At 37.6% G+C, this 72,089-nt stretch overlaps 1 long non-coding RNA gene across 5 annotated transcripts; it reads left to right on the forward strand.

Moving 5' to 3' along the window:
* The first annotated feature begins 1,814 nt into the window (after positions 1–1,814).
* On the forward strand, positions 1,815–28,795 carry LOC107306366 (uncharacterized). Of its 5 annotated transcripts, none has more exons than XR_014939723.1 (4): positions 1,815–1,900; positions 21,331–21,386; positions 24,053–24,194; positions 27,980–28,795. It is a non-coding gene; the product is annotated as an uncharacterized LOC107306366 (long non-coding RNA). The 5 variants fall into 5 exon arrangements; XR_014939724.1 differs by lacking the exon at positions 1,815–1,900 and adding an exon at positions 18,739–18,787; XR_001552094.3 differs by lacking the exon at positions 21,331–21,386.
* Positions 28,796–72,089: the final 43,294 nt, after the last annotated feature.

Genomic DNA, 72,089 nt, shown 5'->3' on the forward strand with positions numbered 1-72,089 from the left:
GGAAATGCTTCTGTGAAATCTTCTGCGCTCGGTGTTTCGACAATTCTTAGTGAAGAACTGTTCAGTTGGAAAATCCTTGACCGGATTTTTCTGGAGGCTATAATTTGAGTGAATTAGACATGTACTGTGAGAAATGACAGCAGATCATAGGGGTGAAATGAGGAAAGGAAAACTACTGTTGAGAGAATAGCTGTAGTGAAGAATTCAGACAATATTTTCCATGTTTTGTTTGTTGTTTTGTTTTTCATGTTGCAGTTTGCTCTCTATTTTCAGGCATGCGGCTCTAAATCAGAGACCAGTGATGTAGAGCAGACAAGCAACACGAGCTATATTATAGGTCACAGTTCACTGTTTTTTTGAGTCGGGCAAGGCTTTGCGTTGGATACTCTATATTTACAAAACACCATTTTCAGTTTAAAAAAAACAAAAACAAAAGTCTTATTTCTAAAACAACACCAAATCACAATCAGATGTTTATATATACATGTGAAAGCATTTGCAGAGCACCAAAAAAAGAAAAAAGAAAAAAAAAAAAGTAAAAAACATTTTTATGAGGTTGTTTTTAGACAACTGGCTGGCAAACTCCCATGGGGGTTTTGTGGAAGAATTTCCTTTGGAAACATGAGCCTTTGTGTTTGGGTATCAGCTGCCCCCATTGCGTTCTGTCACACTGTGGCAGAAGCCACAGCTTCTCAGCAATTCAGGAAAAAAAAAGAGGAAAATGTGCCAGAATGTGAGGGTACTAGCCTGGATAGACACCTCCTTTGAAATATTAGCCTTGTTCAGCTTGTCAGAAGCTGAAGCTCATAATGCATACATGCTGATTACAATGATTTTAGGGAGAAATCATTCTCAACTCTCTTGAGTGGTGAAAGATTTAGTGTAATTGATAAAGACTTTAAATCAAGAATTTATTGCAGGTTTGCATGTACCTGAGCATATTTAGCTTACTCTGCAGAGTTCATCTAGCTTTTAAGCACAATTGGCTCACAGCTTGCAGACTCCAGCTACAGCAGGGGTTAACAGCATGGGCTTTATTATGAGCTTCCTTGGCAGCAAGCAGGTAAGAGCAAAACTTCAAAACCATTTCCCTTTGTTGGGAGAACCCCCTAAAGGAATTCAGAGGAAATGGTGCTGTCTGTCTGACACAGTTAAGTCAGCCAGCAGTCTAGTGTTTCAGCAAGTAGCACTGCAGTCGCTCAGTAATTTGTGTGCTGCATGCCTCCAAGGCTGTAAAATAGTCTGCATGACATACAGCAATGGCTGAGATGTTACACAAAAGGATTGAAGCATGTTAATGTATGCGGAGATTCATCTGGATCACACCACCTATGCAGTATATATATGTCAGCTGTGCAATACAGACTGGGAATACAGACTGGCTGCTTCTATCAGGAGAGGTGTGGGGATTTTTTTTATTTTATTTTTTTAAATTTTTATTTATTTATATATTTATTTATTCGGTGTAAATTAGTTCCAAATTAGTTTCCATATACCATATGGAATACTTATATCCCATATAAAATATACTGCAATAAAATATCCATGCATAAATCAGGGCTACATTCTTGTCAGAAAAACAAACAAACAAACAAACAGAAAAGAATGTAATCTGAATTAGAATGAAAAATTATTTTGTCTACATCTCTAAGCATCATTTGTCATATGTATGTCACATTTTAAGTTTTCAGGTCTGCTTTCAGAGCAGACTGACTGTTAAAGGCACTGTGGTGGCAAGCTGCCCAGCCCCAGTTCCACTGCTAGCCCTAGAACGGTGTCACTATGACACAAGAAATAACCATTCTTGGTCAGCTGTGCAGACAGGCAGGCAAGGATACCAGCAGAGAAGCTTCAGGAGGTGGGGTTAGGAGCCTGCTCCTCTCTCTGAGCACTTTAAAAGGTAGTGTACACAGCAACTGGAACTCTCTGCAGGATTGAAGAGAATTAGGGACAGGGCTGTGGTGCAGGCCTGTCCCCAGCTTCTGCCATTAGACAGCTCTGGTGTAGTGGGGTTGGGAAGGCGGCAGCACTCGTTGTTAGGAGGCACCCTAAGCTCAGTTTTTAGACTCAGTACAGGCAATGAATTGAGACTGTAGACAGAAACAGGGACATAAATGTGGGTGCAAAGCCCAGTGAGCTAAAACCTGCATTGAGCGTGTTGGTGAAGTTCAATCAACTGGGCTAATCAGTGTCCCTCTCGGCAGCCTCTGCTGGAAAGGCACTTGCAAAGCAGCCCAGGTTGCTTTTTCCCCAGCAGAGCCTGCAGGAGAGGAAGACAGCAACAGTTCCTTGTCATCCACTGACAATTCTTCAGAGAGGTGACCTTAAAAAACAGAAACAAAACAAAAAAGATCTTTTTTCTTGGTCAGGATTTTCTCCAGCTACTGGAAGCATTTATTCTGCCGTGTTCCTCACTATTATAAAGGGCTTGTTTTTAGTTGTCAGTATCTTTTGTGCAGTGATGGGTTTCTCTGAAAATTCATAACTACACAGCTATTTCTGTAGACTGAGCTTTACACTGCAGAAAAGAATACAGAATCATTATTAGTTGCCTAATAATAAAACAGAAATATTTCATAAGGGTAGTTATTTTTGTTGCCACTATTTTGTAACAAATATAGCAGCAATGAATAATGGAAATGTATTACAAACTAATGCTTGTGTTGTGTTTCTCTTTCTTCACATTGTACTGTGCTATCTGCATGTGTGCAGAAGTTATATGATGTGGCTGTAATAATTTTGGTAGCAGTTAATGTGTGTTAGACATCTCCTGAGCGTTCTGTCTGGATCTAAATATTTAAATAGTGGAAAATGATTTGTCCTGGAGGTAAACAACACATTTTATTTCAAGTGAGCCTTATTTCAGGAATATTTGTTTGCTTACGAATTGCAGCCTCTGGCTTGTGCTCTGGCATTGAAAGCAGTACTGCTTCCTTCCGTGGATGTCTTACTGATGGGTGGTGTGTGGTGGTCAGCACAAACAATATGCAAGCCAAGCATGACCCAGACACTGTCTTCCACACAGCTATTGGTCTGGTGCTTTTTGCCAATGTAAAGATTGCCTTAAGTTTCCACAGAGGAAGAAAGGATGGTTGCTGTGGCAGCACGACAGAAAATGCATCAAAAACATCACCTGTCCTTGACAGTAGTGACTGGGAAAATTGTGCTGCCTCCCACCAGCTGTTTTTTTTTTAAAGTTTTGAAGTCATTAATATAAAAAGCAACACTGAGATACAAGCACACCCAGTGCTGCAGTTCATACACAATTTCTTTTGTTTTGAATTCTAACCACATTTTCGTCAAGAAGTGGAGGCCTTTTAACTCATCAGAGAGCTTCACAGATCTTGTTTGTGTGTGTGTACATAGGTATGTGCACGTTTCCTATCTCTCCTTGATATTTTTCTCCATGATATGATACTTTTCTCTCAGTTTCTATTGAATTTCAGAAAAGCCATTGTAGTTCACACAGTTTTCTGTCATCCAAGACTTAGCCAGAGATGCAAGAATTCATGTCTAATAGGTCATTTTCACTTGCTCATCCAATGTCTTAAGCTCTTTGCAGAAGTCAAAGACTGGAGGTCTTCCTTTGCTCTTTGTGATACCCAGCTTTGCTCCAAACAGAGTAATATCAGAAGGTGAGTAGCCCAATTAGTGGAGAGTTCTTGTGTCTAATTAACACAGCTGAAGCCATAGTGCAGTGCTGAATGACTGTGACCTTAATACCTCTGGTCTGCAGAGCATTGTGTTCTGAGCTATCCTGGTTATTGCTGCACTGTGCCATGTGCTCAGTCAGACTAGCCATAATCCAGCAGTGAGGGATGTACAACCTAGATAAATGTTTCCAGAATTTTTAATCTGGAGATCGGCCTGCAAAATAAGAAACATTTTTTGAATGTCCTTACCTTAGATCACTCTTCTTTTTCTGACTCTAATTGAACAGGCTTCTTATATTCTGAGCAGTACATAGCTGTGAAATTTAAAAAAAAAAAAAAAAAAAAAAAAGAACTTTACAATTATAAAGATAAAAAGACAAGACTTTAAAAGAGAGCTGTACAATTTCCAGTTTCTTACCATCTTCCTTTGAAGGTATGATATGTATGGATTTTGAAAATCAAGCCAATTAGTTACAGAAGCACAAACTAAACAGCCAGTTTTTTACTCTTTCTTTAAAAACAGGCTTATCACCTATATTTACTATGTGATATGGTGGATAGGGCAATGTCACAACATCTATTATACATTGGACATTCAAGGTTTGCATTTTAGCTGAGAAGTTGCATTGGTAATTTAATTTGCTGTCAGTAGAACTACAGAAGAGAAATACTTGCTTGGAGCAGGCAGTACACAAATTTTAAGAAAACTCTTAATATTTCTAGATTTCTGTTCTTTGAGATACCGTTCTCTCAAAAATCTGCTAAACTAAAAAATGAGACTAAAAAAGTCCATGGTATTTGAAAGAGTTTAATAGCTTTTCTGTCCTTTCAGTAGTGGTAGAAACAGACAGAGGGAACCTGAAAAAAGTGTTAAGTTACAGAATTCTGAGCGAAAACTTGTAAATCTTTCCAAAATAAAAATATTTTTAATCTTCCTATTCCAATTATGTTTTATATAACTTTTCTTCAAGTAAGGCTAATTTTTACCTTTTATCTAATCACCCATGGCAACCTGAACTATCTTCCATTAAATGCCTGTTACAGAACAGTTTCATAACTGCTACCTTTCAAAAGCACTTCTGGATTCCCAGATTCCCAGATTTTAAAGCAAAGCATGTAGAAATGTCCCTGGACATTATGTTTTTACAGGGGAAGCAAATATAGGATGAGCATGAGATGAAGTGCATTCTAACAAAAAAGAGCAGTAACGTGAAAGTAGAGCAGTGTAGGGTTAGGAGGGAGCATATAGAAGGAAACTATGCGATGTAGGAGCTGAGAGGCACTTTGAAATAGGGGAACATGAGAAGAGCGACTTCTGGCACAGCTTGTTCATTTATGAATTAACCTGTTTAACCTGGTAGACAGGTTAAAGCAGTTTTTCAGAGCTAAGTTGAAAATTTGCATTGAGCATATGCATTCTGTTTTAACAACCACACTTGAAGAATAACCCCAAGAAAGACTGTGTATCAAATTAATAACATATTACCCTTCTTATTATTGGGTTGAATTTTTTCTGTTTTGCTTTTAAGTGGATCTCATATTTGATCTCTTTTCGCTGGAAATTGGAAGATTGTGACAATAGCACAGTGTGGCAAAGGATGACAACCTAGAAACAAGTAGGTCTCATTTTCAGCTGTGCTAGTCATGATAGCATTGCCTCTTGCAACCTAAAATCTTTGAAAATGATACACTTTTTTTTCAGTTTGTTGACTTCAGGGGCTCTGAAAAAAATTTGGAACAGGTTCCCAATGATTGCTTCTCCCAGTTGACTGAGCTGTTAGAAAAAACTCTTCCTGCAGATTATGACAAATCTGTAACTAAATGGTGCAAGGTAAGACTGTAGAGGATTTTTCTGCTAAATGTAGCTCACTTTTTCACTTTTCCCTTGAAGACCAATATTATGTTATTTCTGCAGTATATTTCAGGAAAACGGTCTACTTGGGGGAAAACAAAAGAAAGTAAGTGTATTTCTTTGCTTGTACTAGTCAACAAACCAACCAACCAAAAAAAAAAAATCCAGCAACAATAACAAAAAAGCATTGGTTTTGCTATAGCTTGTCCAAATAAAGAAAAATGTGTTTTGAATTACTGCATCTAACAAGAACACATTTTTTTCTGAGCTACTTAGCACACAAATTCTCACTTAAGATATTTATTTGAGTTCTTCTGTAATCCACTGATACATACATATTCAGGTCCCTTGTTTTAGCTGTTTGAGGTACTGGTGAGAGAATAGCCATTCTTCATGAATTACATTACTAGTTGCTGAAATTCATTTGCAGTCTTCAAAGAATTTCTGGGAATGAGGAACTCTGAGGCAAGGAAGTACAAAAAACAAAACAAAACAAAACAAAAAAAAAAACAAACAACAGAATATGTCCTACGTTTAGGGAGATCCTCAGATCCTTTTTGGCAAAGTTTCTTTTCTGAGAGTATTCAAGACTTCAAATCTGATTCTCCTTCCAGTGTTAAATCAACTGTACTGTCAGATTTTCATCAGAAATAATTCTTTCAGTCTGCTGGCCTATGATGTCCTCATAATGGCTTAAGCCAGAAAGAATGTTTGACTCACTGTTTTCCATTATGCTGTCTTTACATCAGTGAAAGTCATATATCAGTTGGTCTCATCATTACCGTATTGTTTAAAACGATATACATATAAAATGTTTAAAATGCCAAAATATGCCATAAATGTGATAGTAATAATCATGATGTCTAGTTTGCTGGAAGCTGGCTGAAGAAGTCAGGATATGTGTGTCCTTCCAGGATTTCAAATTCTTTTCACTGCAAAAACTTTGCCTCTCTCCTAAATTAAGGAAGAGTTTAACTGTGTGGATAGTTTGTAGTGGATTCATCTACTCACGGTGGTTCAGTTTGGAAAGGACATCTGGATACCATAAGGTACAACATGGTGTATCAAAGTATCAGCTCTGTGATACCATCAAGTACCACATGAGAGTGATTTTTGACCAATCGCTATTTTATTTTATGGGGTTTTTTTAAATCCCTTGGGTCAGATACTCAGCTTGAATGAATATGGCATTCTGGAGGCATGAGGAAATTCAGCCTCCAGTCAGAGTTTAGGTAGGTATGACGTTGTAGAGCAGCCTTACTTCTGCCTTCTCCTAAACTTCGTCAGGATTCTCAGGCATGAGGTCAGTGGAATCAGAAACATTTCCTTGTTTGCTGAGCACGATTGAAGCATTCAGATCATCCTTCTGCCCTGAGAGAAAACATAAATAGATGGATTAGAAAAAAATGCTAAAACAAGTTTGGAGTGAGTAGCTTGCAGACTGAAAATGCTAAAGTAGAGGTCAAACAAGGAGAAGAGTAATGGACATGAGGTGCAGGACTTTTGACTGAGCAGCACTGCAGAGGAACCCAGGATCATCAATTTCTGGAAATGTAAGCCAGGATTTGTTTGTACATTGATTCTTTTTCCATGTGTATGGCACAAGTAGCAGATCTTGCCTCATCCTTTATGTTAGAGTAAGCATTCCTTACTTTTATTTATTATGAAATAAATTTTCCTGTAACTAAACTTTGCAAGTTTATAATTAATGCCAAAGTATATTGGTCTTATCCTCAAACATTCCCAAATACATTTTTTTTTTCTTGGGGAACAAAAAACCAAATCCTTATGCCCCCAGTACTTTCTACTTTCAGTCTTTGTGTTTGTAGTTAACACTGCACCATTCCCTCATACAGTGTCCAACAGTCTTTACTTCAAGCTGTCTTAATTGTGTGAGCACAAACATTTCTTTTTGACCTTGGAGATATTTTGATGTTATACTGAATGTAAATTACTGCATCCAATCTCAGAGGGAAATGTGCTTTTATGAGTACCTTTTGTAGGCTTTGATTCTCTGTTTGGCATATCATCTAGAAAATGTCATACAAAATGTTTTGAGCTAAATGAGGAGGAGCATCTGTAGTTCTAAAAGAAGGGATGGTTATGTGGGTTATAAAAAGCTAGTTACCAATGATATGCAAATCATAAACTGTTCAGTTTCCTGAGTTTAGTGAAACACTTAAACACTTGTCTGAAGTCTCGTCAAGCATATTCAAATGCCTTCAGCCTGTAAGGGTAAGAATGTTATATCGTTACACGGAGTGGATAGATCACCTGCAGAGACAGGTAATCTAACTGACATAACAAGAGATTTGAATGCGATTCTCAAGCTCAACAGAGGCTTCTGAGGAGATTTCCAGAATACTTATGTAAGAGACTATACTGTATTTTTATATATGTATATAATATATGTAAATTTTTATATATGTGTATTTATATATGTATCCCATGAAATATCTGTGGGAATCTGTGATAATATATGCCCATTCTATGCTCTGCCATCTAAGTATCAGTATGTTGCATGGTAAGAACATGAATACATGATTTTGAACATGATTATTTTTGATTGTGCAGCCTCCTATAATAGACCTGAGCTGTTACTGATTCTTAAGAGCTAAGTCCCTCACCACTTCCTCACCACAGTACCTTTCCCAAGTGCTCTGTGCTTACCTTATACTCTAGAATAATCAAATTTTACTACAGAAAGTAAGATACATTTCTCTCCTATGCTGTATCTCAACTGTTGCTGTGTTCTTAAATCCTTTACATTTTGTTTTAACTAGCAGAGATTTTCGTCTTTCTAGCAAAATTTTTTTGTATCATAAATTGTTTTAAGAATACTATGTCGTTGTACTTGTCTACTGGGTGTTTTACTTTGGAAGGTTTCAACACATGCTCTGCTACCAATATTGTACTGTCCTTCTAATTCTTATTACTTAAGTAATGGATAAAAAGATTAAAATGAACACATTAATAACAGAAATAGGAATAATTTGAAATAGAGAGAAATAAGTTTATAGGAGCCTCCCTTGTAGACAGAATGTGTGAATATCTTTACCTATGTGTCTGTTGTCTGTAGTGGTATCTCTTTCTTTCTTACCCCTTTAAAGTAGCTTTTTAGTATGGAATGCTACCCTGCCATTCTGTTTCCTCTTCTATACTGAAGGAAGATGTTCTTGGAATACTGAGCAAAATTTACGCCCACTCAAGCTGCATTACCCAGTGCTTGCATGTTTGGAGTTCATCTTTACTGAAGGAAAAACATTTTCTTTTCCTATTATGATTTTTGATCACAGTTAATTGTCTCATAAGGGGGGAAAAAAGAACAAAGAAAAAAAAAAGGGAAAAAAAAGGAATTCTTTCCCCGTGGAAGAAGTAGATTTAATTATATATCTGATGTTGTCACTCAGTAGAAGATAAAACCGGATCTGTCATATTGTATGACTGCCTTCTGAGCACTGCATGAAAGCAAGAGAGAGAAAAGAGCTGTCTGTTTGCACAGTGGTAGTCCATTTAAGAAGCGAAAAGGAGAACTCAGCATCAGAAAAGATATGCCAGGCAGCAATGCCAGGAGGCATTTTCAAGCATCCCAAATGAAAGAAATGGGAGATCCCAGACTGATGTAGGCAACACTGCCATAAGCACAATTAGTACTGCTGAGTCAGTAGTACAGAAATGTACCTTAAGGCTTCAGTTGCTAAAATGGTCTGAACTCTGAGAATGGCGGTCTGCTGGGAAAAAAAGCATGGTTCATCAAAATTGCAGTGTAACGTTGTTACATCCAGTGCCTTCCACTCCTCAAATTCAGAATTTTGCTACTCTCAGCTAAGATTTCTTTCTGAGTTTGTCCTAGGGGAGTAATCTAGTTGCAGATTAAAATATATATTGTAGTGTTTCTATTTCCTATGGTAATGTTTCAGAGATCATGGCAGTCTGATGAAGCTGCTGGAAAAGGGGAAACAGAACTCCCATTTACAGAAGGAAAAAAGCCAACATCCAGTCAGAAAAGAAAAATGCTAGTCAGTCTCACTTCTGCCTGATAAGATCATGGAGCAGATCCTCCTGATGGCACTTCATGAAAATGTATGAAGGCACATAGAAAGTAAAGATGAGGTGGTTGGTGCTAACCAGTGTGGTTTCACCAAGGGCAAGTCATGCCTGACAAACTTGGTGGCCTTGTATGATGGAGGTGCAGTGTAAGCGGATAAAGGAGGAGCAACTGTTGTCATCTATCTGGATTCATGCAAAGTGTTTGACACTGTACCGCGTGACATCCTGGTCACCAAATTGGAGCAAAACGCATTTGATGGGTGGACCACTTGTTAGATAAGGAATTGGCTGGATGGTTTCACTAAGAGAGCTGTGGTCAGTAGCTCAGTGTCCAAGTGAAGACCTGTGACAGGTGGCATATGGGACTGGTACTGTTTATTGTCTTTGTAGGTGACATGGACAGTGGGATCAAGTACACCCTCAGCAATCTGCAGACAACACCAAGCTGAGTTTTGCAGTTGATATGCTAGAGATGTCATGGTTTAATAATTTTGTAATTTTGCTATCAGTATTCCACATCATAACATCATATAAAGCATGAATAATTTTGCTGAATGTGCAACTTACAGAAGAAGACTACATATCCCAGAGAACATCATGGTCAGAGATAAGCCACAGGACCTGGACACTATATTATCTCACTCCCAGGCTGGACTTACATCTTTCGAGTTCTGGCGTTCAGGAGAGCCTGTGGGAGCCTTCAGCTATTTTGCCTAGAGGCACAGTAGGCCTCTCAGTTTTGGGACTCATTCTCCTATTTTACTTGATTCGTTAGCTTAATTTCAATTATATTGTATTATATTGTGTTATCTTGTATTTCGATAAAGTATTTAGTAAATAAGTGTGTCTCCTTAGACCGTTGCCGCTGTTTTCCTTTTTTTCCTTTGGCCTAGGGCCCCTGCAGGGCCCCACTTTGGGGCTGGATTTGCCCCCTCCTGTCATGGGCACAGGTAGATTTTCGGTTAACCCGTGACAAGAGGGAAGGGATGTTATCCAGAGGGACCCGGACAGGCTTAAAAGGTGGGCCCATGCCAACCTTGTGAAGTTCAACAAGGCCACCTGTAAGGTCCTGCACCTGGGTTGGGGCAATTCCAAGCACAGATACAGCTTGGGCAAAGAATGGCTTGAGAGCAGCCCTGAGGAGAAGGATGTAGGTGTGTCAGTTGATGAAAGATTCAGCCATATCCTGGGTTTTATCAAGAGAAGTGAGACCAGCAGGTTGAAGGAGGATAGTCTGTCCTTCTACTCTGCTCTCGTGAGACCCTAGCTGGAGTTCTGTGTCCAGTTCTGGGGACCACAACACAAGAAGGCAAGATGGACATGGAATTGTCGGAGCAGATCCAGAGGAGGGCCACAAAGGTGATCAGAGGGCTAGAGCACCTCCTCTACAAGGACAGGATGAGAGAGCTGGGGCTCTTCAGTCTGGAGAAGAGAAGGCTCCGAACGGAGCCTACTGGAAAACTAAGGAGGGTCATTTTATAAGGGCATGTAGCAATAGGACAAGGGGAAATGGCTTTAAACTAGCAGTGGGTATATTAAGACTAGACATTAGGAAGAAATTCTTAACTGTGAGGGTGGTGAGACACTGGGACAGGTTTCCCAGTGAGGGTGTGAATGCCACCTCCCTGAAAGCATTCAAGGCCAGGCTGGATGGGGCTTTGAGCAACCTGTTCTAGAGGGAGGTGTCCCTTGCAGAAGGGCTCAAGTTACATATACTTAAAAAGTCCCTTCCAACCCAACTAGCTGTTCTGTGATGCTATGACTAATTCTTTGCTCACAACTGCCAAAGAATCTACTGAATGAAAATGTCTTTATTTCATAGCTGATGTATAGTCTACTCACTGTAACAATGCTTGCAGTAAAAAAACAAATACGTTTTCTTTATATTAAGTATGCTGACTTATTCAGGCTTTTACTATAACCAAAGAAAGGTAAAGATTTGGGAAAATTATTTTATTTAATGAAATAACATTTTTTCTTAAGAAAAAATGAGATTAATAATACCTTGCAATAGACTACTCTGTGCTCATTCGTGATTTGCTAATGTTTTGCTTTTCTGATTTATGTTGATTGAAAATATACTATAGAGCAATATTCATTGCTTAGCACTTGAAAGAGAATGGAAACTTAATGATGGGATCTAGAAGAAGTTTCTCCTGAAAACCTTTTGAAAACTTGTCTCAGACTGAATTCTGAAGATGAAAGCAAATAACAATAACAACAAAACCAACAAACCAAAACAGAAAAAAAAAATTCACCCAGCTTAAAAAAGTTGTGTTTTTTAAATCCTGTAGAAGAGGGAGAAACAAGTAAATTCTCAAGTTTCCAGCTGAATATTTGTGGCGAATGCATTTAATATGTGTTTGTGTTGTAAAATACAATCTAGATGTGGAAAACAATTTCTTTTCTAGGATAGGAAAATAGTTTTTTATGCAAGATGATAGAAGTTAGAGATGAAACAGACTTTATTAGATCATTTTCCCTTTAATAGATAATTTTAGAAAACTGTACGCCGTTGGAGATTTCTAAATGGCTGTCAGCAATTTTGTACCCTGTAACAATTATTTTTCCATAAAAAATCAGTTTTGCATTTGCAGCAGCACTGTAAGCATTGACACCCTTCTGTGGAATGGTAAACTTTTTAAACCTTCTTGAAAGATTACAATCACTAACCTTTCAGCTTTTTGCCTCATATCATCACACAAGCTCTGATATTCTATTTCCCTCAAAAGACACTGCCAGAATTGCTTTGTTTTGTTATTTTATTACCGTACATTTCCAAAACAATCATCACTAATATCTTTATACACAATCGTATCCAATACTGTGTTTCTTTCAAGAATGGTAGCAGAGCTCTCTACAGTACATCAGGGTCTCTTAATAAAATGCAGGGTATTAAGTGTAGTCCAGAGACCTTAGTCCTTGCTAGGAAAATGTTTTACTCAGAGATACATACCATACCTTGGCTTAAAAATGAAAAAATATATACAACCATTATAGTAAATATTAAGCCTCCTGATACCTAAAGGGAGACAGAGCTACGGGACTCTATATAGACTTCCCCTTTGTGTTTCACAGAGCAGAAACATCCCATCTGAAAGCACTTCCCTTTCTGGATGCATCTGGGAAATACAAGTTATGACTTGCCTGCCTGAGAGCCAAACTGACTTTACAGCTACTCAGTACTTGAAAATGAGTAGATGTAAACTTTCACTGCAGTCAGGCAGCCGGTCTGGAGCAATGAAAACAGTGTCAAAGAACTTCTGTCCATCATCTCTTTGTATAGCAGCTCTTTTTATGCTCTTTTCAAGCAGCTGTCTTCCCTAGGAAAGAGGGAAAGGAAATTTGAGTAAAATGAAGGAAATTTGAGTATAATGAAGCCTTGACAATTATCACAGCCTTGCAAAATGGGCCCAGCGGAACCTCATGAGATTCAGTAAACCCCAGTATCAGTGCAAACTGGGAGATTTAGAATGGAAAGGACTATAGGGTACTGGTGTATGGCAAGTTAGACATGAGCTAGCAATGTGCCCTTGCAGCCCAGAAAGCCAAAGTTATCCTGGGCTGCATCAGAAAAAGGTGTGACCAGCAATTTGAGGGAGATGATCCTGCCCCTGTGTTCTTCACTGGTGAGGCCTCGCCTGGAATACTGCATCCAGATGTGTAACTGTCAGTGCAGGGGAGACACAGACCTGTTGGAGCATGTCCAGAGGAAGGCCATAAAAATAATGCAAGCAGTGGAATATTTCTCCTACAAGGACAGGCTGAGAGGGCTGGGGCTATCCAGCCTGGAGAAGAGAAGGCTCTGGGAAGACATCAGAGCAACCTTTCAGTTTCTAAAGGGAGGTGACAGACCCTTTAGCAGAGTCTATTGTGGTTGAATAGGGGGAGAGAGTTTTAAACTACATGAGGGAGATTCAGAGGGGATATAAAGAAATAGTTTTTTATGATGAAGGTAATAAAGGACTGGAACAGGTTGCCCAGAAATGAGGTAGAAGACCCAGGGCTCTGAGCAACCTGATCCAACCGAAGGTGTGCCAGTTCATTGCAGGGGAGTTGGACCAGATGACTTTTAAAGGTCCCTTCCAATTCAAACAGTTCTAAATTCTGTTATCACATGTGGAAATAGGATACTGAACCAGTGAGACTGCTGACATAGCATGAAGAATAACCTCAAGTTTGCTTCCAGATGAATCATATGTCAGCAAACTGACCAGAATTTATATTTGGAACAAACGTTTCATGAAACTTGTAGGGAGTTGCTTGCCTTCACTATAAAAAAAGACTGTGTTATTACTCTAAAGGACTTATCAGCCTGTCCCATGATTGCATTGATTTTACATGTTTTTCTGCTCTTGTCTAGTATATGCTTTAGATTTATTTTACTACTGAGGAGAAAAATGCAGAGAAAGTATTGGAGCATGCTGCAGATATACATGTAACACATGGGAAGCCAGTCTGGAGAAGTCTAGCAGTCCATGATGGTCTCCCCCTGATGGCTATCAGAACTCTACCGCAACACATTCTCACTCTCCATGCACACCTCTGCCCACACACCTCAAATAAGGAGCGGGAGAGAACACAATGAAAAAGAGCTTGAGGTCTGAGATAAGTATGGGGAGACTGATCACCAGTTACAACCATGGGCAAAACAGACTATTGGGTGGTTTTAAGGGAATATAATATAATATAATTTGTTGTGTATTACTAACAGACTAGAGCAGTGAGATAAAAAAAACTAAAACCACCATTTTTTCCCATCCAGTTTCTTCTCTCCCAAGTGGTACAAGGGAACAAGGAATGGGGTTTGTGGTCAGACTGTAACACCTTGACTCTGCAGCTCCTTCATGATCCCAGTGCTCTCACAGGATGCTGTCCTTCCCAAACAGATCCTGTGTGAGATTCTCACAGATGCTGCTCCAACATGACTCTTTACAACAGGGCCCATTCTTCAGGAGATGTTCCAGCACAGGGCCTGTGAGCAGCAGCTTCCGCAGCCAACCTGCCCCATTATTGTCTTCTCTTTTTCTGCTACTCCACCTGTTCATCTAGAATCAGATTTGCTATCTTCAGCAGTAAATGTCAGACCTATGCAATTCTGTCTATGCCAGTATTTTCAGGAAACTGCTTTCCCTGTGCAGTGTTGTCTCTTCTTCTTTGGAAACTTGAGTAAAAAGGAGTTAAGCAACACCCACCAAAAGCAGAATAGGTTCCATAACTTGGTTCATCTTTGTTGTCCACTTCCTTATGTGAGTGTTCAACATGGTACACAGATTTTTAGGACATACAATCTATCTGTGTCTCCATTTTATATTTCTTTTACTAAGGGATTTAAAGATTTATTCTAAGAGGAATTATTTGCCTTCTTCTTAGTGCCAGGTTATTTCTACCCCAGAACCATAGTTCAGTGTGTCATCTGTGAAGATTGTAGCTATTCTGCCTTTACATTGGGTATGTATGCATGCTGTGGGCACCAACAAGCAGCAAAGGAAAAGACCTTTCCTATGGTATTAGAAACATCTTTGTGAGATTAATGTTTGCAACAATCTCAATTTTGCTGTTGCTGATAAGAAACTGAAAAAAAAAAGGCTGAATTTCATTCCCTCTATCCCACACACGATTGGAGTTCAGAGTTTTGCAGTGTTCTAAGAAAAGCAAATATAGTTCAAATATAAGAACTTATGTTATCACCCCATAGTTAGATTATGAGGAGACTCTTGTGCCGTTTGTGAATGAGCTAGTTTGTCTAGAAACAAGATTTGCTTCTATACAACAGTTCAAATGCCAAAAACACGAATGTCCAATTATTGCTGTGCTATGGCTAAGCTGATGTGTCCTAATTAAATACTTAATGACAAAGTGTGCCTTCTGTTTCAGTTATCATTTCAAAAATTAATCAAGACACCTTCAACAAATTAATGACATCATTTATGAATACCAGTAGTATATTTTGATTCATAGATTTTAGGTTCCCTGTACAATAAGCAAAGTCAAAATTCTTGATGTTCTTAGATTTTGTGCTGTCACTCACATCTGCAGAAAGGGCATATTGACATTATAGTATAATGAGGTCTACCTGGATGGAGGAGGTTGACAGCTGTGTTCTTCTGCACATCAGTTTGTGAGGTCTGTTCATTAGCATTATTCCAACTTTACACTAAAAAAAGGGAAGAAGGAAAAACAAACAAACAAAATCAAACAAAATGAAACAAAAAAACACAACATGGATTGTCCCTCTGTCATTTAGGAAAATTAAAATTTCTTATCAAAATGGATTTCAAAGGAATAATTACTATAAATTAAGGCCTGAGTAATTTCATGGTTTAACATTTATGTTTTGTTTGTTCTATATGATGTAGCAGGTTGACACAATTCACACTTGCCTTGATACAGCAGATTTTGTTATTGGAATTACATTGGAGCCACATATTATCCTTGTAGCCTTAAACAGCAGAATTAGAAAAAAGATTGACTTCTTTACCTCAGTATCAAATGAAACTGGTTCATTTCATACAGTAAAAACAATCCAACTTGAAACTTATTTATTTGGTCCAAGTTGGAACTTAGTAAGTTGGCTTCATAGTCTGATATTAAATTAATGCTATTATAGTTAGCTAGTAGTCACTCAGCAGTAAAGATGTTTCTCTAGGCCATCAAATTTGGCTTTAGCTTTTGTGAACTTCATAGGCTATCTAACAGAGAGAGAAACTTGAGAGACATTCCATTGTTCCAGATAAAACAATAAATGTTAGATGCAGAGAGCTATGGTTTCATAATATAAATCTTCTTTTGTTTTGGTTGGGGTGGAAAGTGCTCAGTAATTCACAGGAACAACCTTTAATGTACTGTACATGTATGCCCTGGATACTACTGAGGACTAGAAAGGGGGGAAAAAATAACAAAGAGGATCTTTCTCTATTGAAGAAAAAAAGATAGGAGGCAGAGAATGTCAGGGATTGGTTATCGCTTCTCAATAGCTTATCATCTCGAAAACTAATCTTAAATCTCTTTGCAAATAATTGTTTAATTTCTTTAATTTTGTGATAGACAGAAAATAAAATCAGAAACACTGGATAAATTATTTTAAAGAGCAAGTGCATTTTTTCTGATGTCAGCAAGCACTGAGGATGTGCTTATTCCCTGCCATGATGTCTCATCCAGATCCAGTTATGAAGTTTCTCTAAAAGCTATAAATAGTATTTTTCAGAATAAGAGACCATTTCCAAGGCTGTACACATGTCTAAGGGATCTTACCTGCTACCTTAGCCTATGTATCAGAATGGTTCCCTATATTCTTAAGTGGAGGGAAGAAAAGGAAAGAGCAAAAATGTCAAATATGAAGACAATATTTAAGAAATTGAAACTACAGAGTCTTTTTAATTTCAAATTAGAATATTATTTGCTTTGTATTTACTTGCTTTCCTCCTATGGTAATTTTCTTTCTTTTAATGATTTCAGGTGCATTTTCATTACTAGGTAGAATAAGGTGCAGTTGACAGTACTAAAGCTATTTGCTTTAGTGCCACTGAGGAATCAATGACTGCTGCATTTATGGCTATTTCAGTTACTGAGGCTCTGTAGGACCAATTGAAAGAGATGCACAAACATGACAGAGAAAATCACATAGTATGAAGGAAGGCAGCAGCACTTAATACATGCTGCTTCAGACCACGACTTCTGATTTTTCAAGAGACTCACTCACAGCAATATGTACTTCCTATAATAGAGAGTCATGCTCCAGTTCTTGAGAGGAAAGGCTTCTCCTAAACAAATCCATAGAATGGTATTTCAGGTGCATTTCATGATTTCCCGGAGTATCACAGATAACAGATCCTTGAAGAAAAACACCAGATAGCACTTTCGCAATCCCTAAGACATCTGAAAATGACCAAAGAGTTGGACTGTAGTGTATAGAATCTAGAGGTAGAATACTAAGTGACATGTTAGATAGACTTGTTTTAGGTCTTTGTGGAGTTTAATCTCAAAGTTATTTTCTTGATAACAAAGGAGTTATTTAAAAAAATAAAAAAATAATCTTAGAGACATTGAACACTTTAATAGAGAAATTATTTGAAAAGTTCCTTAAATCTGAAAATACAAAGTATGATTTTTTGAAGTTTTTCTCCTTTATATTAGAAGATGTATTAGGACTTCACAAGTATTGTTTGAACATTGTTCATGGTTAGTGGAGCTAACAAACCTTTCATCTCACACACTGTTGATAGTATATTTATCCCAATATTTAGCAATTCAACTTTATTTTTTAATGTAAGTAATATTTCTTATTTGAACAGAATTTAATTTCACTCAATTTGAGTAACATTTGATTTAATTCTACTACTTAGTCTTTCAATTACTGCTTATATTTGAAGGGGTTGCTCAATGCCAGCCTTCTCAGTTCCCTGGCCTTTATGAAAACTATGTTAATGTAGGCTTATTAGAACACTTAGTGTGTATGGAGTAGATTTTATACTGCTAGAATACTTGTCATTATTCTAACCTTAGTAGTAATATTCTTCATACTACGATATCTCTCTCTCCACTCTTCCATCAGGGGGACATGTTTTTTTAGCTTTCATCAGGAGGATATTTCAGGTTCTTTCCTCATTAGTTATGCTGATAGTAATTTAATGCCATCCTGCACTGTTTATGTGAAACTGAGTAGGTCTGTAAATGGCTGTTTACTAGGTAATACTAGGTTGACATCTGGATAACTATAACTAGCTATTTAGATGGGATATTGAAGTCCAACTTCAGCACTTGGGGACATGGTTAGTAGGCAAGGTGATGATGGGTTAATGGTTGGACTAGATGATCTTAGTAATCATTTCCAACCTTAATGATTCTGTGATTCTGCAATTCTATGTGTTTGTTTTTGAGACAATAAAGTTGTATACAGTAACTTGATTTGACGGTAATCAGCTGGAAATGGAAAACTCCAGATGGTGTGAGCAATAGCTTAAGCTTCTAGCTCAGTTTTTATTTTCCAAGTAAACATTGTGGTAGCCTTTCCTCAATTAAAGTAATAATACTTCCTTTCATAAACATAAAATAAAATGTATTTAGTTTCCAAACCTTATCTTGTAGTATCCAACATTTTCTTTGAAGAAGCCTTTTACAAAATGAGTGAAATTTCCTGTGGGCTAACTTGTGCCACCTCTACTTATCTGATTGCTTATCTTTACTCTGATAGGAGTTCCAGTGAAACTGAATAACATGTTTCAGAGTCCTTGTAAGTATCGCCTGACTTTCTCCATACTTCTTCTTGTCTTATTAAAACTGTCTCAGATGCTGAAATTCAGAATCCCATGTTCCCCTTTAAAGGGCTGGGAAGCAGTAACAGATTGTCCTAGGACATGGTAGGAGAATCTGCTGCATATTGTTATCAGCATATTATAAATGAAGGACAAATGCTGCTTTTTTTCTGCTGCTGTTACTGATATTTCAGGCCTAAGACACTGCTTGTCCGGTAGCACTGTCCTGTGGAAATGTGATCAGGATCTCTAAATTTCATGGTGCTAACTCTCTGAGCTGCCTATGTAATTTATTCCTAACAGATCTGGGGAATGATAAAAAGTCCCTCTTGCACTCAAAGCATTTTTTCTATAACATTTTCTCACATGCTTCTCTGCTGATTAGCAATATTTTTCAAGCAGGTATCGGAACATCATATTTCATTTTCTTTGATCACATAGGTTGCTAGAAATGCATCAAGGTGAAGGAGGTGAAGACAGGAGAGAGAGTTTTGGAGCAATGTGGTGAAAAATAATAGCACCTACCTAGCAAATGTCAGCTCTAAGCAGATATGAGTCAACATGACTGTTCTGGCCTCCGCTAACTCAAAGCCACGAGTCCACTCTGTCTTGCATCACGTGATATCTTATTATGTTAGTATATTTATGTAAGTGGACAAAATTAGAGCTGCCATTTGAAGCAAACTGGGATTGCTTAGATTTGCATTTTTAGAAGCTTTTTGTGTGTCACTTGCTTTGTTTTTCCTATTTATTTATGACAGTAAAGGTAAATAATGAAATTTTATCTGATACTGCATTGCTTTGCCATTATTAGTGTGCTTTTGTAATGATAACTATGAATGGCTATTTTAAAAAGCAAGGTTATAGTTCAACATTTTAAAATTATAACAAGGTAGTAATGTCACTCTTTGGTGTGGAAGTGTCATATAAAATAATTTCAGATTTAATGTATTTATTCTCATTTACTTGTATTATAATAGAGTTTGTTACTTATAATATAGGCGAATGTCATGTTTCTGTGGATTGTCGATAGTTCTGGGTATTTCGTTCTCAGAATAGAAAGAATGAACTACAGATCCCAGGAAACTTCACTGTTCTGTTTCAACTTCCTGTTTAGAGGGGAAGATAAAACTGATTGGGACTCACTGGTCTGCCCTTCTTTCTTTCTGCTCATCTTCGTGGTTGTGCTCTCTAGCTGTCTTGTCTTCAGCATTAGAGTAAGGCCTTTGGTTTTGGACAGTCTCTCTCCTTTTTTATTTGATTTATCAGCTTCAATTCCAATCACATTGTATTATATTGTGTTACCTTGCATTCCACTGTCATATTTAGTAAATTAGCTTTCTCCCTTAGCTCATTGCTACTATTTTTGTTTTTAGGACCATCTCACTGCCTTTTCCCTTTCCCCATTTCCAGGGCATGGTTCTGTGGGTCACTTCTTCCCATTAGTCACAGAACTAGGACAAACCAGGCCAGAACCACGAAATTTTATTGGTGGTATTTTCCATGAAAAACGTACTTTAAAATGAAACTCTCGGTATTCTTGGAGAGTTTTGTTAGAAAGCTTAGCTGTTAGTTGTGCTGCAGGCCTGCAAAGACGACCCTGAAGTCTTGGGTTACTGCCAACCTTTGGGGACCTCTGCACCAACTTGTATTTTTTTTAAAGGAGAAGAAACAATGGATTTTCTTTCTCTTTTATAATACCTTTGCAAGAGATTACATTCCATCATGTTTCCACTTTTAAGACTTCAAATGTATTGGGCCCTTATGAAGTCTGCCACTCTACTCTGTAGAGCTGTATATATATATGATAAATAAAAAACACTGGTGCAAACACTCAATTTGGTGTCTGTATATGGTTTGGTATGGTTTGAACATTGAAAGCTACATCCCAGAGGGAGTTACTAATTTTACAGAGCATGTGATTTTTAAACAGGCTTCCCATTTCTCCCTTGAATCCCTTGTATGCCAGTTATCATGTTGTCAGTCTCCCTGAATGCGCTACTCATCATTTCACTCAGTATCTGTTTTTATAATATTTTGAGGAAGCTTTCCCCAAAGCCTGAGAATACTGAGTGGCAGGGAGTGTGGGAGGACTTGGGAGAGACTTCAGAGAGATGGGCATCCCACTGGGATGGCCTGCGGTCCCTGGTGATGCTCAAGAGGTGTCTGGATGAGGTGCTATGAGACATGGCTTAGAAGCTTAGTGATAATAATGGTAATAAGAGTATGGTTGGACAAGATGATCTTGTAGGTCCTTTCCAACCTTGTAATTCTATGATTCTATGATTCTATGATATATTAAGCATGAAGTAGTGATGTGAATAAGGGATGGAACCAGAACTGTGAGGCACTGTAAGGATTCCACAGTTTATCATCTTCCACAGAAGTCTGCGACTATGCATAGGGAATTCTGACAAATGAGAGTTGCAGAGAAGCTTCCTAAGCACTATCTTTTGAGCTGACAAGGCTGCCAAGCAAGTAAAAGAAAATCTTTAATCTTCCACTTTACTCCACAACCTAGATTCTGCAATGAGAAGGAAATCCTGATGCATTTAGTGGTATGGAAGACACACATGGGTGAGTTATTTCATAGAAAGTGAAGCCTTGTGCACACCAGGTAGGTGATGGTGAATGCAGGTCCATCAGATCTCTCTGAGCACTAGCCCCATTGGTATGAACCCAATGGTCACAGCTCCCTTCCCTCCTGCCTCATACCCCTGTAGCTGGCTGGTGGTTCTGATTCACTCTCTCTACTTTGTTGTGTCCTTTAAACTTAGAATATGACTTTCTGTGGGAAGAATACAGGGAATGTGCATATTGCTCTAAGAAAAGACAAGAGGGGAACAACCAAGATGAATTCTGAGTTTTGACATATCTGAATCTAAAGCAAATAAAGGAATTGAAGTGATTTTATTGTAATTCCCATCCAATTCCTTACAAAGCAAAATCATTTTGTGGTTGCTGTTTTTCACTGCTTGTGGATTAACGAAGGATTTTTAGAATGTGTATACAAATATTTTGGAGTGTGCTGATACATGAATGTACAGCAAATGGCTATGCAGATTGTGACCGGAATTTGTCATGGAGCATCTAAACAAATGAATACCAATAAATTCATTGTATGTTTTGTTTGTTAATGGAAGATGTCTGATGATAACTTGTGCTACTGCTTTATGCTACTGTTGGTTTTAGAGGCTTCAACAGAAATTAAAATGAAGAAAAACAAAACAATGTCCCCATAGACAGCTCACTTCAACATAATAGCTCTTAGTGTCATGTGGTCCTCAAGGTGAAAGATTTAGTCAGATATTACTGCTGATTTTGTCTTAGAATTTAATTCGATTACATAGACAGATTTCATTATAATAGAATTAACTTTTGACAAAGCTTCAAGACTTATACAGTTACTGTGCAATATCTGCAGGTGGAAGAATAGAACACCCTCAATCTGTGATACAGTTTGAATTTTTTGCTGTAACACACTATTGAGTCTCACATACAAACTTTTCCAGGCTTCCTGTTTGCTCCTGATTCTGTTCAAACACACTGATGACTAACTACATGTTGTTTATGACCATTTCAGAAGTCAGTGAGCCTTTTCCCAGTTCCACACGGGATAAACAAGTACAACATGCTACAATACCTATTTCAACTGTGAGAAACGCCTTTGAGAAGTTTTAAGTTTAGATTTTATGAGAAGATTACTCTAAATCACTACAACTGTCTCATGCATATGGCTGTATAAAGTAAGCTGGTGGTCCCATGTTGCAATATCACTTGCTGAAAGGATGCCTAGTGAAGCCTCAGCAGGCCTGAAAAGCTTTTCTCTGTCTTGCTCAATGCATTTCTTCCATATGCTTCCATATGCTAGTACTTTTACTCCTCCAATTATCTCAAGAAAAAGTGTGCAGAAAGTGAGTGCATGAGGCAAGCTCATTTACTGAAGTCTAAAGTAAAATAAGACTTCTTGCATTCCTTACAGCCTTGTTAAAAGCATGCAAAATATTAAATTAGACAGAAGATTGCATTAGAATATCAGAAGATGCACCTGTGTTTATTTAACTTAATTTTGATTACATTAAATTAAGTTATATATAACAGCCTGCATTTTCTTCTTTTCCATTTGGGTTAGTTTAGCAATTATTCCATTTTTAAAGACCAGTCTTTCACAAGGTTTTCATATCTATGAAGGGAGAATGAAACCTTACCTGAGAAATGAGCCTGAGTTTAAATAAAAAGTTATTGATGTTTTAAGAACAGTTAAATGCAACATAACTTTGGTTCCCTTATGTTACAGGAATGTTACAGAGTATGCAACCAAATATGTTTGAATATTAGGTACATGGGGATTGTCACTGAGATTTTGGATGACAACATTTCAAATAAAACTTTTTAAAGAAAAAAGGTAGTGCTTTATCTAACCAAGATTACATTTAAATTACAAGTCACACTATTAATGCAATTGAGAGGGTTAAAATAAAAGTTCATTCAAGCTTGACATTACATACAGAAGTCACTGCATCGTATGGAATGTTAATGTAGTCCTCTTCAGATTTTGTGTATGTATGAATGTTAATGACAAGATAGCACAAAGTGTCTCATAAATATGTCAGTGTATTTAACTGTTGGTTTAAACCATTTGTCTGTACTGTATTCAAGTCTATACCAAACTTTCAAATTTATTCCTTTAATCAAAAATATGAAAATGAAAAGCATGCACACAATAAAATCCACTTGCATGTACTTTATCATTATTGTTACCTCCAGTGTAAATATCTTCTGTGTGGAAAGAAAAGTAATAAGAGAGCTTAAGCATTCTGAATTGATCATAAATTATGGGTTTTTTTGCCAGATTCCTTGGCTGTTCAAAGTTAGTAGGAACATAGATAAAGAGTAGAATGGTTTTTATTGTTACAAAATTCACAAAGCATCTGAATCATCAACTCAAGTGCAAGCATAAATTTTAAAACTATTTTGGTGGACCTCATTTTTTATTTTTATTTTTTAAACCACAAAGATATATGCTGTGTTTGCAACCATTCCGTTAGAACTGTAGAAATTGTTACCATCTCCCAAATACCCTCTTCTAGATTAATACTTTGAAAGTATTTTGAGATTTGGTGATGCTGATTGTAACTGAAACATCCAGGTTGATTTGCTATGATTAGGTTGTGATTGAACTCAATGATCTCTGAGGTCTTTTCCAACCTGAGCAATTCTGTGATTCTATGATTCTGTGACAGGTTGTAAGCAAAGATGTACATGAGAGGAAGAACTAAAGATGATGATGGTTTGAAGGGTGTGAAACTTCACAGAACTTTGATGACAATAATGAAGAACACACTAAAAGTTCTATGGAGGCCTCTTCTTTTGCACTGTCAGCAGGTACCAGAGCACAGATGATGTTCATTTATTTATTTATTTATTTTTGTAACGTAGGTTAAACTAAGTGAAAGACACTGTCCATGGCCTACTCTTTTCTTTTTTCCTTTTTTAAAATCTTATGTTACACAGTTTGTTAAGCATCATCTCTATTTACATAGGCTGCAAGGTGTGCCTGGAGTGTTTCATTGAGATGATGTTTGCCATTTCCTTGCTGCAATACATCTAAAATCTTTAGCAGTATAACTCCAAATTGCTAAATTGAACGAGAGCACTGCTCATGTACTAAGTACCATCACTCTGAGCTGAGTTTTTGGGGAAAATATATCCCCTGTGTGTGTGTGTGTTCAGAACCTTCTCCTTAAAATATTAATCCTTAATTCAAAACAAAACCAAACAAAAAAACTCCAACAGCAAGAAGAAAAAACATTCAATTGATTCAGTGGCGGAAAATGGCAGAATTGCTCTTCACTTATGTAGGAAAAAAGTTGTATGGACGTAAATTGATTTTCTAGATTTCATATTGTATTAGAATTCCTGACTCTCTGTATTCTCCTTTTTTCTTCAAGGCTTGCTAGACCTTGGCGCTGCTCCTCTGGAATATGTTAAGACTGTGTTTAGTTTTGGATTAGTTTGGTTTAGTTTTGGATTATTTGCAAACCTGTATGCAAAGCTAAAAGAGAAAATAAGGAAAACAGGCAGAAAAACATACACATCTTTCTCTCCTTCTCTCCCTTCCTTCCTTCCTTCCTTCCTTCCTTCCTTCCTTCCTTCCTTCCTTCCTTCCTTCCTTCCTTCCTTCCTTCCTTCCTTCCTTCCTTCCTTCCTTCCTTCCTTCCTTCCTTCCTTCCTTCCTTCCTTCCTTCCTTCCTTCCTTCCTTCCTTCCTTCCTTCCTTCCTTCCTTCCTTCCTTCCTTCCTTCCTTCCTTCCTTCCTTCCTTCCTTCCTTCCTTCCTTCCTTCCTTCCTTCCTTCCTTCCTTCCTTCCTTCCTTCCTTCCTTCCTTCCTTCCTTCCTCCCTTCCTTCTTTCCTCCCTCCCTTCCTCCCCCTTTCCTTTCCTTTCCTTCCTTTCCTTTCCTTTCCTTTCCTTTCCTTTCCTTTCCTTTCCTTTCCTTTCCTTTCCTTTCCTTTCCTTTCCTTTCCTTTCCTTTCCTTTCCTTTCCTTTCCTTTCCTTTCCTTTCCTTTCCTTTCCTTTCCTTTCCTTTCCTTTCCTTTCCTTTCCTTTCCTTTCCTTTCCTTTCCTTTCCTTTCCTTTCCTTTCCTTTCCTTTCCTCCTTTCTTTCCTTCTTTAAAAAAACACAAAGGCCTAAAAACAAATGGAACATCTACAAAGAAAAAAAAAAAACTAACAATCCAGAGATCTAACTGTTGGACACAGAAGGTAGCCAGCTAATAAGAAAGTGAGGAGTGTAATGTAAGTTGGGGAGAGATGAAGTTTCTAAGAGATGATAAACTGAGAACAACCAAGTCTTCTGAGTCTATGTGAGCTTCAGAATCTTGGTTATTATTCCTATGAGTCAATACTATTTTTGTAGTATTTGTAGGGACCAAGAGACAGGGAAAGGAAGAAAAAAAAGGGTGACATGAAAAGTCCTTGATTCCATTGAGACTTCACTCACTTCAAAAGAGACAATTTTTACATTGAAGATTCTAGAGTGAGGCTGAGAGTATTCAGATTTGGGTGTGAAAATGGGAAAAAAAATTGGGTTACAATAAATTTTTATTGCTTACAATAGAGTTTCTGATCATGGTAACAAATGATTACTCTGTATGCTGTGTTTTTATTTTATTGTCTTCAGCACTACAATCTGAGCCATGATATCATTGGCCTGATTTGTCTTTTCTTTTTTTAAGTAGGAACTTGCTCAACTTAATATGCTGAAACTCTGACATGGTGATGGGCATCTGTATAATCTTACTGCAGCAAAAACAATATTTATTTTAGTGAGTTGAAAAACTTAAAAATCAATAACTGTATTTTAAAAGAGATGTGTAGATATAAATTAAATCATGATGACTAACTTCTGATTCCTGGTCCATGCCCAGCTAGAAATCCCTCCAAAAATTTCACATGTCTACAAGATAGGTAGTTATCAGTGATGAAGTTGCTGACAGCTGTTTTCTCCAGATGTATTCACCTGGAACCTAGGTTACTGGAGATACATTTGGAACTTGTGTCTCAGTTCTTCAGTTTCTCCTACAACACATAAATTCAGCACCTACCTGAGATACACATCTTTAACACTTTGAGCAGAAAACTGTTGACTATATTTTTCATATCATGCAAAGGTGCTTAAGGAAAGCTGGTGTCCCCTGGGATTTCTACTGTATTTGATGAAGGAACATCCACTGAAACTAGCAGGAGGTGATTTTAGAACAAATAGAAGAGGAATGACTACTTACACAATCTGATAGTAATAAGACAAGGCGGAATGGCCTGAAGCTAAAAAAGGGGAGATTTAGGTTAGATGCTAGGAAGAAATTTTTTACTCATAGTGTGGTGAGGCTCTGGAACAGGCTGCTCAAACAAGCTGAGGGTGCCCCATATATGGAAGCATTCAAGGCCTGGTTGGATGGTGCCCTGAGCAGCCTGATCTAGTGGCCGGTAACTCCACCCATGGAGTGGTGTTGGAACAGGATGATCTTTAAAGTCTACTCTAACTTAAGCCATTCTATGATTCCATGATAAACCACATTTTTTCCTTACTTCTTTCACTTTTACCATGATACATTTACTTCTATTTTAAAACCCTATAGATTATTGAACATTGTGATTAATCGTTTTCTGTTTCCCTTATTTTATTATTTGGGTGAATGATTGTGATAATACAAAAGAAATGCAATGCACTCACTTTTAAAGTTTTTTTCAAGATTTATCACTTTTGAAGCCCTCTCTTATCTTCCCCCTCTTCTAGGATTATTGACTGTCCTCATACTGTGCACATGTCTGTTGATTTCTTCGTAAGATGCAGTCAATAAATTGAAGGACCAACATAATAAAAATGGCATTGAATTTTCATGAGTAGAAGCTACATTGTTTGGTGCAGTATATAACAAAATTTGTTGGTTACATGATGCTAAAATCTATCTTGATCTTTAGTTATTGCCTTCAGGAATAGAATGTTTCTGCTTCAAAATATACTATTAAAATCCTATCTCAATCATAATAGTGTTGCCATATACATTTTGGCTAGGTAATGAGGCCTTAGGTATTAAAATAGGTTCTTCATTGTTCATTCATGCATTTCTTACACCTTACATTTCTAAATTATTGCAATCCTTGGCTATGAAAATGCAGCATCATTATAGTTAGTCTTCCTAACAATGTGAGAGATGGTACAGCAACATTATATTATGCACACTTTGAAAGAAATCTTTTCTGCTCCTGTCTAGGGAAACAGTGAGATTTCAACTAAATGCTAGTGAATATCATAACTTTACGTTCTTAGGCATGAAGTAAAAAAGCTCAAAATATGGTGTGTTTATTTTGTATGGCCGTTATGCAGATAGAAATAGCTATTGTTGAGCTGAAGTTTCTGTCTATGCATAGAAAGTATTGATCTCTCTCTTGGTGAGAGATACTTTTAATACAGATGTACATAAAATAATTCAGTTTTATAAGTGAATCCGTTTCCAGCTACCTTATAGTATTAATCCTGTTTAACTATAGAAATTTCATTAAATGATTGTATTTCTGCAACTTCTGATGACACTGTTCTGTGTAGCCGGGCCTGTGTCTGTATGGGTTCATGCCAATTGATACAGTATGCCTGAATTGCTTTTACAGCTGGATCCAGTGAATCTGGAATTTAGCCAGATATTTGCCATGCACATCCAGTTTACAAACACAGAAGGAATTCCAGCTCCCAGCTCTTGATATCTTCCTACATTTCAAATGACTTTGAAGCTGATTGATAGAAACTCTTTGATTCCATGGAGCAATATATTATCATATTTTATTAACCTTTGCAGAAGGCAATTTCAATTCTTCTCTAGGGATGTAATATTTACAACGAAGTACTTCATGCAAGTGGTGGACAAAGGTTGTGTAGTTGGCCTTGTGCCTGAAAGATACTCTTCGATGTTTACCATGCACCCTATGTTTTAAGCACAGTTTATGTCCTGATCTTTCACGCTGGAAGTATTGTGTTTGGCTTGGACAAAGTCCAAGCAAAATGAGTTTCTATCAAGTTTTACATCTGTATGCCCCAAATGTATGCTCAGTGTCTCTTTCCTTCCAGTTTGTAAGCTATGAGTAAGTAGGTTGTGTTACTGCATGCTGAATAGTTACATATGTTGAAAAATTGTGCTTTAGGGCTAAGAATTTACTCTATTAAGTAGTCTTACTGTGCTCTTCGTATCTGTTGTAGTTTGCATGGAAATAATTATGAAGCATTACTTTCAGAACAGCCTACTTATTAATAATCTGTCTGATCTATGTCTTACACTTTCCATGCTGAATGGATGCTGCTGTCTTTCTTTGCATAATATTCACAACAATATTCAGAAACCTCACATTCCTGTTTTGATGCTCTCGCTTACTGAAGTTTTATCAAATGTTTTTACAATCAAAAAATAAATGCTCAGTGCAAAGCTGGAAATATTTTTATTGTGTTGTTATCTGTTTTCATGGTTCTTCTTTATGCTCACTGCAAATCACATCAGACTCCTCATGACACTGAAGTCATTTCATTGAATGTAATATATTTGATGGCATATTTGTCACAGAGAGGTAGTTTTGGATTTATATTGATCGGAGTCCTGTTTACCAAAGTCTGGCTGACTGTTAGAGGGAGAGTAGATTCAGTGATGTCAAAGAATAAACCTTACACCATACTGTCACGTAGGTACATGACATGTAGGTTACATGTAGGTTATTTCCTATGCAGTGGGACAGATGATGCTGATCTTCACTTGAGCTTGGTTTTGTCCTGACTGCAAAGTGGGTTAATACTTATTACTTAGCTGTCCCACTGGAAGGTTGAAGGTGATCAAAGCAGCAACTCAGGCTGGATTACTTTCCTCATGAGAGGAAAATACTACTTCTAACATATATATATACATACAAAATTATTATTTTTTGCATTTCCTTAGGAAATATGTCTACAAGAAAATTTGGAACTACTTGTCTCAAGAAATTTGGAACTACAGGATCTTGTCCAATAGGTGTTTGGAATATTTATTTCCTTGTGATTCTTAAGAGGATAACTTTGATACAATATTAAAAAGCATCATTTTACTCATTTGCAGTCATTAGATTTTTACATCATTGACCTGATTCAGTATTATTTGATTCGTCTTGCTCTTCATGTGTGTATAACCATTAAGACCGGCAGGGGAGCCCGTCAGAATTCAAGATCCTAATGATTCATTTTATAAACATCACCATTCAACGTGAATCTGGAGATGTGTTTATCAAGCAATTCAGTTTCATGAGGATTGCCTGTTGAACATATTTGCACAGAAATAGGATTCTTGTGAGAATGTTTATTTTTATTGTTTCCATTCCAGCTACAAGGATAAAAAGGCAGAAAATCTTGTCCATTTAAATCATCTCATACTTTTTTGAAATAATTTGCTGTAATTTTCTCTAAATGAGCTTTTTAAAGCAGGTGTTTTGCATGCTCTTGTGTATTAGCTTGTTTCAGCTCTGAGTGAATTTATTCAGAAATGTGTCTGCTTCCTCCTAGTGAGAGAAACAGAAATGAAGCTGCAGACATATGATGAGTCCCAGGTGAAAGTAAAAGGATGAGAGGTATTCAGTGTCCCCTGTTTTTTTGTGATCACCCATATGGCTGCAAAAAGGAGCAAACAGAAGAACTGTCAGTTTTGTGCTGGTGTCATTGCACTGCTTATACTTGGCAGGCAGGTGGAATTTGATCTTGCTCCTCCTCCACTCCTTGTATCTAATTCAAAGTGTTCAGATTGTTTTATATGTTCAGATTTTCACAAACTGCCCTCAGTGATTATATTAAAATGGCAACTAGTATGGGGGAGGGAAAAAAAAAAAAAGCAAGCCTATCATCCTATGCTTCATCTCAGCACCTCAAATTGTATCCCGTGATCCTAAAATAAACTTTCTAGTTATTACATCTGGGCTGCAACCAAAGTGGGTATTTTTCCTGTGCCCTAAATAAATGAAGATTAATTTATTCGATCAAAGTCATTTGGTGCCCTAATTTGGAAGGATACCTAATGGATTTACTTAATTTTTGTTTTCTTTTTCCTTAACAGTAACTTCTACAAGACAGAGTTTTGAGGATTGGAAACTATGCAGTATTACAGCTATCACTAAATGGGTATCCAGTATGTCCACCTTGGCCAAAGCCTGGTAAAACTGATATGGCTGCCACACGCAGCTGAATTTATTGCCCTGTGGTCATTTCTTTTCACAAACTGCCTGAAGCCAGTGTTGTTTCCTTAGTTCTGCTATTGTTACTTCTGCTATTTTGATGAAACTAGCATGGATATGTTTTTGTATGAAGGAGCACATTATCTTTTTTCTGCTGGTGACCTCTGATTAAGCCATTCTGGTGTGTAGCCTTTGCAGTACCATCTGACAGTAAATGGAGACTCTCGATCTACAGGACACTCATTATTATGAAAATTGTAATTTAGTTTTCTTCCTTCCTTTTTTTTTAACCATCTAATTATTCATGCAAATTTGATTAGAGAAGAAAAAGATATTTTTCTAACTATAAGCATTACCAGAGTTAAAAAAATAAAAATAAAAAAATTATTTGTGTATTTTTGGCATTATTGAGAAGGGCGTGACATCCTGCTCCTTCTCCATTTCAGTCTTCATTGTTTTCCTACAAAAATGGTGGTGCACAGTTGTAGATACTTTTAAATCCCTCCTTCAGGAAGAAAGGGGCAGTGTATGTGAATAACTGTTCCGATTGCCCAAGGCAGTCACCTATCATTGCTGTGTTAAGGACAGCAGCGTAAACTTCAAAGAGACTGGCAAAGGTGATTTTTGCCTGCAATGAATAGAGATAGCTGTTAATATCTTTGGTTTTATCTTGACATGGATGACTGGACAGCATTCAAAATCTCTGTCTTGGAAATATGACTTGTCTGTTTGGATGGACTTCTATGTATTCTTTGAGTAGCATCTCATGCACACTTTCTAAACAGAACAGAAAGTGGTCTGTGTGTTTTCCTTAGTTCTTTTGTGTTTCCTGTCATCATCAATGAAAGCATTCATTATGATTCTGATCCCTTTTATTGCAAATATAAATAAAATCTGACAAAATTGTAAGTAAATCCTTTAGTTCTGGAAGCTGATAGAATAGGGCAAAAATTAATTTTATGCATGAAAAATCTCATTAAGCAGCTTCATGGAAATAAAAGAAACTGGCATCGGAGCCCATGATGTATGCAGTTCATTACTTTGCCACTGCTGCCATTCAGCCCAGTCTATTAATGCTACTCATGTGAGTCTCCTTCACAGGATCCGTGTTGGTCTACCTATATGACACATAGGTCAATGCAATCTGGGGCAAAAATACCTTGCTATTCTCATACGTGTTCAGAAACTTAATAAACACTAGATGAAACAGCATAATTTTCTGAACTGTTTCTTCCCTGATGCTTAGTGTTGTCCCCGAGAGGCTACAAGGACAAGCCAGAGAGGACTTACAGAGGTCATTTAGGACTTGTGAAAACCATTAGCAAAAGTGCATGAAGCATTGCTTAGAACTAAATTATGTTTCACGGAATAAGCAAACACACAATCCCTTCAAGATGCAGTTGCAAGGTATTGGCTCCTCTTCTCAGAACACTTCAGTATCTAATTTTAACAGCAGAGAATGTCCTCAAGGTACAAGGGGAGATAATCAAATGAAGTAAGGGATTTAAAAAGGCCAGAAGCAGCACTTGCTAATTCCACTACATTAAACATGTATAAGCCTTTAGAAATGTGTGATTCCTTCGGCTTTTGTATAAGTACAAATATTCCAGCTTCTCCTTTTGGGACAGAAACAGGTAATTTTGATTAATAACTGACTGGCACTAATACGTTCTAATCGGTGCAATTTCTGTGCTTGATTTTTAAATTTTAAACATCACTGAACCTTTCAGAATATTGGATAATTTTTTAAATATATTAGCTTAGACAGACGTAATCTGCTGTCTAAACTATACTATGACTTCCTATCAATTTTGCATTTCTATGATATACCAGATAAGACTAGTATTACATGAAAGGATTATTGTGACCCTTGTAATCATTGTATAGATATTTACCAATCTCAATAAAAAAAATACACATTTTAATGAAATAAAAAATAACAACTCAGGTTAATTGATGCAATTTATTTACTTAGTAATTTAATATAGAGTAATGTGCATTCCGTTCACATGTACTACGTCACTGTGGTATAAAATCAGGAGGGGAGGAAATGAATTCATGGCTCTGACTCTCAAGCAAGAGTGGCTTATCATGGTTATACTGAGAAGCTGTTGTCCCTACCTGTGCTTTCTACATGCAGGACGCAGATTTCTGAGGTGTTTATGCAGGTGTTCCCAAGCCACTGTAGTAATTTATGTTTCATCCTAAAATTTTCATGGTGCAACTCTCATCAGATCCTCAGCTGAATCACCTGGGGCTTAGCAGTCTGTGCATCTTCTAAAGCCACGTGTCTCTGAGGGATGCTGTCCCAAGTTACAGTTAAGACACATGGTCACATATAAGACAGACCTAAGTTCTGCTTTCTTCTTTTCTGCAGACAGCTAGGAAACTCTCAGCTCCAAATATGAGAAAATAATTAGTAAAGTGATAAACAGACTTTCTTTTGCAATATATCTGACTATCACTTTCAATATCTCTTTATCCAGGTTCTTTCTTCTTGATGGGTTGTGAAACTCTTTGGATTTCCCTCCTTCATAATTACAATCCTTTTTAAAACTATGCATCTACCCTATTACACACGTGCATCTCCTGCTATGCATACTGCTTTTACCCGTTGCTATGTGAATGGCTGGAAGAGATAATTCCTTGGCTATTAGCACCTCGTTAAGATCTGCTGGGAAATCATATAACTAGCTATTATCCATAGAACTCATTAGGGAATTAGATACTTATGTATGTGTGAAGATGGTTTTACTGTGTAGTAAAACCTAGAAATCTGCTAATGAGGGATGTAGTTGGTTCTTGAATATAAAATTCTGACAATACAGCCAAAATAAATGTGAAATTTCTACTTACATATTTTTTAAGAATTCACATATTATGTTGCTTGCTCTTTTGATATTTCAGTAAGCTAATTCCTCCGTCATGTTCAAATGACTAAACCAGACAAGGAAAGCGTGGCAGTAATTTAACATCTTTAATTAAGAAGCGCTAGACTGAGTTTGTGGTATCTTGTCACACAACGTGAGCTAGATGCTGCATGGTTATCAGCCAGTTAAAAGAAATCGATCACTTGTAAGAGTGATTTAAAATTTGCTTGCTGAAGGGTTTTAGAATTTTCAGCTCATTTTGTGTACATGGATATACTTGCTTGAGAGTATCTATAATATATACTGCAATTAAGGAAAAGAAACTGAAGTGAAATATACATTCCACAAGATAAGATAAATAAATAATAAAATTCTGAGGGACCGATGGCTTTTCTAGAGACATTTCATAGATTTGATTTTCATATTTTTAAGCTGTGAAGGAGAGGAAATATCCTGTAGGTGGGCTTTATGACTTTATTAGGCCTACCTATTTTTTTCACATTTTGCCTAGATGCAGTTTTTATGTTTTGCCAGAAAGGTAAAGAACATATGAGCCTATATTTTCTGACAAAATACATTATATTTTTTTTTTTTTCAGACTAGAAGATGTAATAATCATCCAACTAAAGCCAGCTCAAGATAGAAGGCTTGTTAAAAGCTTCAAGTATGATAACTCTTCTGTGTGAGATTAAGTTCTCGCTGAGAAAAAAAATAGTGTAGCTCCTAATACTCCTGCCACGCTGTCAGAAATGTCTCTTCTACTCAATCAGCCTCATAGCCTCTTGCAGTCTGTGGGACCCCAGTTCGTGTCTCATCTCTGAAGGCGTGATTGTTACATGCACAGCAAGTTCACACACAGAGTGGGGGACTGTGGCGATTGCTTAAGATTAGTGCGTCTATTCCCTTGTCAGCAGACACCACTGGCCTTAGGTTTAAATTGCACAGAGACATATATTTATCTTTTCTTTGCTCGGTCATAAGGATTCCATCAATTAATACATGGAATAGGCCTTACCAGCTTTGACAAGGTATTACCATCATGATATTTTCCTCCACTACAAATATACTAGCTGCAAAATCTACTACTATTTTATTTCATATGGTTGCAAATATAGTCTGTAAATATTTGAGTTATAGTTAGGCCTCACATCCCAATACCTTTGTGTTCTGGGAGGTAGAGCATGTAAGCATTTTATAGTAGTATGTCAGTGTAATAGTTGTAATAGTGAAAGGAGGGATGGGCAACTCAGTGAGAGTACAAACAAGTTGTTAAGATATGTAGGGAGAAATTTAGAAAGGCAAACATGACCTGAATTCAACCTGACCAGTGTATTATAAAAGAGCAGAAAATGTTTTAAAGAATGTATTAGAAGTAAGATGAGAGCTAAGGAGAATCTCCAGCCTTTACTGGATGCAGTGGGGAACTGCTCAGTGAGGACATGGAAAAGGCTTTGGTTCTCAATGCCTTCTTTACAACTGTCTTCACAAGTCAGACCAGTTATCCTTGAAATACTCTACCTCCTGACCTGGATGCCTGGGATGGGGAAGAGAATAACCCCCACACAATTCAGGTGAAGATAGAATCCTGCTTCTCCGCCTGGACAAATGGACCTGTTACAAGTCCAGATGGCCAGATGGGATCCACCAATGATGCTGAGGGAGCTGACAGAGGTGGTTGCCAAGCTGCTTTCTACCATCTGTCAGCTTCCCTGGTCAACTGGAGACATCTCTGAAGATTGGAGGCTTGTCAGCGTGACTCCCATCTACAGGTAGGATCATAAGAAGAATCTGAAGAACTACAGGCCTGTCAGCCTGACCTCAGTGCCAGGGAAGGTTATGGAACAGATGATATTGAGTGAGATCACATGGCATGTGTAGGACAACTGGGGGATCACACCCAGATAGTGTGGGTTCATAAAACACAAGTCCTACTTCACCAATCTGATATCCTTCTTTGATCGAGTGACCAGCCTAGTAGATGAGAGAAAGTCTGTTGACCTAGTCTACCTACACTACGGGAAATCTGTTTACCACAGTATTCTCTTGGGGAAGCTGGCAGCCCATGGCTTGGACAGGTACACTCTTTGCTAGGTAAAGAACTGACTGGAAGGTTGGACACAGAGAGTGGTGGTGAATGGAGGTAAATTCAGTTGGCACCCAATCACAAGTGGAGTTTCCCAGGAGTTGGTACTGGGCTGTCTTGATCCTTACAAATGACCTGGGTAAGGGGATTGAGTGCATCCTCAGTAAGTCTGCAGATGGCACAAGTAGGAAGGAAATGGTGATCTGCCTGGGGATAGGAAGGCTCTTCTGAAAGATCTGGACAGGCTGAATAGCTGTGATGAGACCATTGAAATGAAATTCAACAAGACCAAGTGTTGGGTCCTATACTTTGGACAAAACAATTCCAGGCAGCACTGCAGACCTGCGGCAGATTGGCTTAAAGACTGTGTGTAAGAAATATACCCGGGGGTAGTAGTCAGTGCTTGACCAAACATGAACCTTGTGGAAATTCCAACCCTCCTGCCTGGTGGGTTGGAGCTTCATGAGCCTTGAGGTCCCTTCCAACCCGGGCCATTCTGTGATTCTGTGAACCAACAATGTGGCCAGGTGGACAAAAATGCTAAGAGAAGGTGGAATCACCATCTCTGAAAGTGTTCAAGAAAATAGTGGAAACTAAAATTAATATCCTCTCCACATTTTTGCTCTTATACTCTGAATTTACCCCCTGTTCCCTGTGGGCAATTACCACCCTTATATAATCAAACTCTCAGTTACTTGTCACACTGCTTTTTGGCCCTGGGAATTTACCACCTGCAAAGACAAATGAGATGTATATCAAAGCTGAGAAAAAGAAAAAGGGCATAAAGATTAATTCTGTTGTTGGAATCTTCAGCTGACCATGAGAAGTAGGAGAAAACTTTGTGAAAATGGGATGATGTTGAAGTAGGATTCAAATGTTATTATTTTAACTGAAATACTGAAAATTATTCCAATACAAACATTTTTATGACTTGTCTGTCTGACCACAATATACTTGTATTGAGACACTTTCAAAGTTTAAAGCCCACATGTTAGAGAACATTCAAGTAGCATAAAGCTGGCTTTACATAGATTACTATGGGAGCTGGGCTTGTGCGTGGGTCCCAAGGCTGACTTTATCATTTCTGTCATTTCAATGCTATGAGAATGATTCATGGAATATTGTCTTGTAGTTGTAAATCTCCAAATGGTTTTAAAAGTCAGTAATAAACTGTAGACCATTTCTAGTCCTTTATAAGCTAACCGGCTAGTACGGATATTTTCACAGCAAGAGGTGAGATCAAACAGCTTGCATCTGAGGACTGTTGTGGTTTAAACCAGCAGCAACTGAGCACCACAAAGCTGTTTGCTCACGGCCTCACAGGGGGATGAAGATAGATTAAGGAAAAGGTAGAACTCCTGGATTGGGATGAAGATGGTATAATAGAACAGAAAAGGAAATCTGTATTATTATTATTATTATTATTATTATTATTATTATTATTATTATTATTATTATTATTATTATTATTATTATTATTATTGTTATTATTGTTATTATTATTACTACTACTACTATTATTATTACCATTATTATTATTATTTCTAATGCAGTTTTTCCCCACCCACTTACCAGTGCCCAGGTGCCCAGTCAGTGGTAGCTCCTTCCCCTCTCCTAGCCAGGTCTCAGTTTTTGAGTTTTTGCATGACACCACATGATGTGCGACATCCCTTTGGCCTGTCAAGATTAGCTGTCCTGCTTCTATCCCCTCCCAGCTTCTTGTTCTCTCCTGCTCCTTGCTGGCACAAAGAAACTAAGAATTTCTTGGATCTTTAAGCACTGTTCAGCAACAGCTGAAACACTGGTGTGTTATCAACATTAATCTCATTCTAATTTCAAAAGACAGGTTCTATTAATAGAATTATAGAATGGTTTGGGTTGGAAGTGACCCTTACAATTATCTAGTTCCAACTCTGCTTTTATATGAATGGACACTTCCCTCTACACCAGGCTGCTTAAAGCCCCATTCAGCCTGGCCTTGAATACTTCATAGAATTGGGGAATCGCTCAGGTTTGAAAAGACCTTAAAGACCATCGAGTCTAACCATTACCCAACAGTACTATCCTAACTAACAACCCTCCACTAAATTATAGTCCTGAGCACCACAGCCAAACAGTTTTTGAACACATCTAGGGATGGTGACCCAACCACTTCCCTGGGGAACCTATTCCAGTGATTAACAACCCTTTCTGTAATGACTTTTCCTGATATCCAACCTAAACCTCCCCTCACACAACTTGAGATCATTTCCACTCATCCTGTCACTTGTCACCAGTGAGAAGAAACCTACCATCTCCCCTTGTCCTGTTGCTACCTGCCTTTGTAAAAAGTTCCTCCTTAGCTTTGCTTTAGGTCCCCTTCAGGTTCTGGATAGCCACTATAAGTGCCCCCAGAGACTTCTCTAGTCTGAAAAGCCCCAGTTCTCACAGGCTGTCCTCTTAGGGGAAAAATTAAAAAATAGAAATAAAAAATAATTTAAAAATTAACCCTATTTAAGCTCAAATGAGGACAAATAATGATCTGTGTGAGTGCTCTTCCTCTCATTACCTCTACAGGAGTGTTGGAAAAGCTATTTTAGCCACTGACATAAGATCATCCGTGCCTTCATACACTAGCCTGGGCTGGTATGCAACAACCTCAGCTTCTTTCCTGCTACCCCCAGACTCAGAAGACTACCTCTGTGTGTACCCTCCCAGAGCAGAGAGATGCAGAAGTTGGCATCCACCTCTCCTATCCATCACTGTACTTGTAGCACAGAATGCTGATCATTTTAGGGTAATGAATCTGAACTTGGTCTGAAACTGAGAGGAACATAAGAAGCAGCAATCACAGTTGGAATCAGCAGAGAGGCTCTCAGGAAACTGCTAGCTCAGACACAGCTAGTTACTGCCTGCCTTCTGATGCTGGTGCCTGGCTGCAACAGTGTGAATTGGTTTTAACAGATGCTCACACCTCAAGTGTGAGAGCACATTTGGTGTGCTCGCAGGCATACTGTGAGTAACATGAGGACTGTGACCTCATCTGCCTGCCTGTGCATGCATAGCTCCAGATTGCTGGTATCATCACCTTCTGGAGCACACAGCACTTCTCACAGCCCAGCAGTCTTGTAACTCAAGCAGTGCTTACTGGGTGTTGCTGTTTCAAATCCCAGCCACATTTGTCAGGAAAAAGAGAGAGGAAGGTAGAAAGTATGAAGTGGCAAAACTGAAAGGCATTGGAGATAGAATGTGTCAGTAGACGATCTTGTCTTCTGTGACACTACCTGTTTCACAAACAACTGCGCTAGGCAAGAAAGGAGAATAGCTTATTAATGGTCAGAAATTCTTGTGTATAGCAGAGTCATCAAAGAGGAACACAGTGGACTTTTTAACTCACTTTTTGGACAGGGATTCAGATATAGCTGGCTTCCAACAACTCATGAAGTTTAAACAGCAACAAAAATTTCTGTAAAAACAAATAATAACCTACAAGCTACCTGCTTCTGAGCAGATGTATATGAAATAAATATAAATCTGAAAATAGTTGTTGGGGTTTTTTTTGTTATTTTTTCCCCATACCAAACCAAATAAATAGCATTAAAGAAAAAAGAAAAAAAAAAAAAAAAAAAAAGGAAAATTTAAATGGGGAGTCAGCATTTCATTAATGAACATCCATAATCGTTACTACAGTTTCCAGCAATGTTTTGGTATGTATATTTGTTGTAGATTTTTTAAATGTACTTTGAATGCTTCAGAAAGATGGTGTAATTAAGAGTCTGGAGAAATAATCCACTGGTTTACATTGCCAGACTACACAGAGTGACATACGTAAACTTTTCAGACTTAGCAGCAATACAATACGAAAGAAGGTAGCTGGCCAGAAAACTGAGTGCAGGAGCCTGACTATGAACACTAAGGCTATAGTAGATTTTCCAAAATCTAAAAAAACTTTTAAAACTAATGATTACTGCTGAGCTGACAGAGATAACTCTCTGGAAACAACACAAAAAACATGGAAGCAGAAGAAAAATAAAACAAAAAAAACCAACCCAAATAAACAACACTTAACTCTCAGGAAAAGAAAATATACAAACATAGGACAGAAAATAAAACTATATTGTAGATAAAGACTTGTATTCACAGTGGTGAAAAAATCTTACAGATGGCATTGTCTTCAATACTTCTCCCAAGAAAAGTTTTGCTCCAAAGCCTGCAGCCAAGAAAAAAGAAGTTCCTAAATCATTAAAGAAGGGAGATCGATAACTCAGAAAATGAAAGTTTTGATGTTTATGGAATAACTGTTATTCAAAAGAGTAAGTGATTCATAAAATTCAGGTGTGGGTTAGATACAAACATGGTATTTAAGAAATTTGTAATCATCTACTAATGATCCAAGGTTACACTGATATTTTATTTGGCCTTTGCAACTTCACATTCTTTTCATACAAATAGAGTATATGACAGCATGGTCTTATGGCCACTGTGCAGCCTTTAAACAGAACATCTGTGAAGAAGCATGTGGAAAAGTATGTAAAGAATATCACTAGAAATACAAGCACTTTCAGCTGGAGAGAATAGATTCAAGAGCTTGTTAACTCCAGACTTAAGAGAAATGATCCATATGTTATCACACACAGTATTAGAGAATGGCTGAGGTTAGCATGGACCTCTGTGTTCATCTGGCCCTTCCCCTCCTCCAGCAGGGACACCCACAGCACGGTGCCCACGACCATGTCCAGGCAGCTATTGGAGATTCCCAAAAAGGAGATCTCACAGCCTCCCTGTGCAGCCTTTGCCTACTCTCTATCATCCACCCAACACGGAATTACTTTCTGGTGCTCAAAGTGAAATTCTGTGTTTCAGTTTGTGTACACAGCCTCTTAGGCTGGCACTGTAAATCACTGAAATGATCTTAGCTCCACCCTCTCTGTAGTTTTCGTCCCAGATTTCTATACACTGGTAAGATTTCCCACAAACCTCCTCCTCTCCAGGCTGAGCAGTTCCATCCCTCTCAGTTTTTTGCAATAGCAGAGTTGCAGACCCTTCGTCAAGTTTGCCGACTTGCTTGTGTGTAAGCCTGACCAGAACAGAGAGGGAGAGAAAGAGTAAGCAGTGAGGAAGATGGAGAAAGAATCACAGAGATATAAGTTTGTTGAGTATCTTGGTGACTTGAAACACTGAAGGCAACTTACTTCCAAATGCCTGAAATAGAACTGCCCATTGTGCATACTGATTTCAAGGAAAAAGATACTAGCAATTTCTACTTGGTAAGGAAAACATCATTTGTATGCAGGTTCCTATAGACTATGCTAAGTACTCTAAAGACTGCACACTGACTATTGTTAGAGATTCTAGGTATTACAGTTGTGAATTGCCATGAAGTATCCATTAGCTATCTTGAAAATGTATTAGTTTTTAGGATAAGTACTGAAAAAACTTGAGCATAAGCATGGTTAGATGATGACAGCTTTCAAGTATCAGCTCTGCTAACAACATTTCCTCTTTGTTGTTACTGTTGTTGCATTGTATGAATGAAGATGAATATATATAACTTCCCCACTGGCAATGTGACAAATGGTAACAGTTACCTTATGCAGTCACCAGTGGGGGAAAAATATATTCAAGGTGAAAAGGGAAGTTCTAATTTAACTTCTGCACTGCTGAGTTTACTTAAAAGTAAGCACATCTACCCTTCAAATGGAAAGTGACCATAACCTTGCAGAAAGCTCTCTTTCAAGGCTACTGCTGATAGCCTGAAATGCTGTCAGTTTATATTAACTTAAAAAATAAAAAATAAAAATAAAAAATACAAAGTACAAAGAGGATTTCTTTGTTTGAAATTGTGCCTCATATAAAATATGTAATCTGCAGAGGAAGGTGTACTTCTAATCAAGTAAAAAACTTCCAGAAAATCAGAAACACACTAAATGTCAGCCAAATCAGGTTGTGTGCTAATTTCTAATCTCCAGAGCTAGGAAGAATGTGTTTGCAATCTGTTCAGGCTGTCAACCTGGCAGTGACAAACAAGCTGATGAAAAGGCTGTAGACTAGTTGGACACCCCCAACAATTTCTGGGAAAACTTATACTTTTTCCACCACCTGAGAATAGGTGATACTTCTTGTCTAAAGAAAAAGGAAATCTGGAAATGAGAATGTATTGTCTGTTGACTAAATATGATTTGGTAGGCTTCCCTAATGCTTGTGAAAATGTAATGCAAAGAGCAAACAAGACTATATACAACTTTATTTACTTATTTGGTTGGTTGGTTTTTGTTTTGTGGTGCAAAACAGAGAAGAAAGATCTTCTCTACCTGCTTCTACTTTCCTCCCTTTCATAGGAGATAAATGCAGACCTAAATACCTTCATAAAGAGCAGTGATGTGCTTGAACAAGTTTGATATTGCACACTGTGTCTCTTCAGGCAGGAGTACACAGTAGAACTGTAACAAATTTATGCAATTTATTTTGTCAATATGTGGATTATATTTTTTCTCATGGGAAGGTGAACACTGAATTTGCTACTGCAGTATTGTGCTGAATGGTAGAAATTGCAGATCATATTATTCTGGGGCAAAGAGAAAAGCAGAGATTGACTTGAATGTATTGAGCTTGTTTCGTATGTTTGCCATATGCTGTTGCGAATCTACAGATACTTTTTTTCACTTGTGTAATAAACATATTAGAAATACACTTACTCTTTCCACTCAGTTACACAAGGAAAACAGTAATAGCTATGTCACTGCATCACAATGACAGCACTACTCTAACAGTGAAGCTAAGCTAGCTGTCAAAATCACTAATGATAATAAGAAAGCTGTTAATGGAAAGAAAATGTGTGGCCAGTCATGCCTGAGTTAATTTACACTCTGAGAGGAGGTCTCATTTTGTCCTGTTGTAATACTTGATGTTAAAATGTGGTCTGTGGGGCCCAAATTATAATATTTAGCAAAGATGAGAGAGATAATAGAAAAACATTAATCAGTCAAGAGTCAAAGCCTACAACAACTATTTCACCCCCTGAGGGCAAAAAGCTTGAGTTTTTAGATCAAATTATGTATGTTGTGTAATAACAAATGATATCCAACAAATCACCACTTCCACATTCAGTGGTCCTGAGTGGGCGAGTATTGTGAAAAGAGTGCTTATGTTTGTGTATTCCAGAAAAAAATATGCACAAACAAACAAGCAAGCACCAACCTGGAAACAGAGTATGGTGTAATGTGCATCTGCTGAAAATCTGTTAGTCAGACAAAAGAAGGACATGGACTGGACCTTCAAATTACCACATAAAGGGATCAATCAGCATTGCAAGAACTGCCTTATATTAGAATAAACAAATTCACATTTTTACAAATACAAGTTAATGACCAGATATAAATAAAACACCCAGGAACCTAGGGCATTGAGGAACAATCTTTTTAAAGCACAAAGAAAAATGGATGTTTCCTAGTGAGTTAAATTTTACCCAATAAAATTGAAAGAAAATCTAAGTGTATTGATAAAATATGAAGTATACGTGCAATTTATGGTAATCATATTTAAGTTTGCTATCTTTTGTAGATATGAAGGAGGGCAAGTGAAGAGAACAGTTTTTCAGTGGAGGTAAATACAAAGTCTGGAATGTAAATGAGGTTCACAAACCACTAGATAGAGTAACCACAGCAGTGCTTCCATGTTACCTTTCCTGTGCTTGCACCTGCTTTTAATATTAATCATTGAGTAAAATATCTTTTTGCAGCAGGTCATGTCTCAATGTTCATTTGAAATTTTCAGTTTCTATTCAAAAACTAAATTAAGAATCTGATTTACTTCATTCAAGAGAAAATTAGATCTTCATGCCATTAATTGCACTAAAACAGACAAGAGAGGAGAACACAATGTAAGAGTGGGATTTTGCAAACTATAATTTAGCACTGAACATTTTCCAAATGTCATGTTTATGTTTATCTTGGATATCCTAATGCTTATGATCTTTTGTTTTATTTAGACAAAATGATGTATGTCTTTATATTGGCAAGTTGTCCCAGTTAGCTACATTTCTTCCCAGAACAAAGCACAAATTCTGCATATTCACTACATGAAGTTTTACACAGTTCTTGTTCTGGTTCTTCAGATACAGGACATTATTTTTTCCCTCTATAATGAGTCCAATTTTCTAAGCACTAACAGCTGCTAAAACTCATCTCCAACAGAAACTGACTTGTGATTTCTCACAGGGAAGACTTTGATATTGGCCTAGTTAACATTCACAATTATCTAAATTCACTAAACTTGCATCTCTGATCTCTTCAGACTTTAACTGGGGACTATAATCAGGTAATAGGGTGTTTGCGTGTTTTACAGTGCTTCATATTTAGCTGTATGTGTAGGGAGCAATTCTTCCAATTGTTTTTCTGCAGTATGGGGGTTGGCAGATGATAGTCTTAGTGATGAACATGAACTTCTTTATTTGTGATAGGAAAAGTATCATCCAGCTAAACTAAATCTACAAAGAGTCGGTTGAAGAGTTGAGATTTCACAAAGGCTGCCCTAATAGCAGAGTCATCACATAGATTCACTAAGAAAACCTCTGCTTGAGCTCCTTGTCATTTTTCTGTCTTACATCTTTCTGAAGGTGACCTGGCATTCACTGATATCTCATTATGGTCAACATCAACAACACAAGAGAGAGTACTTTGAATAAAGATGGCAAATCTTTGTTTCCATTTAAAAACATGAATTATGCAGTGTGCTGGAAATAATTCAGGCTTTTACTGCCATGTGTATTAAAACCATCTTCAGACACCTGCATAACTCTATCAACTTAACTCGCTGGATATTCCAGACTGAAATACAAACATATAAATGGCCAAGAATCAGAATTTTCTGAGAGAAGCTTTTAGTAGAACACTGCTATTAAATTTCAAAATGACACTCAGCTTGGTATATTGGATACATTCTTCAACATTTATCATTGAACAAGGTCCAGCTACACACCTTTATGTGCCAGTTATTTTTATTCAGCACTATCTTCATTTCTCATTGGGCTGAGGGCAACAAAAAATTGTTATGTTTGCTGGTGTATCTGAACTTTGTTGAGTATTCTGACATATTTGTAGTGTTTTGTGGTGGTGGATAGGAGAAAGGAATGTTAAACTCTTCACATCTAAAAGCCAAGACATTTCCAGTGAATATTTAGAAATGAAACAGAAAAGTATGATTACTGGCCAGAAAAACAAGGTGTTTTTTGTTTGTTTGTTTGTTTTTGTTTGTTTGTTTGCTTTCTTGTTAGATAGCAAACATACAAAAACCTTATAGGAGCAAGAAATGTTTACCATTTGTATCAAATTTTAAGTCATCACATGGGAATAATTCCTAAATTTTTTTAATATATGCTGTAGGCTTTTTTTTTTTTTCCTGTTTTATTATGATACACTTTCATTTTGATGTTCCTATTTTGTAATTACTGTTCGTTGGGTCTACACAGAAATGAAGCTATAATGGACAAATAAATGAAAATTTGCATGGGATAATCATGGCTCTTCAATACTGCAAAATTTAACTCACAGCTAAATTGCTCCCATTCTTTATGGGGTCTGAATAGTCATCTCATGACATTTAAATTAAATTATATTGCTATTATAAACTGTGTGTCATGTGGGATAATTACAGCATGTTTCATCAAAGAACTCAGCTTGCTAAAGCATAAATTGAGCATTTTAATACCATGCCTAAGAAAACAACAGGTAACTTTAACAACATATTTATGCTTGGTTTCCTGAGTAAACATTTTGTGCTCTGTAACATTTATTTATTTTTTTAACACATCACATCCAGCTATCTGTTGATGAGTAGCAGCTTCCAAAACATTAGCAACTCCTCATCAACTCTAACCACTCATTTGTTCCCTATCTCTTGAAAAAGAAATAAAATAAAAAATAATAATAAAAAAATTGATGCCCAGTTGCTCAATCTGAAAAATGTTCTTCTTGTTGGGTAGATACATAACTGTTGCCTGAATAACTGAACAGAAAGTAAGAGGTGGCAGCAAAATCTCCATAAAGTTACTTTATCTTATGGATGTATTCAGGACAGCCTGTCACACACCAGGTTTTGAGCACTGAGTATAGCAGTTAATCACTACTTTCACAGCTGAAGAAGGAGTCTGAATTCTCCTGATTTTCTATAACAATCTAGCTGGACCCCTCAGGTTGGAAACCTGGCTCCCTGTGATCTTCATGTAGGATAAAGATGAAATGGGCCTCTGAATCTCTGAATCATTTCGGTGTTTTGCAGCAGCCTCTGCTCTGGTTATGTCTGAAAAGCAGTTTCTGCCTCTCACATTAAATCAAAAGCACTCAATAGAAAAGCATACCAGAATCATAGGAACTAATGAAATACAAACAAGAGTTCTGATTCTCCGGCCTTTAGATGGACACACCACAAGCACTGGATTTCTGGGATCTGGCCTGTAGTGCCACTGCTGTTCAGTAACAACTGTGAGACTGCAAGACTTTCACTAGAACTGGAACCAGCTTCTTTGTTATTCTTTCAATCGGTTCACAGTGCCAGGCACTTTCTGACTTTCCTGGTGCTTATTGCCATTCTACAGCAAGCCTCAGCAGACTGCAGTGTGTGAATTTAGCTAGCTTCACCTTGCTCTGCTTCCTCCCAGTGCTGAAGTTTTATTAGCCTTCATTGTGTATGGCCAGACATTAGCTCAGTTTAAATGTTACATTTGAGATAATTGTGCTTAGATAAACAGAATGAACAATTTATTGGTTACAAGAGAACAGGAAAGGAAAAGACATAAATGAAAAATCATATAAATTCCTAACATCCCTAAATAGGTAGTGTGAAAAGAAAGCATTTCCAAGTTGACATTAACCGTTAATTAACAGAATCTCACTATGGAGATTTTAGGAAAATGCTGTGTTCTCTCCTGTGTGCAATGGCAAGAGGCTCTCCAAGCTGAATTTTATCATGTGAACATCGACCCCAAAATTATCTGCGTACAGAAGGAAACTGAGCCTAGCTTCTCAAGGAAATACACATTACTTTCTGGAAACTTACTGGCAATTTGGAATCATGAGTCACTTTAGTGCAGTTAGATGCTGCCGTTAACAAAGTTCACATTTTTATCATACATAAAATGTAGTAATGTTTTAAAATACAACTATCTTTTCCTGCTGCAAATGCATGATGTGAAGCAATAATGTTTTGCTACCCAGATGCCCAAGTTTACAGTCAGTTTGCATGATCTACAATAGTAAAGCGTAACATGATGCCTCACTGCACCAAGCTATTTCAGGGAAATACTGTATCCTGTCAGGCATTCTATGGACCTGAACTGTCTGTAATGTGCTGAGCAGCTCAGTGCAGGAAGCTTCCCTTCAACTCCTAGGCAGCTCTATGAGCTACTGGGTAAAAGAAATGGCCTCCTTGATAATCCTGCCCTCTTTCTGTGTTTTATCACCCAGGGAGTTCTAGAAGGAATTTTGATAGGAGTTTTAATAGTCCTTTTTAAATGACACTTATGAATCTTTTCCTCCTCACTGCAATCTCATTGACTGGTGATAAAAACATGTATAATCCAACCATCAGTTCTCACATCCTCTGACACTCTGGGCAAAGCTAAGCATTTCAGTTGGTATATGCCTTTGATGTTATGATTTCACTTTTCATCTTCCTTAGTAGCTTTGACTAATTTTGTTAGGCATCATTGTCCCAGGAAAAAGAAATAATGTCAAGCATCTTATGTTTTCTCCCTTAATAAAGCTAGTACATTTGCACTGATGCTTACTAGAAGCCTCAGTCTTTAAACAGACTAATTCCAAGTTCATGACACAGACCTACTTTTAGAAGAAGAGTTTGGGTTTGAAATGTATGTAGAACTGTGGTGAAACTGAAGAAGCTGAAGTCAGATAGTAACATTCACTTCTGTTTACCTGCTAGTTACTGGCTTTACCTCTGTGTTTCAATGGCTTTCTTTTGGCAGGGCAAAACCTTAAAAAACTGAACAGCCAAAAGAACGTCAATTTATGAAGAAACCTTGTAAGCTTTACAGTTAGTACTTTATACCTTAATATCAAGCAGGATAGCCTGCCATTTTTATAATTTTTATATTAAAATTACATTTCAAGAAGTAATTCTAAAAATAATTGTATTATTTATATTCTCACAGCTCAGTGTTGCCATAGAAAGGGCAAGAGAAGCTACAGGGAAAAGTACCTTCCACATTCTTCACTTAATTACTGACGCAGAAAGATTAGTAGAGGATTAACTGGCACGGATACGTGTAGGTAAGGATAATAAATTGAGAAGATCCAGTGCTTTTTAATGATGTGTTATTAGTTTTAATGCTTTAGGATTTTAAGTAGGACAAGCATAAGCAACAGTGTTCTTGCATGTATATTTTGAATGGATTTGATTCTCCTCTGCCCTGGGCCATTCCATCCCCAACTTACCCCACCCCACCCCTCTATGATGCACCTTCAGCAGTTCTGGAATGCTGACATGGGACAGAATGCAAGGGACTAAGTGGGACAAGAATGTACCAGGTAGCAATCAGGCTGGGCTTAACAGCAGGGTTTTAAACTACAGCTGCTGAGGAAAGGGGATATACTGCTGAGTAGACAATCTGGAACCAGAGGGCACTATCACTTCAGACAGCCATAGGAGAAAACCTCAGATTTGTCTCAGAGTTTTGTGAGAGAGCTCCTCTAGGAAGGCAGTGCATATGAGGCCAGGTGAAAGGAAGACTGACAATGAGGCCTTCTTGCTTCATCTCAAAGAGATTTTGCAGTAACAGTCGCCTTTCCAAGTGGGGAATCTCAGCTACCTGGATCTCTGCTGGAAAAATAACATGGTGAGCTGCAAGTTATCTGGAAAACTCCCAGAGTCTATCAACAGTAATTTTCTGGTTCAGATATTGGACAGCTCAATAAGAGTTTAAGCATTGCTGGACCTGGTGCTCACCAGTGTTGTAGTGGAAATGCTAAGTCACAGCCTGAAGCAGTGATTGAGGACCTGGTTGGAAGATAGGGCCAACACAGGGAAGCTCAGGTACAAGCAATGCATGTGTGACTGGAAGAGATGGAGCCAGGACCCACCCCTTCCCATACCTCATTTAAGTGTAGGCAGTGGAGGTGAGGGACTCTCTTGACGGAGGTTGTTGTCTGCCTGAGACCTTCCAAAGTGAAGCAGTGCTTTTTATTCATTTCTGAATCCATGGCTGCTGTACTTGGGATCATTTGCTGTAGCCAAAGGTATTGCCACTGTTCCTTAACATCCCATTACAGCACTGCAAGTGTGGAGGAGATGTATAAAAAGTTAAGATTGGAGACAGCCTGGGTAACTGTACCCTGGCTGTTTGTGATCTTGTGGAATGTGGTCATAATGAAGAGAGGAGTCAGAACACTGAAACTGAGGTGAGTGAACTTCAAGCTGTTTAAAGAATTGGTAGAAGAGAATAAGACATAAAAATGAGAAATCAGGAAACCTTGAGAAACATCACTCTCCATGTTTAAGAAAGGCATAGAGAAGATTCAGGAAATTACAGGCCAGTGAGCCTCAGTTCTGTGCCTGGGAAGATCATGGAGTGGATCCTCCTGGAGCAGATGTGAAGGTATGTGTGAGATAAGGAGGTGACCTGAGACAGCCAGCACAGCTTCACCAAGGGAAGATTGTACTTGAATGGTCTGGCAGCCTTCTATGATGGAGTAGCAGCATGAGTGTACAAAAGAAAGGCAACTGATGTAATCTACGTGGACTTGTGCAAGACCTTTGACATAGTTCCACTCCACATCCTTACCTCTAAATTAAAGAGATATGGATTTGGACTGTGAAATCTTGAGTGGATAAAGAATTACATGCATGGCCACAGAGAGTGTTGTTGTCAGTGGCTCTACATTTGGGTGGAGGTCAGTCATGAGTAGTGTGCTGTCCTCCACAATTCATTAAGACTGAAGCTTTTCAACATTTTTATCAATGACTATGACTGTGAGATTGTGTAACCTCATCGTTTGCTGATCATACAAAGATGAATGGTGTAGTCAATACAAAAGAAGGAAGAGATGCCATCAGGAGGGATCTGGTCAGGCTTAAAAACTGGGCCCATGAGAACATAATGACATTTAATAAGGTCAAATGCAAGGTGTTGCACTTGGATTGGCACAGTTCTACATACAAGTACGTTCTGGAAGAAGAGCTCTTTGAAAGCAGTTCTGCCAAGAAGGAACCTAATGAGCTAAATGGTGAATATGAGTTCCCTTTTTTTAACCTAAACCTCCCCTCACACAATTTGAGGTTGTGTCCACTCATCCTGTCACCAGTGGCAGTTCAACAGACTCCCTCCCCACTTGCTGTTGTCTGCAAACTTACTGAGGGTGCACTCAGTCCCCTTGTCAAGGTCATTAATAAAGATGTTAAATGTAAGCTGCCCCAGTACTGAGCCCAGGCGGACACCACTTGTGACCAGCTGCTAATTGGATTGAACTCCTTTGACCACAGCTCTTTGTGCCTGGCTGTCCAGCCAGTGTTTCAGTGTGTGACCCGCCAAACCATGGGCAGCCAGTTTCTTCTCAAGGATGTTGAGGAGGACTCTGTCAAAGGCTTTACTGAAGTCCAAATAGACTGCATCTGCAGCCTTAAGTTCATCTACTGAGTGGGTCACCTTGTTGAGGTTATAGCAGATAAGGCCACCAAAAAAAAAAAAAAAAATCTGTTTTGAAATTCCTGTACAAAGCCTATGGAAAGAATTACATATCAAGATCTACCTTCTATATTTCAAGGAAAAAGTAAAGTATCTTTGTGTTCAATCTTAAACAGGATTGATAAATAGTGTCATGGTTTTGTAATTTTTGCTATTGGTATTGCACATCATAACATCATGTGGAGCACAGAGCAGAACAACTACACATCCCAGAGGGCATCATGGTCGGAGAGGAAAACACGTCACGGAAGTGACACTAGCTGTCTCGCTCTCTGCCTGGCAGCGGGTGTGTGCATGCTTCCAAGCTGTGCACCTTCAGTTTCAAAGTAGACTTCTCGGTCTTCAGAAACCTCTGTCTCTCTCTTATTTTACTTGATTTATTAGCCTCAGTTTCAATTAGATTGTATTATATTGTGTTGTCCTGCATTCCGACATCATTAGTAAAATAAGTTTTCCTCCTTAGATTGTTGCTGCTGCTCGGCTTGTTTCCTTGAACCCAGCTCCTATCTCCCTACCCCTTCTCCTTTTCCCTTCCCATTTTTGGGGTCAGGGGGCCCAGGGGCCTACTGACAGCTGTCATGTACACAGATTTATCTAGTTAACTCTGTGACAATAGATAAAAATCAATTTTAACATGTTACTTTGAAACAATAAATTCAGTGTCAGTTTACAAAACTAAGCTAAACTGCAGCACTCAATCATTAGCTTGCAGATGATGCTTATTTTCCGTTGGGTGATGTCAGCACCAGATTCCAGGATCAGCAATGGAGTACTGACTTTATTGTAAAATTCTGGTGATGCAGACTTTCTTAGATCTATTTCCTCAGGGCACAAACTCTGGAAGGGGGTAGCATAGGTTGAGAATTGTGTATTGCCTGTGGGCTGAATCTATGGCTTTTCTATGGCCAAATCCTAGAGCCTAACTTTCAGGATAAAACTGCTCTTGTCTGGAAGAAATCTCTTAAACTGACTATTGCCCTTACTGGGTAGATGCTAGGGAAGTAAATGAAACCTGTAAATATGGCCATGATAGAGCACATCTGGGCTCTCAAACATCGAAGGTGACATATAATTCATATAAGATCTGTCTACTGTAATAACTTTTAATTAGGTACTTTATCTTTTTTTCGTGGTTAGGGCTCATGAATTTCTGGATGATATCAATGTAAGGAAAATTCAGATATCCTCTGCCAAATTTCTTCTGGATGAGCCCACTGCATTAAATTAGAAGGCTTTCATAAGAACGTACTAAAATTACTTTTTTGCTAATACATATTTAAAGTCTTGCTGCATCAGTAACTTTCATATCTAATGCTAATGAGAGATGACAAATAATTGCTAATACAGCTGCCAATTGAAGTCAGCTTAGTAATTTGATTGTTAAAATTAGCATTAGTATAGTGTTATGAAATATGGCTAGTATAATACAAAAAAATTCTTACCAGGAATGCATACAACTACTAGTCTCTTACAGTGTTTCAGTTGGAAAATAATTTCAGCAAGGCTTCCATACTTCTTTACTCTCACTTATTACAGATGTTGAAGCAAAGACATTCTAGCATGATTAAAGGTGGAGTAATACTGGAATTGAGGCAGAATTTGGCTGTTTAATTTCAGACCATAACATTCCCTAGGTCTCTAAGACAGATTTATTTCTTATTTGGTATTTCGCCTAGATATCTGAATGAATACATTGTTATTTTTGGACAATGGTCTCTGAGAATCAGTTCAACTTTTAGATAGTTCTGTGTGGAGATGGGAGCTAGAGCTAATAGTCCTTGGGGTTTTTTTGCAGTTGTAGTCTAAGGTTCATTGTTCTAAGATATTGTATGATTCTGTAATCCTACCTGCGGAACCAAGACTACAGCCCTGTTATCTATAGAAGATATTCAGTATAATTTAGGCTGTCACATGCCAAAGACTTATTGAGTGAAGGGGCAATATGTATTTAGCTTCACCTTAGGAAGCTAAAGGTTCAGAGTTTGGACACTTGCATGTTGGTGGGCAATGTGTATAGAATTATATTACAGTTTTGCTTTTTTATGTGGGGGGGGGGAGGAGGGGTACAAAAAAACTGTAGCATATGTGACAGAGATTCACATAATGGTAAAAATTCTTTATCCTGCAGATATTAACAAAAGCATCTTTTTACTAAAATAAAGATGTTGATCCATTATTCATGATAAAGCATTTTACAGCAAACATTAATATGGGCCCTTGATTTCATTTAATTAATTAATTGATTGTATATTAGCAACAGGACATTATATTTCTCTGTTTATTCTCAGAAGAAACAAAAAGCAAGTTGTCCAGAGCATGACAGTAATTCTCCCCCTTTTACTACTAGGAAAATGTGGTTATACACCCTTCTGTCTTTTCTTCTGAAAAGAAAGTTGTTTTCTTTGTCATGTGTGAAGGTGTCAGTTATCTAGTGAACTGGTTGAAGTCCAGGCAAAGGTATGGTTTTTTTCACTTTTCATCTTCATGAACTACTACTGGGAAGAATATTCCTATTCTTCTGTTTTCAGGTTTGGAGCACTGCATTTATTTTCATTTTCTCTCCCCTCTTCTGAAGTTATCACTTTCAGAACTTGCTAAGGCAAGTCTGTTGAAAAATTCAGTCTGTTATACAACAGCCATAACATGAGCATTAACAATATGAATGCCACATCTTGTACTGCCAGGACATTGAATTTCAGGCCACCGGTCTAAAGGACAAATTTACCTCCATGCCCTTATCAGCAGGAGAAGTTCAGAAATCAATTGCTAGTAAACCTTCAGTTGTATTTTAGCATACTGTTTATATCTCATTTCTGTGGAGAGTGTAGTTCCCTTCGAATTTTTGAATGGCAGATTGATCATCTACCTACATTAACTGAGAATTAACTGATGTCAAGGATGTCAAAATCAGGACCTTTCAGAAATGACATTGGGTACATGCATGCTTTTAGTGAGTGGCTGTTTAAGCTTCCTTCATTAATCATTGGCTTGTCTGGAGAGTTCTCTGAGTTATCCTTTATCAGCACCATTACCACTGCTGAATGTTTTGTTTTAATTCTAGATTTAGATGTCATCCAGGCTGGACTAAGTGCTAAAAGTACAATAGAGAGCTTTCTTCTGTTGTGTGTTGGCCACTCAGAATTAGATGACACAAGCTCCAGAGGTGAAAAAGTTCCAGCTGATCTCTTGAAACAGCTTTCCAGGAAACCTGACTGTCAGCACTGTAAATGAAACAGTCCTTAAACATGTTTGGTTCTGATATGCTCTTGTTTTAAGATTTTAAATAAAAATGTTGCCTTCCTTTTTGGCAACATTTTTGGCATTGCTGCTGCTGTCCGTACAAATGTTGTGGTCTTTGAGTGAAAATAGCATCTAACTGATCTGCTGAACTTTTTTTCCCACTTCTGTGCGAATTCCTAGCACTAAGGTAAGAGGCTGGAGGGGCTTAAGTAGAAAGATGTATTTGCTTAGCATGTGACAAACGTAATAAGCAAATGAATGCTAATTCAGGCTATCATCTTTAATTAAGGCTTCAAGACTAAATGGAATGAAGAGTCTTCACTCTGGAAATGAGCACTTATGACCAAAGTAGAGTTACCTTATTTAAATAATTTAAACAGATCAATTTTAATCAAAGTGGATATTGAGTATTGCATATGAAAATACCTACATTTTTTCTTTACATTTTGATGTTACCTTGTAAATGAGCAGCAATTCTCTTGCTCAGAGATATGTGGCATCTGGCTGGCAATATTCCTTCAGGGTTGAAAATGTGAATGAATATCTACTTAAAGGTGCCTGCATGACTAATATCCTCCATGCAGCTGAGGAGTTAGGAATCTTTCTGCTTAGCCAAGTATGTATTCCATTGAGATTTAAATACCCTTTGACTCCAGATGTGTTTTGCTTGTCTGACTTACTGAGTATGACTGTATATACTTTTAGTAAAAAGAAGGAGAAAGTTGATCAAATTATCCATTTCTGAAAATATAAATACTAATTAAATCATAGTAGTTCTGTTTTCTTATTTTCTATGAATAAAATATTTAATAGTAGATATGCCTGTTTGGAAAGTGAAAACTGCTAGTAGAAATAAGTAGTACAAGGACTTTTCCAAAGATCTCTAATTTTATGCAGACATCTACACATTCTAGAACACTTGATCAGAAAAGAGAAACCTGAAAACGCAGGTTTATGCAATAAAATACCTGATACATGATGTTCTCTAGTATACTGGCTCACACCAGGTCATACATATAGAATTCAAGTTGCACACTTCTTGGAGTCAAAGTGTCATTTTGATCTGTATGTCAATCACTGGATCTTAATCAATAAATTTAACTTCCATCTGAGACAGTTAAAAAAAGTGAGCTTAATTGTTCCTCTAGATAAAGGCCACAGCGTTTGCCTTGTGACTGAGTTTCAAAAGATGTTGCTGGCCCCATTTTTATTTTCTTTTTTTTAAACATTCATGTTGTGTTGTTGTTCACTTTCTGGAAACAGAATGGCTGAAATGTGTGAAAACTTTCAGAATCTAATAAGGTTGATTTTCCACTGTGTAATAGATATGTTTATTGAGATAAGAATTCAGGTTCGCCTCTGTACTATACCTGTAAACAGAGGAAAAATATTACAGCTAACAAAGTCAAAGGTGATGTCCTCCATTCTTTCCTGCTTCATTTACCCACTCCAAATAGCTCTCATGAAAGGACACAACTCTGCATGTCTCACTTCTTTTTATCAGCTTTACCTTTTTAAAATTTCAAGAGTTTCTTTGCAAATGATTATATTTTCCATTTGCTTTCACTTTCATCATGCCAAGAACCCTTTAAAAATGAGTGTGGATTTTATCTCCTCAGCACACTGCTCCCTACAAGACTGATATATTTGTGCTAAACACTGTAAGGTTTTCCTGACCTATCTTATGTTGTGCTAGCACAGGGAGTCAGAAACAGTTGAAATAGTTGTTCATTGCTAATGAGACTGAAGAGATAAGAGCTTTCAGTATAGATATATAGATGTAAAATACTAATTTACTAGGAACTGAACCTGAGAAGTGGTTCAGAGTTCCTTTCATGCTTTTAAATTCTAACACAAGAAAAGCAAACACTTTGTCATAAAAAATATTTCCACGGAGAAAGACTTAGCACAACACTTTTTTTTTTTCCTCACTCCTTGATATGCTCTTTACCAGGAAGACTTCACAGTGCTTATCGTGTCAAACGTATTTATTATGACCATAGCACTGTTTTTATTATTTACAGAATACTTTAGCTTATAGTGTCTTGGTGACAAATTTTATTTTAACAGTTTCTCATTTCTAAGACATTTGTTGCTACACGTATATAAAGCAATGCTGCTTTGCTATAGCCAGGTGCACAAAGCAGATCCAGATAAATAAGTCAACCACGTTTATCAACTGACTAATGTAAGATAGCAAATGCATGCAAAACAAACAATAACAACAAAACCCACAGGAAAAACAACAAACCTGCCTGTTTATCTGTCTTTGAAAATTAAGAATTACCACTGTTCTTCAGCCAATAATAGATGACAGCAGAACTGATTGTTTAGAGAATAGCAACAAAGCTGATGTCATGGCTGGGTGATGTCTCCTACGAGGAGAGGCTGGGGACATTGTGTTGTCCAGACTGGAGAAGAGGAGGCCAAGAGGTCACCTAACTGCTCTATGCAGCTCCCTGAGGAAAGGAAGCAGAGGGAGATGCTGGGCCTTGCTTCTGGGACCTGATGGCAGTACACGTGGTGGTGGCACAAAGCTGCACCAGAGGAGATTCAGATTGGGCATTAAGAGCAATTTCTTTACCATGAGGTTGGTCAAACATTGAAACAGTCTTCCCAGAGAGGTGGTAGGTGCCTCATGCCTGTTAGTGTTCAGGGGACATTTAGGCAGTGCCCTCAGTAACATGCTGTAACTGTCAGATAGCCCCGAAGGTCAAGCAGTTAGACTCAGTGATCTTTGTCAGTTCCTTCTAGTTGAACTGTTTTGTTTTTATGATGAAACTGTCTTTTGTTTAATACTCTGGGATTATAATTTCATGTTAGTCTAAACTATTGCTGTTGTTGAGAAGATATATTTATCCACTGATGAAGATTGCAAATTATGGTCTTAAATTTATAAGAAAACTATCACAACACTGTTAAAGTGTAAGATGGTTAAAATCAGTCCTGAAAAGATTAATTGAAAGCAAGAACACTCTCCTTTAAAACATAGACACAAATAAGCAAGGTCCTTCCAAAATTACACCAATTGGAAGAAAAGGAAAAAGAGTATTATGTTAAAGCTAAGCACAGCATGCCCTTTTCCTATTTGATCTAAACAGCCTGGCATTTTTCAGGGCTAAGCTGAGGCATTTCCCTCTAATTTTCACTTGTGTTACTTTAGCCGGATCTGGAAATAGCAAAAAGGGAGTCACCCTATTCTTGCTAACTCCTTGTGTTCCAAGTGATTGAGATATAATAAGGATGGTCTGCATGACTTGTAATAGCCAGGAGCTCTCAGGCAAATTCCCTGTGCACTTAGATGCACAGTAGGAAGGTTCTCACATCTGACAAGGTACATAGAATCAATTTACAGCTAAAGGAAACATCAGATGTAGGCACCTAAACACCACAGCAGTACAAACCTTGGAAATACCTTAGATGGATTAGAAAGACCTAATGCTTATAAAAGCAGAAGGAAATAATGCAACTTCAAATATAATGTGCTTTTGATTTTGGCTGGCACTTGAGAAAACATGATGTGTATACTTGAGTGAGACTGAAGTATACCCTTAGATGGCTCCTTTACTGTTACGTGTGTACATCTAAAAAAGAGCTGATAAAATTTACTGAACAGAAAGAATTCTAGCAAAGATACTCATGTAAGAGTATCCTTTATTTCAGATTTTTTTTCTTTTCTATTTTCATCCTAATTTAGGTATTGCTATCTACAACATGAAAAATGTTTACCTCTTCCCTTGAATTTATATTTCATACCTGTATCTCTTCAATCTTATAAAAATCATTCCATGACCTTAATATTTCTTGAAGAGTTTGGATGTATTCTCACCCTAATTCTCATGGCATACAATAACATTCTTTTAAAATACAAGCCAAAAATTTAGTTTCAAAGTTGCTTAGTGATTTTAAATTAACATTTGTTGTCAGGTGAAATGTATTCTGACACTACAGGACTGTGAACATGAGAAGTCAACATCAATATTTTGCTCTGATGTTAAAGCTGAAATGAATAGCTCTTCTTCCTAAGCTTGCTGCAAAACTGATTGTTTATAAAAGAAAATTATCTATTTAGAATACTTTTGCTAACACCTGGCAATATACTTTCTCTTTTGTAGGAGCAGTTCAGCAATGTAATATACAGAGATGCTCTGGGGAGCACGCAGCAGAAGTTTATACAGCAGAGTTATCTTTTTATGTGATCCCACTAAAAGCATGGAATATGGCTCACAAAATATCCCTGAAATTGCCTGGGTATGAGTAAAATATCATTTCACTGCAGGATAAAGTGTTCCATTTAAAGTGCAAGTGCAGGCTCTGGGGTAATGTTGACAAAGTGAAGTTAAATTACGAACTAATACACCTCTCTGGAGGACTGGGAATATACGCCAGTAATCCTAAGAACTGAACCCATTTCCTTTCATGGCAGAAAGAGTGCATATCAGAGAATTCATTTAGGTTTACATAGCAATCTCTATAAATCATCCCTGGGGATGGGGGGGGGGGGGGGGGGGAAGGAAGGGCAAGGGGAGGAAAGAAAGAAAAAAGCTTAAGGTCAAAGTTTCACCACCCTAATGACAAGCTGGCAGATAAATCACTAGTAAAAGCACCTTTTTCATATCACTAAATCTGATTAAATTAACAGGCTTCTCAGCCCCACCTTCCCAAGGGTTAAGACTTCTTGTTCTTAAAGTCATTTTCTTTTAAAGCTGAATCATGCATTCATGTTTACACTCATGATTCTACAGGTTACAGGCATGTACAATTGAAAGGTGCAAATGCTGGGGAAGATCAGCACCTCATTATTCTTTATACTCTAAAGATCCCCTGATTCCCAGAAAGGGCACTTCTGTTACCCGTTAGTCCTCAGAAAGAGTACTGCACTCACTTTTGGGCACCTCAGTACAGAAAGGACATTGAGGTTCTGGAGCAGGTCCACAGAAGGACAACAAGGTTTGTGAAGGGTTTGGAGAATATGTCCTATGAGGGCAGACTTAGGGAACTGAGGCTGTTTAGTCTGGGGAAAAGGAGGCTGAGGAGAGACCTTACTGCTCTCTTCCAATACCTGAAAGGTGATTGCAGCAACAGCAGGGCTGTTCTCTTCTCACTGGTGACAGGATGAGTGGAAATGACCTCAAGTTGTGTGGAGGGAGTTTTAGGTTGGATATCAGGAAAAACAACTTTACAGAAAAGGTTGTTAAGCACTAGAATAGGCTCCCCCAGGGAGGTGTTTGATTCACTATCCCTGGATGTGTTTAAAAATCATCTGGCTGTGGTGCTCAGGGATGTTATTTAGTGTTGGGTTGTTAGAGTTAGGGTAGTATGGTTAGGTTGTGGTTGGACCTGATGATCTTGAAGGTCTTTTCCAACCTGGGCTACTCTATGATTCAAAACCAGGAGACTGAATCAGGGGTTTGATGCCAACTTCCTTCAGCATTGTGTGAGATTAATTGCAGGAGGGCAGGGTCCATTTTGAACTTGCACTGCACATCAACAAAGAGAGCTCCAGCCCTGATGAAGCATCTGATCCCACTGGCAGGCTTGATGAGAATCAGCCTCTCTATGCCTTGCCTCCACAGATACCAGTCTGCAATCTGCCGCACTCAGGCTCTAATACTCTTGAGGCAACACTGTGCAATCTGCTGCCCTCATCATGAGACCTGAAGATGTCTGGACATTTCTAGAACGTGGGCTTTGTACAGTAAGTCTCTGTAACAAGGGAGGAATGAGGAAATATTGAAGGTATTGGGAAATACTGGACAAATCATACTCAAAACACAGATTTGGATCAGAGCAGTCTAAATTTAATATTAGTTTAATGTAGGCCTAGACTTGACATTCAAGACATGGATGTTGAATTTTATTATTTTTTAATTCATTATAATGGTTGCAGACCCAAGCATGAGTCTTCAGAGATACTATGTGGGCAAAGTTCAGTAACACACTTTTGCTAATACACAGTTTCTCAAGTAACAAATTTTAAAGCATTGCAATGATGAGGAATGGTTACATGATGTTCTCACCTCTGACACTTCACCTCTTTAATGTGTATAGTATTCTTTTCCTCTCATTGCCACTTAAAATGAAAAGGCAATTGTAATTGTCCTGGGGCATGTGCATGTTCCAAAGGAAGATTCTTGCAGAACTTATTTTAGTTTGAGGAAAATGTACTTAAAATAACACCGGGGAAGCAATAGTAAGATGAGGTTGAAAATAGGGAGGTAAAACAACTGATGGTTCCTGAAGCAGACTGCCTGTTGTATTTGCATTCCGTAAGTATTTACATTCCCCATGTGTTTGCCACTCCCCTTGTATTTGCTACACCACATGTACCATTTTCTGTGTATTTGACACTTCACATGTATTTGCCACGGCCTTTGCTATTGTCACATGCATTTCAGCTTCTCTCCCTCTTAAGTAGAAGATTAATGTACATCTTACTGCTTTGAACTGCTGAAAAACTTCTAGCATCAGTTCCTTCCATTTGCTGACATTTATGTTTTTATTGATCTTTTATCAAGTGGTGCAGTTTTACAACTACATAAAATACAAATGACATTATATATATCTGGAGAAGAAACCATGAGTTAACTACTCTGGTAATTTACACAGTATTTCAGAATATTAATTGCAGACATCTGGAACAGGCAGATGTGGTAATATAGTAGAGTGGCTGGATGATATTCATAGTTATTTTGACACTAAAGTTCCTGTGTTGCTTCCTTGCAATAAAAGTGTGGGAACACAGTGAATCCACCAAGTGTTACCAGTGTATTTGTGTTCTACCATGTATTAAGCTCAGGAGCCAAAAGCCATGTGTCATTACCCTCCTGGAAAAAAAAAAAAAAAAAAAAAGCAAAAAAAAAAAAAAAAAGCAATTAAGTTCAATATGATGGATTGTGAGGCAAGTTTAATTGACATTTTTCAATGACCCTTTTGAGAAGAAAGTTAGAAAATGAATCAGGGAGCAGTACAGCAGCCTGCCTATACTGACATCAAACTCCTTAACATCCAGGTCTCTAAAGTTTCCCTTCTTTTAACCCCTTAAATTCTCATAATATAAAACAGAATAATATCTAAGTAAGAGCAAATATGAGGTGTCTGCTGAGTTTTCTACTTACTTATTAGGGATTTTGTATCTCCTGAAAATAAAATTTACTGAGCTCTAGGATAATATGTGGGTTTAACTGTTGGTTTGTTTGTTTGTTTTTAATTATTTCTATATAAAAGGACATCAGATTTTTAAATTAACAATGAAACAGTCCAGTTGTTAGCTGGGTAGAAGTGCCAAGTACTGCTGCTTTTTGCACCCTGATAGTACAAAGACATCTGCACCTTCCCTAGTGGCCAGGACATGGCTGGCTGTGCTGTCTGCTGTGCCACCTGCCCACAGCCCTGGTCTCCACCTGTAAACCATGCTGTTAGGTCCAGCTGTGTTACCAGCACTGATGTGAGCAGTGCCCTGCAGTGTCCTTTTGTTATCTCCTTCAGGATGGTATCTGGAAGCAGTTAGCAGCAGGAGACCTCTGCAGTACACAGTACAGAGGTTATGAGGTATTTGCACCGGGAAGATACTCATCTCAAAAAGGATAATAATGCTATTGAAAACATCGTTTGAAAATACATTTGAAAGATCCACCTGTATTCACTTTCACCTTTTTTTCACTTCTCATAGCTCTTTCCAAACAGTTTTCTCCTCTAAGAATTACACAGGTAATCTGCCCCCACAGTCATTCCACCCTGCTCACCTCAGAAAACTAGAAAAGTTGTGGATGAAGGGGCAAAACAGTCAAGTGTTCCCTTTTGTAAGCTGACAACAGCAGTGCTCAAAGAATTCGTTCTATTGAGCCCTCAAGAGAAAAATCCGAAGGAGGCTGCAAGGGAGCTCCCGCCAATATCTCAGCAGAAGGACTCTCATCTTCATCAAGCTTGTGAAATAAGGATGGAACATGGGACCGTGATAATCTCACCCTCTGAGGTCACATTAAAGTTGCTAAACTGAATTATCTTCTCATAAAACAAAAATTGGAAATGTTTCCATTCTTGCCAGTAAAAACACACTCTGTCAGACAGGTATAGGTCAGGAACAGGGCCATTGAATCTTCATTCACAGTACTTACATATTCTAGTAAAATCAAACAGTGTTTTAGTCTTACCTTAAGTCTTAAGTAAGTGGTGCAAATAAGAATTAAAGGTGGTGAGGTGTTCTTTCTTTGTTTAATATTGCTTTGATTTTGTGAGTGGGTGCATGTTTAAAGCACACAGCAGCCTACTTTTCCACTCCTGACTTCCTCCAGTACAGTGGATTTTTACGGGAGAATTTAGAAAGTAATACAATTAATACAAAATAAATCTGAAACTTCAGTCATACTTATCATGTGGTGAAACTCCCAGTACCTGGCCAAATATTCTTGGTCTTGTAAGTTATATATCATAATAAAGTGTATATATCGAGCTATTTTCTCTTTTTATTTCTTACATTTTAAGCCTGCGTTCTCCAGAATGTCTGAACTGGAGGCAATACTGCTGGAAAGCGATGCAGATGCATACCATGTCAGCATAGAAAGATGAGGAAAGATGCAGGATGCCTAAAAGCAGAAGCAGGAGGATTTGAGCTGTCTGTGCAGTATTAGGAAGCTGCTGAGACTCTTCTGCCCATCAACAATAATGGAATTGGGTTCCACACTGAAGATAATTGCTTCAAGTCATTCTGCAGCCACAGGGAAGGTAAGATTAATAAAGAGCATTTGTTATAATTCTGCAACCAATTTATGTAATAGAAAACATAATAAATAACCACATTTAACACAAGCATTTATCATAGGCAATTTATGCATCAATTTGTTCAGTGTGTGTTAAACCAACCATTTGTATGCATAAGTGTTGTTCTCTTTGTGTCCCTTTTTTTCCTCGTTAAAGTAAAAATCATTGACATTGAGGGCTGTTTTTTCTTTTTCTTTTTTTTTTTTTATCTTCCTTCCTTCCTTCCTTCCTTCCTTCCTTCCTTCCTTCCTTCCTTCCTTCCTTCCTTCCTTCCTTCCTTCCTTCCTTCCTTCCTTCCTTCCTTCCTTCCTTCCTTCCTTCCTTCCTTCCTTCCTTCCTTCCTTCCTTCCTTCCTTCCTTCCTTCCTTCCTTCCTTCCTTCCTTCCTTCCTTCCTTCCTTCCTTCCTTCCTTCCTTCCTTCCTTCCTTCCTTCCTTCCTTCCTTCCTTCCTTCCTTCCTTCCTTCCTTCCTTCCTTCCTTCCTTCCTTCCTTCCTTCCTTCCTTCCTTCCTTCCTTCCTTCCTTCCTTCCTTCATGTATAAACATCTCATTCACATAAATACACTGGAGAATATTCTGAGGAACCTGGGCTTCTGCCTGTTGCAATGGCAGCCACAGCCATTCTTTGAAAAAAAAGTCTCCACAAGGACTAAAACCCTCCTGCCATTAGGCTGTATGTGTAACAGGACTCACTGGTGAGGCATGAAGAGAAACAGCAACATCTCACTGGAGATTGAAAGGGCTATATCTTAAAAATTCAACCTGGAATTCTGTCCTTCAAAAGGGATCTGATCTGGCAGGCCAGAATGATAGTATAATAATATTTCAGGGAGATGTAGAAAGCAATCAGCTTGATGCAGTAGAATACCAAATATAGACAGAATCCATTTCTGAACATGGAAAAATTACACAAAGATAAATTCTTAGAATATTTCTTAACTATTATTTAGTGCAAAAGAATTATAACCATCTATCTGATTCAACAGAATCTTTAATATTTATCTGATTCAACAGAAGCAGATTTTCTTCAACTTGTATTATTTATGAAGGCATCCATTTCATTAGGTATTTGTGACATGATTTGTGATACAGTATTTGTTTTTCAATATCAGTAAAATTACACCGTGCATTTTACAAAAGATACATTCTCTTAAATTATATACTCCTGAAAATGAAACAATTTAACCATGACTAGTAACTGTCTGTACCCTCTCAACACCATTCTACTTCCCTTCAATGAGATACTGTTCTTTGTTCTAAATTATTTTCCAGTGTAAGATAGCAACCAAAGGAAAAGCTCAGATTACTATCTACTACTAGTGCAGACAAACTGCTCCTACCTTAATTAATATGGAGCTGCAAATCTGTGCTTTCCCCACTTTGCTCCTTCCTCCCAGTACATGTGCCACTCACAGCCATTGAATTAGACAACTGAATTTTGTTTACTTCAGGCTGTCTTTCTTCCAAGGAAATCTCCATACATGTATTACTGTGTGGTTGAAAGGATGATGCTGTGTTCCATAAGTGATTAAATAAATAAATCACAAACCATTATACACTGGAAGGAAAGAAGACAAATCATATCCTCACATTTTCCACTGACTTTATTTCTGCACAGTTAAAACCTATACGGTGTCCCAGAAGACTAACAAGAATTTTTTGACAAAGAACTGTTGCAAAGGTTTGTCCCTCTTCATTGTAGACCGTATGCCAGGAAAGATCAAACCAGCCACCATTCTAAAGTAGAGTAGAAAATAACAAGAATCTGTTTTTTTTGTCCAATGAACCACCACGATCATCTTGTTTTCTCTCTTGACTGAAAACACTTTCCCATTATTATGGTGCTAGTAAAAATACTGTAATAAATAGATGTTGAGATGCATATCATTATTTATTGATGGAATACATTAATGTGGAACAAGGGGAAGGCAAAGTCAATATTTATGATGAGGAAAAATAAACTGATGTTCACTGAAACAAACCATAACATTCTTAGTCAGGAGGATAGCCTCCCTCTGAGACATGCAAGTCTGATTTATAAATCCCATAACTTCCTTGAGGCCAGAATGCTCAGTATGAATTCAGAGGCTGTAAGGAGGTTAGTTTTGCCATTAGTTTATGAAAAAAAAAAATAAAAAATAAGAATGAGAATAATTGTTTATCTGAATATTCCTGACTTAATATTGTATGTAAAAATCAACATATATCAGCCTTAAGGCACTTGGAATGATTTTATAATTGGACTGGCTGTTGTCTTACATGTCATTCGATCAATCTGTTTTATCTGTGAAAAAGAAAAAACAAGATTTAAGTTAACACACACAGACCTTTGGTTTCTTTTTTTTTCCATCATGATGAAAGAAAACAGCACTTACTAATTTCAAATTACTTTTTGTGACTGTTTTTGTTTTGTTCTGTTTTGTTCTATTCTGTTGTTTATTAATTCATTTACTTGTTTTGGAAGGTGCAACAGAAAATTAGGTGTTACCATTTTAAAGATAATTTTCTGCATGATAATAGCAAAACAAAACAAAACAAAATCTAGCAACTGAATATTTTTATTTATTTGACTGTTTTCAATACCTTCTTTATAGAGTAGAACAAGTGAACATGAAACAATTCATTCATCTGAACACCAAATATTAATAGTAATAGCAATTTTTTACAGAATGTTTCACCAACTGAGAAAGACATCTTGGTATGAGTATACCTTTAGGTTCTGAAATCAAATTAAATTACTAACATTTCTGTCCCTAAAAATGTCTTCCAGGAACTAGTTTTGCCCAAGGTCTTACAGAATGTAAACCAAGCAGTTTACACCTATTGACACTAATCTGATGAAAGCTGACTGACAGCACCCTGGGCACAGATTATTTTCATTTTATACTCCCTGCCCATCTGTAGTAGCACCAGGGGTGGATACATACACCACTGCATTGCAGTTTGTTGTCAAGGATGGATAAGGTATCTGTTTATTTTTTTCTGCAGTTGGTTGTAATTGTAGCTCACGTGCTCTATAAGTATGTGGCCTGAGTATCTGTAGATGGATTCATGAATCTAAATACTGATGTCTGTCACAGGCTTAGCTGAGTCCTGTTTTGCACTAAAGCATTACAGGCAGGCCAGCAGTTGGGAACATGTGCAGCAAGAGCAATAGCAGTCATGTAGAGTCAAACCATAAACATGTAGCACCAGAGTGGGTAAAAATACCTCTACTTCACTGCATTTCTCTGGGACTCCCTTTGTATACAGCGCTACTTTTAGCCATGCCTTGTGAGTGAAGATCTCAGCAGTTCCTGCTGTCTCTGCTCCACACACTTTGGCCCCAAAGCAGGGATCCTGACTTCCCACATACTGAACACCGAGAACCAGCCACATTAGTAAGAGGAGGAAGATGCAGCCTGTACTATCTGGCAGGTATGGTCAAACTGGGCAAACTCTTCTTTCCAAAATTATGCCCAACAATGATCACTGAGAACAACGGCTAACTCAGAGGTTAGGAGCATTCAGATCAAATTCTGGAAACCAAGGTTCAAGTTTCTGTTACAACAAGTATTTATGAAAAATATCTGCAAAGTGGAAGTGTTGAGAAAGAAACTTCTCTTACAGCACCTAACATCCTGTGTGAATGTATGTTTTCCCTTAGGGAAATAGAAATAGTCCTCGTTCTTAGAGAGATACCACTATAAATAAAGTACTTCCCCCACCATGGAGTCTTCCAATATTCACCTGCAGGGCACTGTGATAAAATGGGCATATGTTTCAGTTTTCACCATTAGGACATAGGTATTCTTTTCTCAGATGGATACACAGCCTGGAGTCCTGTGTATAAGCAGCCAAAAGATGTGATCACACCAATTGTGTAAGAACCTTTGCTGTTCTCACCATCGCATCTGCCATCTTAGCTTCTTATTCAACTGTTTTCTGGATGACAGTTGTCTAACACTGCCTCTGCACTGAGTGGGGCTTGATTGCTTGTCAGGGCTGAGGATTCAGCCAAATGTTTGGCACTGCAGCATGCAGGTATTTGTGAGGCTCTAGCATTTATGGATTGGATTCTAGAAAGTTTTGATGCTTGACTAAAGAAGATAATGTAAAGAATTTACATTTTGCTCAAAATGAATTGACGGTGATGATTTAATGAGTTCCTTTAGCTCTTACCAGATGGTATTTTGTTAATCAATTGGTGATACAAGGGTAAAAGAAAAGAAGAAATTAGATTATGTAGCTGAATGATTGTGCTGTGATCAAAGTTCTTGGTACAGTTATTCTATTAGTAATGGAAATGAAAATCAAATTAATGACATTAGCTGTGAAGTACACTCATGGATATCGTCTCAGACAAACTGTCTTCTTAAACATGCATTCCTTCTTGTTCCTGTGCTGCCATTCCTTCTTTGATCACAGCAACCTCATCATTTTTAGTACAAGACATAAATATCAGTTATATACTGCAGTCCATAGCACTGATTATCAGTTATCTTGACTCAGTGCTATGGTTTTGGTTCTGACAAATCATATTAGCTTTATCTTTTCTGCCTTGAAGTTTCAATTTATTGAAGCAACTCCTAGGAAACTTTTATCCCCTAATATTAAACACTAAATTCTCTGCTGGGGTGATTTAGGTAACTAGCTAAGTATTGCAACCATCTGGTTGTCACTATTTTACTCAGAGTTACCAGTGCACAAATGGGATAGGCCCCAGTGATCTTGACAGATAATGTTTTGCATTCATTAAATATTTTTGGACAGTTTTAATGCTGATGTAGTTCAAGACAGACTCAATATCAACATGGCTATTTTATATTTTCTGAAAAGGGAGAACCATAGAATCACAGAATGGCCTGGGTTTTGAAAAAGACCACAGTGATAATCTACTTTCAATCCCCTGCTACGTCCAGGGTCTCCAACCACCAGACCAGGCTGCCCAGAGCCACATCCAGCCTGGCCTTGAAGGGATGCCCATGCCTCCAGGGATGGGGCATCCACAACTTTCTTGGGCAACCTGCTCCAGTGTGTCACCACCCACTCAGTGAGAAAATTCCACCTAATATCCAACCCAAACTTACCCTTAGTTTAAAATGATTCCCCCTTGTCCTATCCCTATGCGGCCTTGTAAATAGCTATAGAGACACTCACATACTTGAAAAAGTTGTTAAGATACAAGTTCAAATAAAACAGCAACTCTGTCAAGTTCAGGGACTCACAGTTACTTTCTGAGTTTCAAGAAAATTATATTTTGTTAGTCTTCTACTGTAGGTAATGTACCTTAGTTATTTTGATGTTGAAGATAAATCATAAGGTAAGTCCTTCACTTATGACATAACTCGGAAGAGAGATGTTTCTGTTCTGTGATGAGGTAAGCATTAAGAATGTAATGGATTGGCTTGAAAAGACTCAATATTTAAAGGGGGGTTGAAAAACCACTGGGGAGTATGATTCTTGTCAGAATAATCTGACTTTTCCCCAAGCTGTCTGTGAAACTTCCTGAGAAACTGTTTCTACTTCATAAAGAAAAATATACTGAAAACTCTCTTCTTCCATCTTTCAGCAGTCCCTTTGGTAAAAATATATTAGTAATGATATTAATAACAATAAAAGCAATAAAATGCAGAAAAATATCCCAACCCTCTTTACATGTCTTATAAAGTCAAGTGGTATTTTCCATTTATTTCACCAGAATTGATTTGTAAGGTATAGGTGCTCTTTGCCATTTGTAGAGTCCATCTGAGTTTGACCAAGTATCAGTCAACTGTCAGTATTACAGAACCTGTTCCTATACATTTTATCCTAGACACCATAGTGATTCTTTCCAAGAGGTGATTTCAAATCTCAGGGCCAGATCATCAGAGACTGTAAATCAGTACAGCTCCATTGCCTTCACTGACGGATTTACACCTGTGGATGATTTGTTTCAAAGTATGCTGTAAATAAAAGAAAAATACATCTAATAATATATCATAATACTTGACGTTATTTATTTGAAAAACATTAAAGCACTAAGCATTCAAAGTGAGTGTATTTATATACAAAACCAGATTAACAGCATCCCCAAAATGAAAGTGCCAGCTCTCAATTAGTTTGAGCTCCCACTGCAGTGGAGCAGGAGCTCCTTAGTAGATAAGATGCTACTTATCTGGCATAAAATCCTTGCTGAAAAACACTTGCATTCAAACAACAAATTTATTTGGTAATTAGGAAACAGAATGGAGCAAGGATCTTACTGAATGCACAGGAAAGGGGAGCTGACCTCAGCCATTAACAAAGGGTAAGTTTCTTCCTCTGTGAAATTCCCTCCTTAACACTGCCCCGTGAGCTAACCGCCTACTAATGCATAACTGTGCCTCCAGAAACAGAAAATCTTTTATTGGGATTTAGCAGGCTAACTGGAAATGCCCCACACTTGTGTTTTGATCTGTACAGATTCATCTGTCACTGAAATGTCAGCATTTATAATGTCAGCTTTGCAGCTGGGAGAGAGAAACAATCAGTCACCCAAGAGACTTTAAAACTGTACCATGAGATAGTATTTAGAATCTGTGACTTTGTAACACAGCTGCAAACTTTATTAAGGAGAAGGAAGTATTTATGCTGGAGGGAAGAATTATAATAGGACCTCACAGGGATTTATACAGATATATTAAAAATTAAATTGAATTGAATTTGGTTTTATATTGAGCCTGGCAGACTCAAGACATTCCTAAATGCTTAAAAAACCAATGAGTCACTTACACACACAAAAATGACTATGCAGACAGTCTTTATACATTTGAGAGGTATTAAAGCATAATTTTGGACAGTCACAGAGAAAATCTTCAACTTCCTCAAAAAACAAGAATGGAAAATATATTCTTATATATAAATTTTAACTATATACTATATGAACACATATCTAAGTATATTCATTGTGTTTATATTGATAGTATTTATATTTGTATGACATTTCATATATTCATATGACATGCATTATGTATGGTATTTACTTACATACACTTTATAGATACACAAATGTACATTTAAACACAGAAAATCAATAATTTTTAGGAAATACATGCAAGAAGAAGAAAACTTGAAAGTGTAGAAGAGATTTGTCTACAACTGGAAACATAAGTTAACGTATCAGCAATAAATGCCTGGATGAGGGGCCCCAAGTGAAAATTAAGGTCTTTCCCTGAGATCTTGTTCAAAGGAATTATTATTTTTAAATAATATTTTTTATTACTAAAATAAAATAAAATAAAATAAAATAAAATAAAATAAAATAAAATAAAATAAAATAAAATAAAATAAAATAAAATAAGATCATGGAGATGACAGAGTTTTCCAAAAGTAGAAATAAAAAACAAAACAAAATAAAACAAAAACAAACAAACCAAAACAACAACAACAAAAAAATAACCCAAGCTGGAATATTTCCCAGAGCAAACTTCAAAATAAAGGACTGTTTGGTATTTCATTAAAAATTCAAACAGTACCTAGAAAAAATAATAATAGACATTTCTGTGAACAGTCAATTCTGTAGTCCGTGTGGGGTTTTTTTTTATACAGCTAGAGCACACAAGGCAGCTATTAAGGTCTGCCACAGATTACACAGAATCTGTTGAACAAATAGAAGCCCTGTCAGTTTCCCTTGTTATTAGCTTCATATCTTTTGAGACTTGAGTGCTCTGTGCAGGTAAGGGGAAAGAGAAGTGCCTTTTCATGTCAGCCTTTCCACCACTTACCTACCACCTTGCAAGTCTGCTTCAGTCCAAATAACTACATATATGAGGCTGACCATAGGTTAAGACACTTTTTTACTTGATACTCATTTGGCTTTTTGTTGATGAGTTCTTCCATGAAAAAGATATTATTGTTGACAAATAGTTGTTCTAATTCAGTGATATAACAGCCTTTTCCAGTAGGTTTTGTTGTTGCTATTGTTTGTTTGTTATTCTTTCTTTTTTTCCTGTACATATTTTAATCTATATAAAGAGAAGACTGCATTCTTTACTCTGATGTAAGCAAAATTTCTATCTGGCTTGGTGGCAGCTGCAGAAATACAGCTTTGCTGTAGAGCAAATAAAAATTACAGGCTTAAACCCCCATGGTAGCATAGAAGCTGGCTTAAAATGAGGCCAGAGGTTGATACAAGGACATTAAACATTTGCATAAGTGACCACAGGTTGACCAGATAAAATAACAAATGCCCAGTTTCCCTAAACTCACTATTTTGTATTGAAATCGTGATATCTGAAGGAAGATTGCTAGGAAAAAGCTATGAAAATGCTTAATTGCTGTATGACAACTTTGCATTTATGTTAAAGGCAGCTAATAGAGACAGAGCGCTGAATGGTACTAAAGCTGCAGAAGCAAAGACAGTAAAAACAAATGGATTTTAAATGCTATCACTTACAGTGAGTGAAACAGAAAAGTCAGAGAGCACATAAAAATGCAGTGTTTTGCAGAGGGAAACCTGCAGCATGGTACCATGAGCAAAAATGCTTAACAGCCTTCATCCATCCTCTTGCTTTTGTCACTGTTTACTGCCGTTCTGACTCAGTCTGAATTTGTCACTATAGGTCATTAAAACACCAACGGCACCATGTGGGGCTCCACAGGCACGCTGCCACCTACAGTGAGGCCTAGTATGTGTCTGAGCAGCAGTAAACCTGTGACGCTTGTCAACTTTTAGCTCCTGTAGTTACTACAAATAGAAGATTGCTCAACAGCAGTCTTCTCCAGCATATCCAGAACAGTTTAGCTGATAAGGGGGCAGAGTGGCGTTTTGATCTATGACACACCGTGGTTTCAGGGTGTCCTGCTGTGAATACTTGATAGAAATGGTTGGGAGCTTATTCTCAGGAGGTTTTCACCGCAGAATAAGAGATTGCAAAGTCTGAAAATTTTCACAGGAGATGTTAGCGTGTGGGGGGATGGAGGGAGTAGCACTCAAAAATTCCCTTGAGCCTGGGATGTGATTTCTGGTCAAAACTGGAGAAATAGGGAGAGACTTGTGAACTATCAGTCATATGGTGATGAGAATTAGCGCCTGTGGGTACCAAAGTCCAACACTCCCTTCAGGAAACTTAATTTTAATGTCCCATTTTCTTGTCAGGTGCAGTAACTGAAGGGCTATCAGCTGCTCTGGGGTCAGCTCCTTCACATATCTGACTGTAACTGGAGAAGATGAATCCCCTCAGCTGTGTGAGAGGTGAGGAAACAGGAGAAAGAACTGGCCTCTGGGAAATATTTCAAACATCAAAGGCCTTTTCATTCTAACTGTACAGAAACAAAATCTACGTTCTGTGGTTCTTTACACTACCAAAGTAGCCTTCCTAAAATGATGAAGGCCTGTTCAGACACTTGCAATAGCCAAATATGTCTGTGAAATTTATCATGAGGGGGAGGTTCAAAGCCATAAATCTGTCTGTGTCTGCAGTAAAAAAAAACCACCATAGATGGACTGTACCTTCCCTCACAGAACACACACATTCACCCCATTTTAACAATGTGTCCATTGTTTTTTCAGCCAAGATTTTTAAAGTATTTTTGTTTATTTGTTTTCCTGAATAAGGAAGCAGTACAGCAGCAGGTAATATGGAAATTTGTTCTTAGCTAGGGGCTTTGTAAGTCCTTGTAAATAATACTGAAGCTAAATGATCCTTCAAATCTGATACCTCACTAAGAAAATTGCAGCTTGCTCAGAAGTATAAGAATCATCAGTGGCATTTGTGAAACTCAGTGAATATCTTGAATTTCTAGTAGGGAATTTGACATTTCAAAGTTCACTTTGATGTTTATAAATAAGATTTCAAAAGTGCATATTCCATTAGAGTGGAAGGCCACTAGCATTATAGCACTGAGTTTTCAAAATGCTTTAAACCTCAGGTGCCCAATCTATGATTTATAGGATGCATCTGGACGGAATCCATAGGGAAAA

Source organism: Coturnix japonica, chromosome Z (assembly GCF_054131305.1).
Source record: "Coturnix japonica strain WE chromosome Z, WE-NBRP24, whole genome shotgun sequence".
Lineage (NCBI taxonomy): Eukaryota > Metazoa > Chordata > Aves > Galliformes > Phasianidae > Coturnix > Coturnix japonica.